General features: G+C 42.5%; 2 protein-coding genes across 2 annotated transcripts; both read right to left on the reverse strand.

Annotated features, from left to right (window-relative positions):
- Window positions 1-18,386: 18,386 nt before the first annotated feature.
- On the reverse strand, window positions 18,387-30,311 carry cldn19 (claudin 19). The gene is made up of 5 exons (XM_083770421.1): window positions 29,390-30,311; window positions 23,607-23,771; window positions 23,158-23,242; window positions 22,278-22,424; window positions 18,387-19,401 (listed from the first exon to the last, which is right to left on the reverse strand). The coding sequence occupies exons 1-5, from the start codon at window positions 29,610-29,612 to the stop codon at window positions 19,353-19,355; spliced, it is 669 nt and encodes a 222-aa protein (XP_083626547.1). The 5' UTR covers window positions 29,613-30,311; the 3' UTR covers window positions 18,387-19,352.
- Window positions 30,312-49,820: 19,509 nt separating this feature from the next.
- Window positions 49,821-60,333, reverse strand: p3h1 (prolyl 3-hydroxylase 1). The gene is made up of 15 exons (XM_083771611.1): window positions 59,753-60,333; window positions 58,576-58,728; window positions 57,001-57,190; window positions 55,432-55,563; window positions 54,792-54,931; window positions 54,497-54,586; window positions 54,308-54,360; window positions 53,973-54,100; window positions 53,643-53,770; window positions 52,987-53,082; window positions 52,743-52,893; window positions 52,072-52,189; window positions 51,886-51,961; window positions 50,859-50,999; window positions 49,821-50,615 (listed from the first exon to the last, which is right to left on the reverse strand). Exons 1-15 carry the CDS (start codon window positions 60,203-60,205, stop codon window positions 49,914-49,916), a joined length of 2,751 nt encoding a protein of 916 aa, XP_083627737.1. The 5' UTR covers window positions 60,206-60,333; the 3' UTR covers window positions 49,821-49,913.
- Window positions 60,334-68,039: the final 7,706 nt, after the last annotated feature.

Consider the following 68,039-nt stretch of genomic DNA (forward strand, 5'->3'; position numbering starts at 1 on the left):
TGGGAGAATAACAGGGCACAGGAGGGGAACACTACACTAATCACAGGGTTAGACAAGGCAGGTAAACATGGGCAACATAGGAAACCAAGAGACACTAGAACTACAAAATAAAAGGTAAAAGTACACAAAAGTAAAACCCAAAACAAGGAACATAGGGAAACACATCAGGGTGACAGACCAGGTCACGGATCATGACAATTTTAACTGTCAATTCCGGTAATCCTGCCGTCCATATGCTCCTTGACTTGTCTGCTGCCTTTGACACGATAGACATAATTGGCATCACAGGCGCCGCTCTATCCTAGTCTGGTTTATTAACCAATAACCAGGCGCCGCTCTATCCTGGTTTTGAGTCGATATGACTTCCTCCGTTCAACTGGGGGAATTCCCATAGCATGCAGGGTCCCTCAAGGCTCTATGTTAGGTCCATTACTTTTCATATATGCTGCCTCTAGGGATAATATTTGATAAACACAATATTTCATTGCTCATTGTTCATAGCTCTACCAACTGTCTCCAGTCATCCACACGTCCCAAACACTTCTCCCTTCTGGCCCCAGAACTATGGAATGCACTTGCCATTACAATCAGAACTGCAGACTCACTCCCAATCTTCTGCCGTAGTCTGAAAACCCACCTGTTCAGACTCCATCATGGCCCGTAGCACTTGCCCTAGCCCTGACGACCTTACAGGCGTATGCAAAGGCTCAACTTATGTAACTTAGATAGCATTTTATGTAGACTTAGATAGCATTTTATGTAGACGCATGTAGACATGGCACTATATAGTATATATGCATAGTTTCATTGTATAGATACACTGTTACGTTCGTACAGTAGCTTACGTATGATTCATGATAACTACTTTTTATGTATATGATGTATTGCCATGTTTATTGTTACTGTCAAAATCTCTCTCTATAAAACTGAAATTATAAATAATATTTGGCAACAACACTATCTCACCCTGCACTATCCCGCAGACACCCTCAGAGAGGGAGGCAGCGCCCAATTTGTAGCACGGACGGCGACGTCAAAGAAAACGAGCTCTCTTTTTTCAATCCGACTGCATTTCCAAACGTACTGTAACATATACATAATGTATGTGCATGTGCGTGTGCGCATGCATGCGCGCATGCACGGGCGTGTGCATGCCTGTGCCTGTCTGAACAGACTAGAAGACCAGTGTGTGTGCTGCCCCAAGGGCCTGGGCTTGATCAAAGCAGAGTGTGTGAGTTTGCAGGTACACAAACAAGCCAGCCTGTACACACACTGTGCAGAACAGAGGTGAGGAGAGAGGAGGTAGATGCGCTGAGAGAGTGGGAGAGGGAAAGGAAAAGAGACACACACAGAGCGATGCAGAAGCTTGGAGGCTGGGATTGAAGCGGGGAGATCAGAGAGCATCATTCTGTCTTAAACCAGGGTTATGCGGAGGTCAGCCTTCCTTTCCAAAACACTACTCCTCATTCTGTGCCTTATAAAAGGTTTTTTCTCCCAATATGAAAGAGAGGAGGGTGCCAGAGTTACGCAGAGACTGATCTAATGCAAAGTGATGACAGCGACCCACTGCTTCATTAAGAAGACTATACTGAACACCTTTGCATCATTACTCTAAATTAGAGTGATGTTTTGAGTTAACCTGACTGATATCGCTCAAGCTTAGTATTATATGGCCTTCATCTTTTTCTTTTGGTTAGGCGTCTGGAAGAACTCAGGTGAGAGATGATGCTTTCAATGAATCTAACATCATCATCATCATCATCATCATCATCATACTATATCATCATCATCATCATCATCATCAAAACGCACTAAGGGCGCAGGGGCAATATCTTACAACGGGTAAGGGCTAGTGGTTATAATGAAGTTTGAACTTGAAATTACAGTGGTTTTATATAGCCCCCTGCATGTCTGATATTAAGTAAATACTGAATCAAGCAACTTAGAAACTACCCGGGGTGCCTTAAATAACCCCAAACATGTTTGAAAGTGAAGAATATCCCTTGAAAGTGAACAGATGTACGCTTCAATGTTATTGTGGGAACCTACTGAAAGGCTGCGACTACTGAAAGGCTGAGACATCAATGTTCCTTGAAAACAAGTAGTAGACAGATGAATTAACACATTGTACATTCTTCACACGTATAACTGCTGAAGGCTGTATGTCCCTCAGAAGAAAAAGAAAGGAGAAAAAAAGGAACCGGAGGGGATAAATAGAGCACATCAATTGGCCAGGAAAATTTGAACGTTTGTCCCTGACGCCCCTGTCAAAATGAACGATTAAGATATCTATTATGATGTTTAAAGCTGAGGGGCTGATAACGGCTCGATAAAGCCTCTCTCCTCGCTCATCCCTGCTCACTAATTAGCTTCTCGCTGCTTTTCTTTCTTTTATCTGTTTAAAAGCTTTGAAGGAAGGGGTGAGAGTTACCTGCATCAATCATAATTATTTTACTCATATAGTAAAATTAGTGGGATAGAGGAGGGACGCTGTCTGAGAAAGACAGATGGGGACAAGGGAGATACAGACGGACAAATAAGAGACAGAGTGACTGAGAGAGTGAGTGAGTGAGTGAGTGGGGGAGAGAGAGAGATTGAGTCGAGATGAGTTGAATCAATAAATATCACTCTGTTTGATTGGCCCTAATTAGAGACGTAGAGCGCATTCTGCACGATTGAGGCATGGCTGGAATTGAGTTGTCAGAGGCAATTAGGCCATTGTATTATTGCAGTAGAGAAAACACAAATTAGATTACGTTTTGTGTGCGTGTGTGCATGTAATGTGCATGTAATGTGCAATGTAGTGTGTGTGTGTGTGTGTGTGTGTGTGTGTGTGTGTGTGTGTGTGTGTGTGTGTGTGTGTGTGTGTGTGTGTGTGTGTGTGTGTGTGTGTGTGTGTGTGTGTGTGTGTGTGTGTGAGAGAGTGAGTGAGTGAGTGAGTGAGTGAGTGAGTGAGTATGTGTGTTTGTGCGTGTGTCAGAAGGGCGGTATAGTGAGGTGAAGCTGTTTCCACATGGTGGGCCAAGTTTTTATATGAACCCAGTGATAATTACATACAGAACAACTTGTTATGCACACACACACACACACACACACACACACACGCACGCACGCACGCACGCTGCATGCATGCATACTGGCATACTCACTCTCTTTTTCTCACTCTCTTTCTCTTCTTCCTCTTTCTCAGTATTTCTGAGCAGTCCAGCTGACAGCTGCTGGAATTGGTGTGCAGCTATGGAGAGCTCCCAAACACACTTTTAAGTGGGTCTCTCATTGTACTATAGGTTCAATTGTAAAATGGTGTGCTTCATGGAAGGAAAGAAACATGTGCAGTTGAGACCAGGAAGTTGTACATGCACATGGTCTCAACTGCGCATGTTTCTTTCCTTCCATGGAGCACCATGGAGCAACATGGCTTCACCCGTACGGTCTTCGTGTCTCATCCTCTTTAGACAGTTCTTGTAGCCTACTTTGATACTAGCTCTGTTTCTGGTACCTCACTTCCTGGAACTCAGTTTTCCCCCTACAGCTCCCCCTATGATCAAACCTTGTCAACAAAAAATGAACGGTTTAACTACACAAAACAAAACATATTTTCCGTACACTACATATGTATCAGGGTTAACTATTCAACCATATTCCCATTATGTTATGTTTCATTTTCTTTCAATATTCATACCAGGACAGGAAATACATTGATTTCTTCACACATTTATGTGGCAGTGTCACACTGTGTGGAGTTTGTTTAATAGGAGAGCCCTCTGGATCAACCATTAAACAGACCTGTACTAACTTCAGCCCAGTAGACAGTGGAACCGCCACGGAGTGTAACAGTGTACAAGGTTGATGATCAGTGGTGTAGGTGTACATTTATTTAAATACTGTAGATAAGTCATTTATGTATACTTTACTTGAGTATTTGTATTTTTGGATACTTAACTTTCAATCCACTACATTTTAAAGACAATTATTGTACTTTTAACTACATTTGAAGGGGGGAAGTAGGCTACATTATGAAATCAATTACGGTAAGCCCTGGTCTGGTCAAACTAGCGGGTCCACAAGCTCACAACGTGTCGCTTCTGCTATTTGTTTCACTATTACTGCAAAACCTTTTTGAAAACAAGTACTCACTCTAGTCCTTTAACTCAAGTATACATTTGTAGAAGTTTGACTCAAGTCCTGGGGTTGAGTACTTTGTCCACCACTGGACAGTGCATGGTCCACAAGTGAAGGTTGATGATCGTTTTTGTTCAAGCTCCATCTACTTTTCAGGAAGAGAGCGGAAAAAGAAGGGGGAGGGAGGCAGGGAGAGCTAGTTGAAAATAATCAAACAGTGAAGAGAAACATGTCAACGAAAGGCAAAACATCTAAGATATTTACACATACAGCATAATCCAGCTGGTAATAATAATAATCTTTATTGTCCCGAAGGATATTCATCTTCACAGGTCTGTTCAAACACCCACAGCAAAACAATACAGAAAACATATCAAGACAATACAAAAACATGAGGTCCCCACTGTATACAGAATCATCCTATCGGCGTGGCAGTTTGTTTAATGCCGAGGGGGAAAAAACAGACCTTTTTCCATGGCAAGGTTCTGTAACTTTGTCCTGATGGAATGAAATTGTGATGGCCTTATATTGTTCATATCAGAAAGTGTGGGTGTAGGAGGTCCGATGATCTTGGAAGCAATATGGGTAATACTGAAAAGTCTGTTTCTGTTAGGCATGTTACATGTAAAGTGAACTACATGTGTCAAACTAATAGGACTACATATGCCATTATGCCAAGTCTGCTGTGCGCATGCGCACGCCGGTATGTGTGAGATGATGATTGGCACACGTGAATAAACGATAATGTAACCCCTGCTAGCGTTGGTCAGAGCGTCATGTGTTCTAATCTAAAGTAAGATTACAAGTGTATCAAAACGTTACATGGTGTCAGAAGTTAACTTAACAGTTGGTGGAGAAGGAAGAGAAGAGTAACTTTGAGACTTTTGAACGTGTGTGTGTGTGTGCATGTGTGTGAACTGTGAAGTTTCCCTCCCCGGATCAGTTGGATTTCACGAAGCCCGCCGGCAACCTGGCCAGATCTATGGGCCAGATTGGAAGCAAAGATTTTCCCGGTAGCCTACAGAGTTGCAACAAAACTGACGTTCGGAGGATGAAGTAATACAGGTCAGCGCCTTAATATACTCCATGGGAGCAGAGGCTAAGCACATATTTAAATCGTTCACATTCACGGATGCAGCAAACGCAGACAAATATGACCCAGTGCTTGCAAAATTTGACGCACATTTTGTCCCCAAACGTAACGTCATATTTGAGAGGGCTAGGTTTCACTCAAGAGCGCAGCATGCTGGCGAAAATGTGGAAGCGTTTATAAGGCAGCTTTATGAGTTAGCAGAAAACTGCGAGTTCATGGAGCCCAGAAAGATGACGATTTGAGGGACAGGTTAGTCCTGGGACTCCGTGATAATTGATAATTTAAAACACTGTCTCAAAAGCTACAAATGAAGGATGATCTGACGCTGTCGTTAATGTAAACGAAGTCCACACCCACAACACCAGAGGGAGTGCAACAAACCATGTACAACCCAGATTCGGCACAAACAAGGGACTAAATTATTTTCGCTCCTATGCCACCAAAATGTGGAACGCCCTACCAACAGTCATTAAGACATGTGAATCCCTTGACTCCTTCAAAACCGCTCTCAAAGGGCACCTACGGATGGCTGCAATTCGAAACTGGCCTCTGTAAAATCTGAATCCCCCCCACCCCATTTCCCTCACTGTATATTGTATATTTTCCCAGTGCTTGTATATTTTCCCTTTTTTGCTTCCCATATGATGAATTCCTGTTCTGTTCTTTAGCTACATAGAAATGTCTATTTGTATGTCTCTAAATGGTTGTATGTCTTTAAATGTTTTGATGAATTGAACAATGTGGACCCTGTTGTAAACAAGTGTAATGCTTAATTGGGTCGTCCACTCACAGTTGACAGTCTTTGTATTGAGTTTGTGCTTAAAATGTACTGTAAATTCTACAAACTGTTAATAAATATTTCAATCAATCAATCAATCAATGCAGTGCAATTGACATGGCGAGGCATTGTGAGCTAATTAATTTAAAGGACAGAACCAAGGCTCATCAGACAATGTGGATGAAGTCAAAACCTTCAGATAGAGAGGAAGGAGAGACTACAAAGCAAGTGGAGCTAAAACACACACTCCACACAGACAGAAAAACGAAAGGGGGAGAGGAAACTGTGGAAGATGCTAAAGGAAAAAGATGGAACAAATGTAAGAAAATGGGACACTTTGCAGTAGCATGTTACACTAAGAGTGTGCAGGAGCTAGGTGACAGTAAATGACCAGCAAAGTGACAGGGATGAAGAGGAGTCTGTTTTCCTAGGGTCACTTACTGAAAATAACAAGTATGTTGTAGAAACAGGCGGAACTGTACAACAAAACAGATTGAATAATGCTTTTGTACAATAATAACAGAAGATGAGGAGCAACAGATAATAATTTACGGATTATATGGAGTCTTTGCTGAAAGCGTGAATGGATGTGGGCTGTGTTGGTGATAACAGTTGATGAAAATGATGTACATACTTTAACTGTTTGTATATTACTCAAGAAGTTGTGAGTCCAGTGGATGAGGAGTATGGCTGTTGATGTGATGCAGTTTCTTTATCAGTATGTACAGTATGTATAATATACATACTGTACTGTATACAGTATGCAGTATGCACATAGGCTACTGGTACAGTGTGTGCATGATGTTAGACCTAACAGTAAGGTACACAAAGTTAGACATAAAGGCCGTATAGCACTTTGGTAGGTCCACATAGGAGCAGGTATGTTCATGAGATCAGACATTAAGGTATAAAACAGTGTCAGCGCATTGTCCATGAGATAAAGTGCAAACGGAGTATATATCGACGTAGTCATCAACCAGTGCACACGGAGGCTGTAACTTCCGCAGGTGAAATCCACATGGTAGGCTAAATCCACAAGGGAGAGTAGTAAGAGTACTAACATGCAGGTTTTAGTTTGCTGAGGGCAGACATGGAGCTGTGTGTGCTCTAGTGTGCTCTGCTAGTGGAACTTGTTGTTGCTTTAAGTCTCCAATCAAAGGGAATCGATCTCCCTGACCTTGTTCAAATCAAAGCCTGCATGAGATGGTCCAGGAGAGATCTGCCTCGACGGCCCACGTCCATGTGAACTTTCCACCAAGACCACTGTGGTAATGATCATGAACAATCAATAGGTGATTATGGTTTAAGCTGCGTAGTTATGAGATGAAATGTAACACAGGGGTATTAGGGATGAAGAAAAGCCCTGAAATTGTAAGCAGCGGTACTACCCCCCCCCCCCCACCACCACACACACACACACACATACTAACATGCACACGTCTAAAGATAGGCTACTTGCGCACACGCATGCACACGTCTAAACATAGGCTACTTCTTGCATGCACGCGCACACACACACACACACACACACACACACACACACACACACACACACACACACACACACACACACACACACGGTTAATTGCCCTGACCAACCAAGCGGCAGCTCCTGGCTGTGAGCTCAGTGTGGCACCAGTGAACTGCCTCATCCATGTGTCTCTGTTAAACCGTGTTGCTAATGACCAGCCGAGTAGAAATGGTTGCAACCCAATGCTTCTTCACAAAGCATATCAATAAACCCTGCACTAATCTTTAGAAATTCCAAATTATTTTGGCATTTGATTATTTTTCAAGCTCTCAATATGCTCTATTAGTATGCAGCGAGCTTTCTGAATTCAATATACATCATTGCAACTTGCAAGTCATTAGGGAAGAAAAGAGCATTTGCCCAACAACTCTTAACGCTGACATGGTAGCAAGACAGATACTGCCCTCTTCAGGATATCAGTGGAAACGCTGAAGAAGGCAGAAGCTGTCACCAAAGCAGACAGCGCCTTCAATTGCTAATTTACTGCACCTGAACCGTAAGAAATACGTCTTTACTGCGTAATTGCTCCCACCTGATTCCTTTTCATTTCTTGTCATCTTTAAATATTTTCTCCACACATCTTAATCATTTATGTCAGGATTTCTGGACCGTGGTCAAGCCAATCGCTGTGTGTTTATTGGTTCGGTTGTTAAATTAATTCCTTACAGAACCCCACTGACAGTGTAGGCTACTGCGGGAACCAGTGGTGTGCACAGATAGAGCACCCCCTGCCCTTTTGGCAATGTGCTTCTTAATTGTAGTATGTGGACCATGAGGTGACATTGATCAAATCTTGATAAAAAACGCTTCTACTATATTATTTAGGCCCCCACAATCTAAAGCTATGTTTCTATGTCAGTGGTTCTTCGATAATAAAAAAAATAGCAGACCTACAAGCTCGTAGCGCGCTATGAGCTTGTAGATCTGCTATTTTTCAATAGCTAATGCACCAAAATGGGTTCCCGCCCCAAAATGCGCTGCACAAGGTGCCCTTTTTTTCACTTAGCACCTGCCCCTCTAAATGTCTGTGCACGCCACTGGCGGGAACTCAGATTAACACAGTGTAGCAAACATTGTCTGAAAGGACCAACAACCTAGGCCTACCTACAGTTTAACATAGTGATTCAGTGATATACCGTGTGTGTATATATATATATATATATACCGTAATCCGTAACCACATTTACCCAATGTGTGTGGATTTATTGGAGTTGTAGATTTGAGGAGGAAGTCTGATTATACCATTATTTTCTTTTTCTTTTTTCATTAAAGCAATTCAAGAGTCTCACTTTTATCAGGAAGATTACGGGCACAGGCAGCCGTATTTTGTCTAAATTATCAAATGTATTGTATTGAGATTAGTGTGTACTGTACATACTCAGTATATTTGGCCTTTTGTATTGCTTTTCTTTTGTAATACTTTGTGTTGCTTTGTATTCTGTTGGAGAGTTGGTGTGGGGGGAGGATGGAGAGTTCTGATGCTGATTGCAAATTGGCACCTGCCTGTGGGGATTGCTCCCTGTCCTTGATTGGCTGCCTGTGGTCACTAATATTGGGAATCACTTCCTCGTCCTCTCCAAGGACTCCTCTCACCCAAACCCAATACAAACTGTGAGTTCAGTTTGTATTTTCTGGAGTTCGTTTTTTATCATTTTTACTTTATGTTGCAATAAATCATGTCGATTGATTGATTGAAAGATAGAATTACAGACAGTACATTTCAAGCACAACTCAATACAAAGCTGTTACCTGTGGACAACACCATAAAGCATTACACTTGTTTACAATAGGGTCCACCATGTTCAATTCATCATAACATTTAGAGACGTACAAATATACAGGAAGAATATACAAAAAAACAGGAAATCATCTCAGAGGAGGTAAAAAAAAACCATACAGTGAGGGGGAAAAGGGGTGGGTGGGGGAATCAGATTTCAGCCATCCGTAGGTGCCAGCGGCGTCAACTCCGGGGGTGCTCAGGCACAGAAGCACCCACGGGCAAAATAATAAGCGGCGCCAATATCAATATGCAGAAGCAGAATATGCACCCACTGTCCTGACTGAAATGTCCCTTCCCCAGGCCAGTGGTCATGTTTTCATGCACGTAGTCACTGTAAGTCACATACCTTTACGGGGGGTTGTGGGCGCTTGGGCCAGATAGGTGTTGGGCCGCCGCCCATGGTCATTCAAATGCTAATAAGGTGGCTTTTGTTCTGCTGCCAGGTAGAGAGTATAAATGTTGCATACAGTACAGTACAGGATTTATTTCCATTTGACTACGATGATGAAGCACCCTCCAGCCAAGAAGAGATTTGTCCAGTCCATGCTACAATTCGGCGCCGCCGCCACCGGCTAAAACACACCCTAACAGTCCTTAATATCTACGGAAAACCCACCAATAAGCCCTTATCCAACACAAATTAACAATTTTTTCTCAAGCCGCACAATTTCACTGGAGCGCAGCACTTATATGCACGCAGACAGCACATGATACAGGCCTACGCATGTCCCGTCCCAAACACTGAGGACAGTGAGGAGGTAAAGTAAACTTGTTTATAATGTGTCAAGAAAAATATATTCCAATTACTTTTCGGTGCGCACTCACCATGAATCCAAGCAGAGGTCCTCACAAGTATAGCCGCCACAGTCCCAATGGCCCGGGCCGTGAGCAAAAAGTTGATATCTAACTTTGGCTATAATCAGCCAAATCTCAACCGATTGGTATAATTCCAAATGGCATACACTCAATGAAATTTATATTGCACCCACCGCCGTTATAGGAACCTGACGCCTCTGGTAGGTGCCCTTTGAGAGCGCATTTGAAGGAGTGAAGGGATTTGCATGTCTTAATGACTGTTGGTAGGGTGTTCCACATTTTGGTGGCATAGGAGCGAAAATAATTTAGTCCCTTGTTTGTACCGAATCTGGGTGGTTTGTTGAACTCCCTCTGAGTTATGGGTGTTTTTTGATTGATTGATTGAAATATGTATTAACAGTCTACAGTTACAGTACATTTCAAGCACAAACTCGTACGTGGACTTTGTTGACATTAAGGAAGTATTTAGACAGGTATACATGGGTATCTTGGTGGTGTATCGAATCTTGTGGACCAGACCCATTGCAAGATGCTGCACTCTGTCATTCCAGCCTATCAAAGTGGGCAGGGGTGAGGTGGGTTCAGGGAGTGAGGACAAGTAGTAGCCTGACCAGCTTGTTTTGGAAAGTCTAGAGCCTTGTATTAAAGTTCAGTTTGAAATGCTTGGTCCTTTTCGTTCAGGGTAGTAAGTAGAGATTATGGAATTTAATTGTGATTAAAGACAGAAACAAACATGTATAGATGTTAATATAGTAACAGTTTTGGAATTTGTTGAGACATTAAATTAACTGCAGAGTATCTTCTTTTAGTTTATTTCATCAAATATATTTAAATGAGCTATATAATGTTTCTCCTTGATCTTTTATATGTCTTTGTTTAAATCTCTCTAAACACACAGGCAGTATCTAGGCAGTTTTGTGCTTGTTTTTTTCTATTCCTGGTTAGGAGAGGACAGGCTTTTTGGTATTAGCTGCTACTGGCATTGGCTGGTCTTCTCTTCCTGATCTGTGCTGCTGGGAATGCTTTGGGGTAAAAGGTGGATTTTGTATTTGAGTAAAAGTATCAATATTGCAATATAGAAATGCTCTGTTACAAGTAAAAATGTACTTGAGTAAAAGCACAAAATTATTGCTGGTATCAAAATGTAGGCTTCTTTTAAAGTAGGCTACCAAAAGTAGAACGTACTCTTTGCAGAATGTCTCATTTCAAGTTTTCAAATGTATAAAAATATTTTGAAAATAGCAGATCTACAAGATCGCAATGCATCGCAAGCTTGTAGATTGGCTATTTTCAAATGGCCAAAATGTATACAGGGCTGATCGTTGATGTTTGTTTTGTAATAATAATCCAAATACAAAGTAACTATATAGTAACTAAAGCTATCGGGTTAGTAGAAGTAAAGATAGAAGTAGAAGTAAAGATATTGGATATTGGAAATACTCAAGTAGAGTACAAATACCTCAAAACTGTACTTACCGGTAAGTTACAGTAGGCTACTTAATTAAATGTACTTAGTTATTTTCCAGTTTCCACCATTGTAAGACAGTGGCATTTATTGGCATGCATGTGCTTGTACAAATGCATGTGAACATTAAACTGCTTGTTTCGGTAATCCTACTGCTGTGCACATGTCTCACATGTAGACATATCAGCCACTAGGCTGTACTACTGGGTAGGCCATCTGTCTGTAGTACTAGTCATAGAGTTATGAGTATGCTAGTGAATGTGGTGCACGCTGACTTGTGGCTTTCATCAACATCCACACGTTGAAAATGCTTCAGCAATGTGCCATGGTCCTTCTTATAGCAGTGGGTCTGAGCTCCCACTGCCGAGGGCTGTGGACCGAGTGCGTTCACCTGTGAGGATCTGTGGACCGAGTGCGTTCACCTGTGAGGACCTGTGATAATCTCCTACTCCCGGACCACGTATCATTGTACCAAGGCCGTAGTTTTAACCCATTTCTTTTATTCAAAAAATATCCTGTCAGTTTTCTGAAAAAGCTATGTTTCTATGTCAGTCGTTCTTCGATTTTTCAAAAATAGCAGACCTACAAGCTCGTAGCGCGCCACTCGGTGGCGCGCTATGAGCTTGTAGATCTGCTATTTTTCAATATCTAAAGCATAACATAATGCTAACACCGAAAGGGGTTCCCGCCTAGAATGGGCTAATTGTCTCCACCAGGCCGAAGGCATGTGGGGAGAGTATGTTTTGCACTCCGTCCGTCCGCGTGTCCGTCCGTCCGTCCGTCCGTCCGTGTGTCCGTGTGTCCGTGAACAGCTAATCTCGGCCACCGTTAACCCGGTCGATGCCATATTTTGCACACACACTCCCTGGATGCCAACCATGAACCTCTGCCCCAAACTTTCCAGAACGGCCTGTTATAGCGCCACCAGGAGGCCGCTTTGTGCAAAACAAGTTTTTCGATGCCATATTTTGCACACACACTCCCTGGATGCCAACCATGAACCTCTGCCCCAAACTTTCCAGAACGGCCTGTTATAGCGCCACCAGGAGGCCGCTTTGTGCAAAACAAGTTTTTGCACAGTACACCTACAGATTTTGTCCAAACATCACGCAAATTGGTACACAGTCTCTCTAGAGCCATTCAACGAAACGGGTCTTTCAGATTTATCAGACTCCATCCTGATTGGTTAAGATTGGCTTCCAAAGTTCACAGGAGTGCTCAGTTTCAAACAAAATGCTGCAAATCATGAACACATCGCGTGATTTCCGTGAAATTGTGCACCCACATTCCCACTAGGCCGAGGACGAAATGCCACATGAACAATTTCAACTCAGCCTCAAGGTGGCGCTATAACTGGCCGAAAAGTGTTTTTACCTCTAACTGCACGGATCTGTGGATAACCTGGTGGAGACCTGTGCCCGGAAGGGCACTTTTTCTAGTTATCCTTGTTCTCCTCACCGCTTTCCTTGCACATGTCAGCTCACAAATAAAGGTCTATGATGTCTTTCAGTATAGGCAGGGATATGAATTGGACTATACTTGAACATGGATCCGTTAGTACTTCTGTTAAATGTATCTGAAATGATCAATGACGTTCTTCTAGAAATGATGTTCTTCTAGAAAATAACGAAAGTACGTAGTATAATAACTATACTTTGCTTAACGATTTTCTAGCTAGCCATAACGTGCATTCACTCATTATGTATTCATGTTTTGTTTCAACAGCTAACATACTGACTGACATGCTGGCTATGCCAGTTGTATTGGTGCTGATGTTGTCTCCATCCTGCCCATGATACCTGGCCTGTAGACTGTAGTGCACAACACTGACCCCTGATTTCGAGAATCAGGACAGGCTTATGTGGGTGTCTGGCACCCTCTGTCTGTGTGGAGGTGGCTACTGCAACCACTCACTCACAAACACACTAATGAAATCCAGTTGGAAGCGGTTGGTTTCTTTGGTTTGTGGTTGTAGTACAGTAAATAGCTACTTCACATTCATATCATTCTCTGGTTTAGGCACTTTTCAGCATGATTCAATGACATTGTTTAATAATGGTGTTGTTGTGCAAGCTCTAATGTTGAACCCCTGACCCATAATGTGTCAGTTAACACTGACTGTATCTCTCAGGTATTTGTGGTCCTGTGGTTTGGTGTGGATCACGATCACGTACACCAGATACTGACAAGAAGTAGGTATCACCATCCAATTCACTTGCATAAGCTGTGAGCCTTTTGTGTGATTTGTTCTTCCAATAGCAGCAACTCGACAACATCCTTGCAGGTTGAGGTTTGTGTTATCCTGACCCAGTTCACCATGAGAATCATTAGTGGCGTTTAGCATAGTCTTTGCAGGGTATATGCCTTACGTCAACTGACCTACTTTTTTATGCTCAAGCAAGGTATGCTGTTGCATACCACAACAAGTCCTGTTCTCCTATTCACCAGAGAAGCCAATCTAATGCTTAATTTATGCTCCATCATATGGTATATCAAAGCCCACCACACACCGGCTGCGTCCCCCGTGCGGCGGACACAGCCGCCTCCATTATTTTCAATGAACCTATCGCACACCGGCTGCGTCCGACGCGCGCGGTCACGCCTCGCCTGCCGCGCCGATGCACCGCTGTTCTATTTTCCAGGCGTTGCCGCGCGGCCTCCACCCGGCTATCCATGGGCGTGGCAATGGAATATAGTCAACAAAACTCCCCAGCCGCGTGGTAGCGCGCCACGTCCTGTTGGTGTTGCCGTGCGGCTATGGCGCGCGGCAATACTGTGCCGCGGCCTTACGCGCGGCGGTCGCAGACGGTGTGTGTCGGGCCGGCCAGTGCACACCGCTTTCGCATACATTTAAAGGTTTTATGACATTCATTTTCATTTATTTTTATTTTTTATTTTAGGTTTTATGACCTCAATTACACCCAAAAAACCTGAACTTTGAACATTCAGTGGATTTTCTGTGGTCTGAAGTTTTCTTTGGGGTTTTTTGGGCCTTTTGAGCTACAATGAAAACAGGCAACACAGTGAAACAGTGACATCTGCTGGCAAATCCCATTGACATATATGGGATTTGCAGTAAGTGATGTCACTTACTGCCGGCAAATCAGAGCACCTGTTTGAGCCAGAAAACCCCAGATCACAGAAAATCTACTGAATGTTAAAAGTTCATGTTTTTTGGGTGCAATTGAGATTAGAAAACCTAAAAAAAACAAGAACAATTCCAAAACCTTTTTTTTTATGTCATAATCCCTTTAATATAACTCTTAACCACTTACTTCCATGTTGCCACAGTTAATCCGTTCTATTTATTAGGATCCCCATTAGCTTCCACAAAGTGGTCGCTAGTCTTCCTGGGGTTAAATTTAAAACAGACAAAATCTAGTTATCAGCAACAGTGAAGTCGCTCTGCATTTAACAGAGACAACAACAACCAATTGTCACAAATACAGTGTTTACACAAAATACAAAATATTAAATAAAAATAAGGTACAAAGAATAGATAGAAATAGAAAACAAAAAACAATTACATCTATAAAGAACTCATCAATTTAAGTTTAAGTAACTTTTTGAAAGAAAATCTACTTTTGGTGTGTCTCTAGGATTTATGGAGAGCGTATTCCAAGCTGAAAAAACTATTTTGGTTGTGGTTTGGCACCACCAGATAACCTGAACTCACTTGACGAGTGTAATGTTCATGACAGAAACCTGTATATGATAGCTGTTCATGAAAGAAGTTCAGTGTGTTGTTCCAAATAACATTATCCATGAACATCAAAAGACATCTCACCCACATTGGTATGGAGAGAAACAAAGAACCAATGGGCTCTATTCTGAGCGATTTGAAGTATTTGTTTTTATGTTTCTCAGCAGACCAAATAACAGGGCAATATTCCAGGTGTGATAAAACTAGTGACCGAACAACATCACTCATGACAGAAGATGGAACATAAGCAGAGCATTTCCTTGAAATTGCAATGCCCTTCCCATCTTCGAAACAATATGATCAATCTGATCAGACCAAGACAATAAATTATCTAATTTCACACTCAGTAATTTGGCCTTAGTTACCTGCTCAACTGATATCCCATCTACAAGTAAATCAAGTGCAGTGGCATTAGCAAGAGCGTACCTACTCCCAAATACAATGGATTTAGTTTTGGCAATATTTAATACTAGCTTGTTCAATCTTACCCATTTGGTGATGTTATTCAACTCAACCTGAAGATTCTCTCTCAGCTCAACTGAAGTTGGTTATGCACAAAACAATGTAGTCATCAGCATACATAATTAAAAATTTAAAATAAATAAAATAACAAAAGTTAAATCATCAGGTGTGTTATCATGCTCATTTCAGTATGGCTGGAGAGCCTATTTTAACCAATTATTTGGATATTTCATTCCCCTTTTGTCTTTTTTGTTCTTTTTTGTGCGACTACTCTGTATACCACCAGAGGGGGGCTCAAGTACTACTAGTTGTACTAGTACCAGTGGTTGGGATTGGGAACCTCTGCTGTAGAGCACTGAGTTGGTAACGATGGAAGTTGAAGATCCATGCCCCACCCGGCTATGCAATACCCGTTCTACCCGTGTCAGAGTACCTGTTCCACCCGTCCGTGTCCCTTTTATGCCCATTTATGGAGATTTTATGGAGTGTTGTGATGTCAGAACAGGTCAGCTCTATATATGGAGCATGGGCACTGGGCAGGGGCCCTGTCCAGAGCCCGGGCAGACCCTTTATGTGGCAGTTCTGGACAACCGTAGGTCTGACCAACTCGACACCGGGCACTGCACTCCCTGTGGGGGTGTGGAACGTGTGTGTCAAATTTGGGCGGCTGTGGCTCAGGAGGTAGAGCAGGTCATCCAATGATCCCTGGGTCGGCGGTTCGAATCCCGGCTCCTCCTGTCCACATGTCGAAGTGTCCTTGGGCAAGACACTGAACTTTACATTGCCTCCAATGAGTTGGTCAGTGTGAGCTTGCCACCATTGGTGTGTGAATGTGGGAAGTGAGGATGCTGGCGTTGACTATTCGCCGCTTCACCTCCCAATGTATAAATTAATGAACCATTGTAAAGCGCTTTTAGCACTTGGAAAAGCGCTATAAAAATGCAATTCATTCATTAAAAATGCAATTCATTTGAAGTCGGTGGGGCGAACTGTTCTCGAGTTACGTGCATTACAGACGTACAGACAGACAGACAGACAGACAGACGTACAGAGACATGGTGCATTTATATATAGATAGATGTTGCTTTTCATACTGTATATGAAGTAATTTTTTCATATAGGATGAAGTGATTATTCTTTGAATTCCTCTACCCCAGACGGTATCACTCAACAACTTTAAAAGGGTAGGGGTTATAGAATTGTGAACTTCTTAAGCCTGATTTATACATTCTACTCCTTCATGTTATATTGATGCAATTATTTTTTGTACAGTATATCATGAGCCAGACAACACAGATACTTTGCGTTTCCCATTTCACATTATGTACTTACCAAGATGTCCAACACCCAATTGCAAATTACAGAGTTCTAACAGCAGGCAGGCATATTTCGTGGTTTACTACAATGATTGCGTTTTTGGTTCATGGCTTACAGAACCTCTACTCCTTCATGCAATATAACTGAAATGGATCCTAATATAAATATCTCACTACATGAAGTATATAGTAATAAGTGAGTGCTACTCATCACAAGATAAAGACCTATCTATGTATTTATAAAATGATTTGTGCATTAAGTAGCAGATTAATTTATTTAGTTATATTTAGTTTCATTGTCATGTAGCACTTTCATATGAAATACTTGGCACTTGGCAGTACAATCTTCATGTAATTTGTTTGGCAAAGAATGGCAAATATATGGCATCTCTGGCTCATTGTGGTTTAAATTGTTAAATTCCCTCTCTCTGCGTGTGTGCGTGCGTGCGAGAGAGAGAGAGAGAGAGAGAGAGAGAGAGAGAGGGAGAGAGAGAGAGAGAGAGAGGGAGAGGGAGAGGGAGAGGGAGAGGGAGAGAGGGAGAGAGAGAGAGGGAGGGAGGGAGGGAGGGAGTATACTTAAATTATCATGGACCCAACAGGGTTGTCCAAACAACAGCAATGTGTTCTGAACTGGAGTTCATCCAAAATGCCAACATATGCTTCATGCAGACAGTTCACAGTCTGCGTAAATTCCCAGGCTTGTAGAAATTGTCCCGGTAACTGCTGTCTGGTGACTGGTGGTTTAAATGACACCACTATATGGACATATGTACACCCGCACATCTCAGGTGTGTGTGAGATTTCACATCCGTGCTCTGTTCCCTTAACTCTGCTGCATACAAACTCAGAAAGTTGTTAACCCCTTTCTGATGCCACATGGTAAAGAATCTGATACACCTGGGTCCTGGGCACCAGTGCTTTGGATATAAATAATTAAAGCACTGTGATATATTGCATGTGATGTTTAACAAGTGGATAATTCACCTGCATGCCGTAGATTTAGTCATTTAATTTCCTATCTCACTTGTTGGTACACACGTCTGCCAGTACCCTCAACAATACAACAATCATCTGATAAAAACAAAGCTGTGTTCAAGGCTTGTCTTTGTTGAAGCGATGGTGCACATGTTAACTTTGTGCGCATGCCTTTGAGGATCTGCACAGACCAGTGGAGCGTAAGTGGAATTCCACGTCTGCAATTATTGAACAACAGGGTGCTGGAGAAGTATTCGGGGTGGAAGGGAAGGTGAAAGTCAAAAGGGGTGAGAAGTTATAGGAAACATTTGATGCGTCATTAATTCAGAGTCAAATCCCAGCAAATGTATTTTTCTCTGTTTACTTTATTCTAAAAGAAACAGGAGTATACTGTAAAGAGATGATACACAATATCAAGGAGGTAAATATTAGATAAAAGGAATTGCATGGTGAATAAATGGCAACAGAACAGACATTTGAACCGATTACACACAGCAAAACTGGCGTTCCTTAGTACAGGACACAAACAGGAGACAGCACGCAGTACAGTACAGTACAGTACAGTCATTGAGAGTCAATAAGAACAGTCCTCTCATGCAAAATCATATTGGCACTTAACTAAAACAAAATTAACATAATTGACTATACCCTCAATCCAGGCTATTTGAAAATAGGCACACAGCTTTTTATAAAGTGTGGCATTCGGCATTATGTCGAAGATATAAAGATCTCCTTTGTTCTTCCTTAAGTGTTACTGTACAGTAGCTACGTACACATGTTGATATATTCAACAGAATGCCTAAATGATATATGTGATACAATAGAAAAAGGCAAATGTGATGTTTACAGAGGAACTATTGACAATATGCATCCTTCAGAGAAGATGCAATACTATATAATCCATGTAGTCAAAAACATACATGTGCAGAAACTCATGTTATAAGGCACTGTAGTAAAACATATATGTATTAAAAAAGGTGGTGGTACTGTATATAAACCTGGGCATTTTTAACATGTTATAGAAACATACCCTGAATGACTGTCACTCCCTAAAATAACAAAACAGACCAAACAGACAATATGCATTTTATCTTGCCCTTCTGATAGAAGTATTGCTATTTGGATAAAACAATAATCTTTACAAAGACGAAAACAACGGTCACTTGGCACATTAAAGGCCTGAATTTGTTTCTTGTTAATAGTTCATGTAAATTATTCTAAATGTGTCTGTTTGTCTGGTTTGTTCTTTGAAGAGTGGTTTGTCTGTTGCCAGAATTTAAAACCATGGTAAGGTCAGACGATTCTCCCAAACTACAAGTACTGCTCCCTTTTCTCTGGTGGGGTACTTTTAACATTTGGTCTGCAATTCAAAAAGGGAAAAAAAAAACATGTTTCAGTCAACGTTCAGTTATATTCACTGAGAACAAAATAAATCAAAGGCACATCTACAAACCCAGAAGTCATAGGATATAAAATGAATACATAAATCATAACGCAACATAACCACAACGTTTTTCAACTCATACAGTTAACCTTCAGTAAATAAAATAATATAATAGAGGGGAGGTCTAGTAAAGGGTTCACAGACTGAAGTGGACAAACCCCACCTTACCTCTTAAAGGAAATATCTATAACTATCTAAGCATACATATCCTTTAAGAGTCCATATTTACAAATAAGGCTCAGTGGGCGATGCAAGTTCCTAAAGGGGTGGTACACACATCTTGTTTTCCCACAAAATACTGATAAGGTGCAGATGTACGTAGAAAGGAAGGGAAAGATGGGAAGGGCATGGCTTATTCTAATATACAGGGAGACAGAGGTCAAAATGTGGGATATAAGAGGGAATGGGGAAGGGGGGAAAGACAGTGGTGGGAACTCGAACAGTCCTCGATAAAAAGGCGGGGCTGATCAGTCAGGGAAACTAGTTTCACTCAACAACTCTGCCCTGAATTAGAGGAGAGAAGAAGACAGTCAGAAAAGAACAGGATTAGCGGACATGAGGGGAAACTCAAAGACACATCAAGACCACACTGTTTGTCACCAAAAGCTCTGAGTTGTTAGTAGGTGAGTGGGTGCTTGATGGTTTAGGCAACGTAAGTGTTAGTGAAAGAACAAGTGATGCTACATTAGATGAGGACAACCTAGAGAGCTGACTGACAATTGTTGTCGGTTGCAGGCATTTTATGCCAAGTAAGAAATATTAGTAGGCCTAACTAATGTGGTGAAATGTTTGAAATGAAATGCTTGTTTGCTAGAGGCTAATGGCATACAAAAGGTCACTATCATGCCATGAATGAGGTAAGCTGTTACGTCATTCAGCCATTTTAATGGCTGAATGTTGGATCCCTGGCGGTGTCTCATCATTCTGAATCTGAATACATCCAATATTTCAAGGTAATTTTACCATTCTTGTTGAGCAATAATTGTTAAAACACAGCTGTTATTGACAGTTCAACCAAGGTTGTTTTTCTCCGTTGTTTGAAGTAGGTAAAGAATGTCCCCCCCCAAGCATGAGCACAATTGAACACTCCACCAACAAAAGTCTACCAAGAAGGTGGGGGGGAGACCCTTCCAGGGAGCAATTCTAAGAAAAGTTAATGGCTTTATTATGTGGAAGAGCAATGGACCAACTCTTTCAGCAAACACTAATGAAGGTACTGTATTGTGAAGGAGCACTTGGGGTCACCATTTTAGTTGGCTCAGGTTTGTCTGTAGCCACTTCTTATGATAAAACACATCGGGAATGGAATTTAATTGATTGGATGGCAATAACACTAAATGAAACGTTCACTTCCAGACTAGTATAAAGTAATCAGTGTTACTTGCCAGTAGCTTATAATACTATATACCACGTGAGAAGTGCAGAAGATATCTGAACGTAACATGTCTTTATTGTAACTGCAGATTATGAAGTGATATGTATAGGTCTTTAACGGAGGTATTAGCAAATGCACCATGATGTAGATGATGATGCTGATGTATAGTGATGAGTCTCTATCCTAGGAACTAAGCAGAGACCTTTGACTGACAATTCACCTTCCACTCCTGCAGATATAATAATGCCAAAGAGGCTATTAGGGAAATATAACATTGAATCGTGTTCCGTTCTTCAGCTGCTTATACAAGTACCGGTATGTTTATACAACGATGACTTGGCTCCCACATTGTCAAGTTTAGCTGGCTGTGTGGGGCCCACAATAGTGGAGGATCCCATACACTGTAAAGCCCTCAGTGTTAACTTAACTGAGTGCAAATGAAAATGTTCACTCAGTTACAGTTTTTACGTTACAGAGATAGATAAATGGACAAATGGAGTATTTTGACTGTGTAGTGCAGGGGTGACGGTTCTTCCTCACATGCAACTGCACCAGTGGAGGATGAAAACACAGAAATATGGAGGCAACACACACACACATGCAGCTCCAACCAGGAAGCATAGGACATGCTTCGTGTTTTGACCTGAGCCAAATAGTTTCCGGTTTTCGTGGACGTTCTAGCTCACTGATCATTCTGCAAATGTACCTACAGTATGATATCCTTCTCAATACGTCCCATTCTTTTATGGTTTGGTTTTGTGGTACACAAAGATATATATTTATATATTTTATATAATGTACCTACATATAATATATAAATATAGCTTTGCATCTCTAAAGAAGAAAGTGTGCAAAGAGAGCAAGAAGCTATTTGTAAGGTTTTTGGGACAGCTGTGTTGATTTAGACTTTGTTAAATAATGACTAAGATTTCACTCATTTCACTATCTATAAAAATAAGTGAACTAGATCACTATGCTCTCCGTGAAATGAGCAGGTCTGCTTACACATACGGTAAGAATGTTTCTGCACAATCAATGTTTTTTGTGTTTTGTTTCCACAATATTGCATCCTATTTATATTATTGTGTGTGTGAGTGTGTGTGTGTGTGTGTGTGTGTGTGTGTGTGTGTGTGTGTGTGTGCACACGCGTGCGTGCTTGTGCGTGTGTGTGTGTTCAATGTGTGTTGTGCGTGCGTGTTTGTGAATGTGAGTGCGTGCGTGCTTGTGTTTGTGTGCGTGCATGGGAATGTGTGCGTACATGTGTGTGTTTCATGATGCATGTCTCTCAGTGTGTGAGTGTCTGTGTGCAGCATAGTCTTGCTTTTAAGCTGAGTAACGAAGGGTAAAAGGGGGTGGAGCCAAGCGTGTCCTCTGCAATCTGTTTGGGTGGCTGGGGGGTGGGTGGGATTACACGTACTCCCTGGCTGTAGAAGGCTGTGATTGGCGGTAATATTGCTGCCCTCGTCTGTCTTCGTTAGAGCAGGAGCAGCAGAGGAAGGAGCCGCCCAGCACCGTCAGACTGGCCGCCGCCCACCCCACGAACAGGGCGGAGCCAAACTCGTACCTGCACAGGAAGAGGAGGAGGATAAAGCAGTGGTTCTCAAACTTTCACACGACATGTCAAGGATCTGTACATTGTATTTAGCTGTGGATCCCCATATGGACATATTTTGTCCCATACATGATTTGTGTAGTTAAAATGTTTGAGTGAGGCAAAAAACTTTTATCATAAAAAATGGTGGGTCTACAACCAGAGGTAGAGTCCAGAGGGAAGCACGCACATCTCTAAAAAAATCTTCAGGTGCAGAACAAAAAGATACGTACAGGGAAAAGGAAGGAAGTCCACACACTGTTCTACAGCTCCCAGAGTAATTTATTTTAAGTAAAAGGACGTTTCGGACTTCCTTCCTTTTCCCTCTACAACCAGAGGTATATAGCATCATTACATTTTACACCAGACAAATTATTATTACCTCCAACCAGTGTAGTCACTGCTGGAGGAGTGACTAGCTCAAACCAGAGCCATCTATCTAGTAGAATAGTTGCGATATTAAGGGGGCAGAAAACAGCACGGTCACGTGGTTCATGTACTCGTGCAAGCCCATAGACTCCATTCTTAACGGTTGTCCCTAAAGCCTTCAAATAGGGACAAACCAATAGAAGTCTATGTAGAAGAGCCGCCATTGGACTGGCCCCATGAAGTGAACGGAGTTTGCGTAACTCTGTCTATACTCTATGGCTCTGGCTCAAACTGATCAGTGATTTATTCAGTAATCTCCTGCTGAGGATGTATGTACCTGGCATTGATCGGCGTGTTTGGGTTGAAGAACTGGTAGGACACCTGAGTGGCATACCAGGACACAGAGACCATCGTGCATAGACCTGTGGACAAATAACAGATGAGTGAGTTATCAGCTCCAGCAGGCCTAAATGTGTAATACAAAATAAAAATCTCTCAAATAGGCAAACAAATGCATGCGAATTGCAGTGCCTGTTTGGTTTGTTTTTCTCCCTAAGGCTCATGAAAAATCAGGCGCTTATGTGGCCAAAGTGACCACTTCCTGTTTACAGCAGGCACTAATTGCGTACTAAAGACCCCTGGTCAGAGGAATGCCAGACCACTATCTCCCAACACCAGATACACGAGATATGACCAAACCCCAGCCTATGATACTTGATGCATTGCACTTGAATTGAAGTGTAGGCTGCTACAGATGGCTCCCTTTTGAGGACGGCCACGTCTCACCTGCTAGCAGGAAGAGCGCTCCTCCAGACACAGCGATGCGGGTCTTGGTGGCGGGATTGTTGTCTCCCACCTTAGTGCACTTCATGCCCACCACGCTCACGATGATGCCAATAAAGCCCAGCAGTACCGACACCACCATGAGGGCACGGCACGTCTGGATGTGTACTGGAGACAGGTAGAGACAGATATAGGAGAATGGCATAGGACAAGAGGAGCAGAGGAGAGGAAGGGGGGGGGGGGGTGATAATAATATAAAGAGATATGAGGAGCAGGCAAGACAACAGGACAGGGGGACAAGAAAAGGAGAGGTATGAAAGTGCGAGAGAAGACGAGAAGACAAATAAAACGGCCTTTTACGCTCATGTGAAATAAAGTGAACATCGCTTCACATGAAAAACACATCAGTATGAGGGAATGAAGCCATTCAAGCCAAGTGGGATTGAAAGGAGACCACAAAACCCATTAAGGACCGTCCACCGCTGTCCAAGATGGGGTAACTCTTTAAGCCCAGAGGTAACTGCTCTGGCCATGCTCTGGACCCTGAAACGATTTTCGAGATCATCTCCAGACCATTCCTAATCATTCCGCAGTGGTTTTGCTCTTCAGAATTCTGTGTGTAACCCACACGGGCCTCAGCATACACATAACTCAGTGGGAGGGACATTTTACATATTTACACATGCACACATATAAATGCAATGCATGTACACACACACACACACACACACACACACACACACAAAACAAATGTGCACATAAATAAACACCAACATGAACGTGCACGCACGTGCGCGCAGACACGCATACACAACTTCTGTGGGAGGAAACGACACAGATAAAACACACAACTGTCTCTCTCTCCGAGAGCAGCTGTAGGAGGACTGCTTTACATGTTTCACACAGTGGGATTAGTGTGGCCTTGTCACAAAGCTGGATTGTTTTCACAGGGCTGTCGCCACGGCGATCAGACATTATTGCTTCAAACACAGCCACCAGTGGTGGAAAAAGTGCTCACATTCATTTAGTAAAAGTATCAATACTGCAATGTAGAACTACTACTTACAAGTAAAAGTCTGGAATTCTAAATGTACTCGAGTAAAAGTAACAAAAGTATTGGCTTCAAAATGTACTTAAATTAAAGTGCCAAAAGTACTCACTCACTATGCACATGGTCCCATTTCAAGTTTTCAAATATTTTTAATATAGCAGATCTGCACGTTAATGTGTCACATCGTGACGCATTGTGAGCTTGTAGAACGGCTATTTTCAAATGGCCAAAATGTATAGAGCTGAAGTGGTTAATGTATGTTTTTTTTAATAATAAATCAAAATCCACAAAGTAACTAAATAAATGTAGTGGAGTAGAAGTACAATATTTGCCTCTGAGATGTAGCGGAGTAGACGTAAAAGTAACTTCTAGTAAATTAGAAATACCTCAAAGGTTTACTTAAGTAAATGTACTTAGTTACTTTCCACCACTGGTCAAGGGGATGTGTTGATGCTAATGTCAACCCAGGACATCACAATAATGTCACAGCGCCGACAGTAGAAATGTTTAGCATTTTGCCACGCATTATAATAAAATCTTGGTATCGTGTAAAGTTCCAAAATTTCAGATTTGTTAGAGACACCATACTTGGTGGTGAAAGGGCAATTCCATATACGTTGTTTGACAGTGTATATAGGACAAAGTCTTAAAAATAAAAACCACAGCATGTATTTACCACACAAAGGAAAGGAAGGTGTTCAACATATCTCTGCTGTCGGGAAGAAACCACCTAACTCCAAAATGAGCATTTTTCAGGAAATGAAAAATAAAAACATTTCAAGAAATGAAGAAAACCATATATGTTTTTGCTATATACAGGTTTAATGTTTGTTTTTCCTTAAACAAACATTAAAAACGCCATTGATAATGAAGGGAAATTTACGTCATCAAAGTTGGTACTTATATTGTCAATTACCTGCATGAGAGGGAGAGCTCGGGTGGTGGAGGCAGCTGTTTTAGCAGACATGTAGTTTGAGGGTCCAATGGAGTTAAGAGGTTTTGTCCGGAGCGCTTTTTACTACTTTTCATTGTTTCAATATTTTTTCTAACCAACACACAGACGTAAAGGGTGTTCAATAGCACTGATTTATGCTAAATTAAAAAATCCAAACCCTCAAAACTGGAGTTCGGTGGTTTCTTCCCCAGAGCAACGATATGACATAACTCAAAGCCACAACACTGAATGTGGGCTCATATAATGGAATAGAGTACAATAGAACAAAACAGTATAGAGAGAAAGAATGGCATTATGGTGCATACGAGAAAATTATGACTTCAAATACACATTTTGAAAAATAGAGTGCCCCGCAAGAACTAAAGTCACCCTATATGTCATTGTGTCAGAAATACACACACAGGCATTCATAGTTGGCAATAAAGTTCCATTTCACAAGCTGATCTAAAGCGGCACAGCGATGGGGGATGGAATGGGACCGTCTTTTGAAGTGTGATTTATGCGCTGACTGTTCCTTTTGATGGACGATTTTAATGGTTTTTTAACAGAGCAAGGTTTCATTTTATTTCTCTTTCATCTACGCTGGCCATTCTTCCTCTATTCTAAGTGAGTGGGGTGCTTGGACTGGCGCTAAATGACACCGTTCTGATCAGCGCAGCCACTGACAAGCCAAAAGGGCCTATGGGGTCAACAGCAGGGTAGAGAGAGGAGATGGGGGTGAGGTTGGCTCAACCACTATACTCTCTCTCGCTTGTGCCAAGTTGACAGTGCCAGCCACAAGATTTCAATGAGTGTGTGTGTGTGTGTGTGTGTGTGTGTGTGTGTGTGTGTGTGTGTGTGTGTGTGTGTGTGTGTGTGTGTGTGTGTGTGTGTGTGTGTGTGTGTGCGTGCGTGCGTGCGTGCGTGCGTGCGTGCGTGCGTGCGTGTGTGTGTGTGCGTACGCGTGTGCGTGGGCATTATAAGAGTTCCATTGTGAGGTCACTCGTGACTCTTTCATACGTAATATCTGCTTGCCCACTCCAAACATGAGACCTTCTACTGTATGCCCATTTACTACACTTAAATCAATTGATACAAAACGGACGTCCTGTGCAATGAACAAATATCCTCTTATGTACCGCGCGTCGTGAGGTGTGCAGGGGTGCATTGTAACCGGCTCTGATTGAATTTTGAGCTGAAAAACAAAGAAAGCAACGGAGAACGGAACAGTGTGTGTGCCAGGCCAGCAGGTGGCTGCCAGGCCACCCCAGAGGTACTACATAAGTGCTTTTGTCCTCGCTGGTGACCTCACTATAGAGCAGGGGAACAGGCAATGAGAAAGCTACCATTGTGGGCAGAGGACCTCAACTTCTTCCTGCTTGTAAAACAACAAAATCCAACCTGGCACTCATCCACCATAGTGGTATTAAACAGCAAGCAGAATCCCTACTAGATTGCTTTGTCAATTAGCAGAACAATGTCACGATGTTGACATGCAAAGACTCGTCCTTGAGCTTCACTTATGACAAAATCTTTAGCAGTTACAGTTAACAATGTAATCATCAATGCTGTAAGGGGCCATTTGGTTCCATTTGTACACACTCAGACTTGAATGAACATTCAGTCTCATTTTACATGTTACAATGTACAGAATAATCCCAGGTGATATATTGCTACCACATCATGAAGAACATCATGATCAAGGGGGATGCATTGACCCACCGTGGGTAATGCATCCCCCACACAAAGCCGTACCTCTGGCCCTGAAATAAGCAAGAAGAACTGTCCCTTCAGCACCACTCACACACCGCGAGTCATCTTTGCTTAAAACAATAGAAGCTGCAATCGCTCCCCCATCCGTGTAAGGTATTACACGACTGCAATGTCAACTACAACCTACAGAACACTTTACACCACTGCTGTTTGGCTGTCCCAGCAGAGCCCAACACAGTCTGGTGAGCAATTATACAATCACACAGGCCCTATCACATGTTGCTCCTGCTGTGGAGTTAGTCAAGGAGAAGAAGTTTGTTCAGAATTTAAACAGAGCGTTTCTGCTGGTCCAGTGGCTGGAGCAAACTAGCACTGGGGGAGATGTTCAGTGAGGAGAGTCAGATGGTCTGCTGCCTCCTGCATGATCAGATGATGATTTGATCTCACTGTGTAATGCTTATACTGTATGTCTGGTGCATCACCTGAGCAACATTTTCACCCTGACCGACTGCCTTTTCAGTTCATTGTTCATGCAGAAAAGATACTTTCACCCCTGGGAGGTTGACAGTAGGATTAAGAGTTGTTTTGCACCAGGTATCCAGAAGTGCAGGGCAGTGCCTTGTTTTATGCCTTGCTGAAGGGCAAGTGAATGTAATTGAAGCTACCACCCAGCCACGAGCTAGAATACAACCTGCTAATGAGGAGAGAACAGCTACCCTTTCATCATCACTACGTTTAGGTCAACATATGTAGAGGATTCTAAAATGTGTGCTTTGTCTACATGCTAGATAAGAGCATTGATGCAGTGTTATTTGTATTTGTTTGCTATCACAGAGTGGCTCTGTGCTCGCCTTTAACCTCAATCTATACACTCACTGGGTGTGTTACTGGACCAATGGAACAATGCCCACATGTGGGGAAGACAGAGCACATTCTGGGAATATCTCTGGTGTTTGTCTCAACACTGCTCTTTTCTTCTCAGAAAGAACGCCTATTCATCCACCCAGGACAATACGTTGTTCTTATTACTGGGATGAGCCCAAAGAGAACGCATACATGCATCCCTTCACATAGAAAAGCCACAGGAAAATGTTTTGATATAATGAGTCAACTGAGACACCAAAATGTTTGCTTCACTGCCTTGTTGTTCCATCTGAGACTGTGGATTAACCACACGCATGAACGTTTCTTAAACTGACCACAGAGAAAAACTGTCAAAACTTTTTGCTTTGAATTGTGTTCTGGAAATAGTTTTTTTGTCTGGGTCTACCCCCCGTAGTCTTTCATTAGAGAGCCTAATGCAATGATTCAGGCAGACAGTGTATAGAGGGATTCATGTAATCTGCGTGTCATTAATTATGAGTCGGTAGGACTGACTTACTGATCGGAGATGACAGAAAGCTCATATTGAGGGCTAATTTATGTCTGAACCCCGCATTCCTCGCCCTCCCCCTCCCCCACGTCCCGCCCCAATCCGCTCCTCATACATTCAGTTTGATGATGATGTTTGTGAGTTTTGAGGCGACAATTTCATTAAACAGGCTAGCAGCAGCATTTCTAAGTGAGATTTATGCTGCTGAAGTTAATGCGTTGCGGATAGCAGGGAATTAGGGAGTTGTTTTTCTTCTGTTTTCACATTCTGCTGCTGATTCAAACATTTGGCCTGATGAATGGGGTCAACGCAACTGTAATAACTTTTTAATTAAAGCAGGGCCATACATAAGTGTAGCTCTCGGAAAGCCTTTGTTTTCAGACAAGCACTGCGTCATCCCAGACAAAGAATATTCTGTTATGAATTATACTAGTAGCACTTCCACAGTAGAACATTCTTTACAAAATAAATCACTGAAAACATAGACGGTAACTGAAACAATAACATACATTTTTACTTTAAATGCAAAGCAAAAAAGGACATTTGGAAAGGGATGCAAAAGTTGCCAGCTCTAAGATCATAGCCTAAGTCAAACAAATGGATAAATGTGTAGGCTATATACTGTATATCAAACTACTGAAGCCCCTTAACTATAAGTTAGAAAGTTGAGTGTAAAGTGACGCTGAAGAAATCAGCCGTAGAGTAATTGTACTCACTGTCCAACGAGAGCATGGAATCAAAGATCTTGCACTGCACCTGCCCCGTGCTCTGCGACGCACAACTCATCCATAGCCCCTCATATAGACCGACAGCTGTGATGATGGCATCCCCGGCATACGAGGACTGCTTCCACTGTGGCAAGGCCACCGTAGAGATGATGCCTATCCAACCGCCCAATGCCAGGAAATATCCCAGCAACTGGAGACCTGAGTTGGCCATCCTTGACTAGATATATTTTTTCTTATCAATGTTTGTTCCTCCCTCTCTCTCTCTCTCTCTCTCTCTCTCTCTCTCTCCCTATTAGTGTTGTTTGTAACTCTCTGTCTTTCCTTTATAAAACTTTATATCCTTTGTTTGGAGACTTCTTCGGGAACACCTGTAGGAATCCTGGCAGGAGTTCTCCTCTTTGTTCCCTATCTGGTCCCTCTGAGCATCTCTCTCTGTCTCTGTTGTCTCGCTCTCATCTGGAGGTTTCCCCCTCTGTCTGTCTGTGTCTCTCTCTGTCACATGCACGTCCTGAGTGATTTAGGGTTCTGTGCTGTAGGGGTCTCTTGCAAAGTTGTCTCGTGAGAGTCCCGGACTGATGGTGCTCTGTGGACGTGGGGTGTTCTGCTTGGCCGCTGTGGTTGGTTTGTCAGGCTCCGACGCTGGGCTGCCTCACTCTCTGCATGGCTTCTTCCAGTCTGTCTCTGTCCCTCTCGGTCTCACTCTCTCTCTCTCTGACTCTCTCTCTCTCTCTCTCTCTCTCTCTCTCTCTCTCTCTCTCTCTCTCTCTCTCTCTCGCTCTCGCTCTCGCTCTCTCTATGTGTGTCTCTCTCTGTGTGTGTGTGTGTGTGTGTGTGTCTCTCTCTCTCTCTCTATCTGTGTTCTTCCTCCACTACAATCTCTCCATCTGCTCCAGGCTCAAGTGGCTGAATGAGGCATGGAGGCAAAAAAAGAGTGAAAGAAAAGTAGAAGGAAAAACATGAACACAAAAAGCCCCCCTAACAGGTTGAGGGCAGATGGAGTAAAAAAGGCCAGCTTGTAATTGGACAAATCTCTTCTAGGAACGCCCAATGGGAGGAGAGAGGGAAGGGTAAATAAGGGTGGGTTCAAAAGAGTAGTTTGAAGTAAGGGAAGGGATTAAGGTAAGGAGGCAAAGCGTCATAGGTGAAGTCAAAATAATGTAGGGCCATACATCGAATCATATCTAACTTAATATCTCTTTTTCCCAGAGATCTTTAAGAGACCTTTTAAGGAAAATGTAATTATACATGATATGCACATTTAAACTATACAATATTAATATCTATTGGTCATCTTATATAGGTGGTTTTCTCAGGTAAAATATGTCTGTCCATCGACCCTTTAAAAATTTGCCGCCTTCTCCCTGATGGCTGTAAAGTGCAACAAACAGACATAAATCAGCATCTAAACAATGACGGCGTGAAAAGGACGTGTCAACCCCAGACAGGCACTCTGGAAATTATGGGCCGCCGGGGGAAGGTCCCCCATCACCATGGCAACCCCAACAATTGAACCCTCTGGAGTGGGAGAGAGAGAAAGTAAGAGAGAGAGCGAAGGTAAAAGAGTGTGTGTGTGTGTGTGTGTGTGTGTGTGTGTGTGTGTGTGTGTGTGTGTGTGTGTGTGTGTGTGTGTGTGTGTGTGTGTGTGTGTGTGTCACAGAGAGGGAAGGACTTCACATTTTGCTTCAATTGTACCTTCTTCTCATAAGCTCAGAATGCGGACACATTCCAGTTTACTCTTTAGTGCTAAACGCAACATTTCCCACAGTTGCAATGCAAGAACTGTACAAACTTCCTTCAGATTGACTCAATTATCCTTAATTCACTCTGCAGCCATAATTCAATAATTTCCCTTTGACAATTAAACCGTCAACACACTATCTTAGAGAAATGGCCGTTTTCTCGCGTCAGTAAGAGACATGTCTCACCCCCTCACTGAACACACACACACACACACACACACACACACACACACACACACACACACACACACACACACACACACACAACAAAGATGCTCTTACCTATAATCTCACATGACGTTTTTAGACTTGTGCTAATTTAACTGTATAGTATGGATGCTTACGTGTCCATAATGTCATTCTGGCATGTTTCTCCACATATGGTTCCCTTCTCTGCCTGTCTCAGCTGATTACTTCTTCTACTTTCCTAGTTCAATGTTGAACTTGCAAAACATCAGGAAAGCCATGTGAGCATGCACGTGACCCCACTTACCAAAGCATGCTAAACCCCCATATATGGATGACACTCAGAAAAGAGGCTATATATTCCGTACATGGGGGGGGGAGGGTGGGGGAAGGGGGGTTCTGCATATGACTCTGAATATCATGCTTGAGCCTCCATAATGTGTCAGGCACTCAATCTCCACATTTCCTATGGTGTATTTGTACATCTGCCCTCTCTCTATATGGTAGAGTGGTTAATACCGCTATGGTAACATCGCTGCATGTGCTCAGTGTCTAATTAGCAGTGGTGGGAAAATAAACTAAGTACATTTACTAAAGTACTGTACTTAAGTACAATTTGGAGGTAATTGTACTTTCCAATTTCCAATATGTTTAATTCTATACTCATTCTATACTACATCTCAGAGGCAAATATTGTACTTTTACTCCACTACATTTATTTGAACACTTTAGTTACTAGTTACTTTGTAGATTTCAGCTCTATACACATTTTGACAATTTGAAAATACAAGCATACAATGCATCGTGATCATAGGTTGGGAAGAAATGGGATATTCTGCACAATGAGTACTTTTACTTTTGGTACTTGAAGAACATTTTGATGCCAATACTTTTCTGAGTTCGTGCATTTTTTATTCTGGACTTCTACTACGGAGTAGTTCTACATTGTAGTATCGATACTTTTACTTAAGTAAAACTTTTTCCACCATTGCTAATTAGTGACTTGATGTTCAGGGCAGGGGGAGGTGTGGTAAGAACACAGGTCAGCTGAGAGGAGAGGGAGTGAAGGGAAAACAAGTGACCAGGTCCTCGAGGGAGGGGGAGGTGGTGATGGTGGGTGCTTCAACATTGAGGGAGGGGGCGGTGATGATGGTGGGTGCTTCAACAGGGCCTCTGGAGAGGTGCAATTTAGATTTATTATAACAACATATGGCTGCTGGGGCTAACTGCAGCTCACCGCAGGTCAGTAACATGAAGTGTTACTGTCCATTTATGCCCTTGGGAAAGGCAGTGACCACCAGTACGGTAAACTAAAATTACCCACTTAACACTGAAGAGGATTATGTAATTTTGCATTTGTACATTTGTTCAATTTCTGAATTGATTGAATTGAAAGTCATTTGCACCCAAGTCTAAAGAACACATTAAAAAGGTTCAGCACACTCTCAAATCTCAGGCTTATGTATTTCGACAAAGAAACCTCAATTAGTGTCATGAAAAGTCTGGTAAAAAGTAAGTTTAGCCTCTGGCTAGTCTTTTCTAATCCTTTAGATGGTGGGCCAAGTTGGCCAACACATTTAGGACCTGGAACATGCGACAAACTACCTTATATACAATAATAATTACATTGCTATAAAAGTTAATAAATTAAGCCGTGTGGTATAAGTGGGCTACTACAGACAGAGTGTGTATAATCAAATGTTACAGAGGGCAGGTGCATACACAATTTTGTGTAATCAATCATTAGTGCAGGCTCCATCCTTGAATGTAGCACAGAGGACATTTAGTACATCAAGGTTTAAAAAGAGCATTTTATCTGGAGACAGACAGTCATACTCCTTTTTAAACAAGAGCTCTTTCATGGTTCAAGGTCTCTACTTAGAAAAGAGAGAAACAGTGTATTGTTTAAGACAATTGAAACAACAATGTATAGGTTTGTTTTTAAAACGTGAGAGAAGATTTTCATCCAAAAGTCTAGAGACGATTGACAGTGAAATAGAACTATGCGTTCGTCCTACCCGATTTCATCAGTGCAAAGCCATTGCTATCGTTATCCTACCTATGTGGGAGGACTATGGGTAAAATACTGTAAATCCTTTACTTTCGGGGCCTTTAATTCGGGGCCAGATTCTAACAATTCTAACAAATTGTTACATTTCATTTAACAATTGTATTCAACCTATCTTCAATTGGTCCTCACTAATGCTCGCGATAATATGGTACAATTCTTTTTTTGTGTCTCAGAGGAGGGCTGTGGTCTGTGGACAGTTCAGAAATCCACCTAAAAATTCCAATTTCCTTCTATTCCAATTTCCAATAATAGAAGCCATTCTCACGTTAATAAAAACTAAAACATTTGATATCTTGTTCGGAGAAGGAACTGCGTTATAGTGAAGTCCTCCTTTAAAGGGTAAGACCACTTTTTTTGAGGTTTGGGTTGTGTAGTTACTTTGCCATGATGCAACTCCAAATGTGGACAAGAAATAAAAATGAACTGCTCCAGTGATTAGAAATTGATAATTCAAAATATGCTCCTCATTGACTTACATTGTAGCTAAAACAGCTCTCAAAGTCACTCTTTTAGTACGTAAACAAACACAAACAATGTTGATTCAGACAATATAGAGCATCACCAAAACTCATGTGGTTTTATTTTTTCATAAAAATGTTATCTTCCTGTTGATTTGTCCATTTTATTGGGAAGAAAACCCGGACTGGATCCGTGGACCCGGATCCAGATCTTCAAATAGTAAAATCAACAGGAATCTAAACATTTTATGAAAAAATAAAACCACATGAGTTTTGGTGATGCTCTATATTGTCTGAAATTGTCTGAAACTTTGTTTGTGTTTGTTTACGTACTAAAAGAGTGACTTTGAGAGCTGTTTTAGCTACAATGTAAGTCAATGAGGAGCATATTTTGAATTATCAATTTCTAATCACTGGAGCAGTATTTTTTTATTTCTTGTCCACATTTGGAGTTTCATCATGGCAAAGTAACTACACAATCCAAAACTCAAAAAAAGTGGTCTTACCCTTTAAGTTGTTCTATTTGCAAGTTATTGAATTTGCATTTAAAATCGATTCCGTTTGAGTTCTGTGAGAAGCTGCTGGAGATGATTGGATATAAGTGGCTGCACAACATTCTCTATGCACCTGGGAAGGGGCAGGGGTTTATTTGTTAGATTTTTGTTATTAGGGTTTGGTGAAATTGTAATTGGTGGATTGTAATATCATTGGTTAATCTTAGTTAGTGTTGTATGGGTATAGTTTGTAGTTATTTGTACTGTTTAAATGGTAGTCTTTGTTTAGCCCACTTTTATGTTAGTAGTGTAGTGGTTGGTCTAATTTGTTAGGGCCCACATTTGTTAAAACATTTTTGACACAAAACAGGAAAAGGAAAGGAAAATGGGGTCACTCTGACCTTGACCTGCACCTATACTTCTACTTCTACGTTTGTGTAAAATGTCATGAAATTACGTCAAGGTGTTCCTGATCATGTTGGGAGAGGCCATGATGAGGTACGTAATAGTGACCTTGACCTTTGAACTTTTACCGTACTTCTAATCAGTCCATCCTAGAGTCCAAGTGGATTTTTTTGACATGTTTTTGTCCCTGTGGTTGCCTTTTGTTCCATTGATATACATCCTCGTTGGACTTTCTCCAAAGTTCTCACTGCTCGTATCATTGAACCCACCTCCAACTGCACCACAGACGCCGCCAATGTAGATACACACATTCAGTATCCTCAGGTCTTTGGCTTTCCAAAGCAGGAAATCAGCAAATGTGGTTAGCAGCACAGACTCCGAACCACACACACATGATTAAGGCTATGAGATTAGTCAGTTGTCAGGGTTACACTGAAGCACATGTGGACATGTAAACATTATTGGAGGAGATTTCTCCTGTGTCTATCTCATTGGACAGGAGCAGTGCCCTGTAGGCCAGGTGTAGCTAATCAGCTTAATGGTACACCTCAGTAATGGCTGCGCTTTTGCCTTTATTTTATATTCTTTATAGAGGGACAGACAGTAGGCTGACAGGAAATGGGGGAGAGAGATGGGGGAGAGGCCGTCGGGATCGGGAGTCGAACACACTGCCAGGCTCAGGCTATACCGGCCAAGGTGCCTGGACCGCTGAGCCACGGCCCAGGCCAAAATGTTCCTTCTTTAATCAATGAAGGTGCTCCACTGCCAATGAACGTTGCATTGCATTGTGCTGCGCTGTGCGCTGCGTAAATTGTTAAAATAGTTTTTTAATTTTTATGAATCACTTTTAAAGCTCTCCATGGGCTGTCTCCCATGTATATTACTGAACTTTTATTCCCCATATCAAATGTGAGAACACTGAGGTCTTCAGGTAAAGACCTGCTCAAAGTTCCTAATACGAGCTTTTGAAGTTGTAGCCCCTTCCCTATGGAATTAATTACCCCTTTCCCTAAGGAGGGCAGAATCTGTCGAGACGTTCAAAAAGCTGCTAAAAACCCATTTGTTTCAAAAGCACTTTTGTCTGTAATATTGTCTATAGCAGGGGTAGGCAACCTTAGGCACCAGTGCCAACATTGGCACAAAGGAGGGTGATTACTGGCACACTGGCAAGTGTGTGAGAGTATTTTTGGTTTTAAATAAACTATTTAAAAAAATGCAGTCAGATAAATGAAGTCCCTCGCATTTTTGTGTAAATTTCATCCTGCATTCTACATTCATTAAAACTGAACTCTGTTATTGCCTTGACTCTAATGATCATTATAACAACATGAAAGAAAATATTTAAAAAGGAGAAACTTCATAATCATATCTGTGGACAAGCAAAATATGTTGGAATTTTTCACGTGGTGTCATTAAAATTAATGAATGTTGATATTGCACACTGACGATCTAGAAAATAAAAACATGGCACTTCATTTAAAAAAGGTTGCAGACCCTTGGTCTATATGGTACTGCATGTTTATGTATATATATATATATATATATATATTTGTATTATTACTCTGTCATTGTGTTTTCGTTTTATTGATGATCTATGTATTGCTCTTGTTTTATTTCATTTTATTTATTGTACAGCACCTTGTGACATTTGTTTTGAAAGGCGCTTTATAAAAAAAATTACCTTACCTTACATTACCTTACCATTACAATCAGAACTGCAGATTCACTCCAAATCTTCCGCCGCAGTCTGAGAAGGCAGCTCTTCAGACTACTTGCCCTGCATGGCCTCGACCTCCTACAGGCTCAACTTTTGTAACTTAAATAGCACTTTATGTAGACATAGCACTCTAAAGTGTATACACATGTCACTTGCTTTTTGATGATGGTCAATAGGGCTGTGAATCTTTGGGTGTCCCACGATTCGATTCGATTCCGATTATTGGGGTCACGATTCAATTCAAAATCGATTTTTTCGATTCTACGATTCTCAATTCTCCAAAAACGATTTTTTATTTTATTCAAAAGATTTTTTTTCCAGATTCGAAACTATTCTCTATTCAAAATGATTCTTGATTCAATACATAGGATTTCATCACAATCTACTCCAGCCAACTGAAGTGATTAACTTGAAAATGACTGAAGACATGATATGTTTACTGTAAGGGTGAGGGTTAGGGTGAGCTTACATTTCATATTATAAACACCATGTAGTGAAAACTCCTGTAACTAACCAGAAATAAAATCTAAAAATAAATAAAAATAAAATAATAATAATAAATAATAATAAACAAACCGATTTTTGGAAATTATGAATCGATTTTGAATCGTTCATAACGGGAATCGCGATTCTAATTCGAATCGATTTTTTTGACACCCCTAATGGTCAACACATTGAACACTGTTTAAAATCTTTCATATACTGTAACGGTACTCAAACTGAAATTGTATTCATGGTTGTGATGTTATATTTATTAATCACTTGTTTTATATTTAGTTGTAGGCCTATTTCTTTTTTTTAACTGTTTTTCTTACAGTCTTGTAAAATGTATTTCATATGATGTAATGTATTTAATGTGTGGACCCCAGGAAGAGTAGCTTCTACTAAGGTAGTAGCTAATGGGGATCCAAATAAATAAAAAAATAAAAATAAACACATATAGTTTCCTTAGATAGATATTCCACTGTTAGGTTCTTAAACTTACGTAGGATTCATGTTGACTTTTACGTTTTTTTTTAATGTTTTGATGTATTACCATGTTTTTGGTTCTTGCTTACTGTAAATCGCTCTGGATTAAGAGCGTCTGCTAAATGCCTAAATTGTAAATTTAGTGATTACTGCTTAACTAGTTTCCATTGCAGCTGGTTTGGAGGGTGGAGCCAGAGGCAATCAGAGGAAGGGGAGACACCTGGTCTTCACAAACACTATAAAAGACCTGATCTGGCTGATCACGCTCAGGTTGCAGGAGCAGCCACAGAAGAGCACCTTAGTTTTTGTTGTATTTTGTTAGTTAAAGTGGGCAGCATGTTTCCCTGCCAGTTTGAGTTGGAAACTTTAATTAATTGCTTAAGTCAACACCAGTTTTTAGCAGGTGTGGTTTCTCATTTTTCGTTGTGGCCTTGGACTATGGGCTATAACAATATGTATACATTATGAGTTGGAGATAAATTCCCTGCACATGCAGTGTCCCAAGTTAATTGGCATTTACATTGAGCCATTTGTACTTTTTTTTCACAAGAGTGCAGAGAAGATGGCACATCTGAATGAATGCTAGCTAAGCAGGAAATGAATAATGTATGTCTGGGCCCCACGGAGAGTTCTTGTGGTCAAGCTCAAGTGGTTCTGAAGAGACTGTTGGCTCTGCTCATTAAGCAGTTAAACAGTGTTTCTCTTCCCTAATATTGGTCGAGTGCTGTCTAGAAAACTAGAAAAATAAGCTAATTTTGAAGCATGAATGGCCAGTGAGGTTATTGTTGTTGAGTGATGTCCTAATTGCCAAATGTAATAATTACCATTTCCAGAAATGTTAAAGTCTTGGGCTTGTAATGACACAGAGACAGAGAGAGTTCTGTGAAGTCTTTCATCCCTGTGTTTTCAAAACCTGACTAGAATAGCCAACCTCTGTTTCATGCCTCGCTTCAGCTCAGTTGTCAGGTCAGAATTTCCCGGTGATGGTGGCCATGAACCGTGTGAGCACACGGACGATCCAGCTCCCTCCTCTCCACCCAGGTCTCCACCGGTTGACCTTCAGAACTACGTATTATCCTCCAACGGCACCCACCCTTTGTAACCAAACTTCTCACTAAACGAGGCATGGTTCAGTGGGTACCCACTCTCTCCCCACCCCCCCTCTCCATTTGTCTCTCCTCTCGCCCTCTCCCCATATTTTCCAGACCCCTGCAGCACTAAGCTGAGCTTAGGAGTCAGCTGAGCTGATCAAAGACGGGAGTCATGTCGTGACTAACAAGAGACGAGAGTTCCCAACGATACAGGACCTCCCAGGGGGTTCCACTGCTGTAGACCTGCTGTGACTAGAAATGGTCACTCTGAACGTGTTATGCACATTGTTTATGTGCCTGCACGAGTAGCAATGTGAAGGGCGGGCGGGCGGCACAGGCAGCATTTCGTTATCAAAGATGACATGGTATCGTCGTGGAGACAGAAGTCATTTTCATGTGGATATTGTGCGGACCCACTCTAGTGGTTCTATGTCTATGGAGGAGCCACCCTCCATTACCCAGCCTACTCCCAGAGCGAGGAACGTCCAGAGCATGTTCCCACCACTCTCCTCTCTCTCTTGTCCCACCCTTCCCCTCCTTCTCCCCCTCGTCTTGTCACGTCCACCCTTTCCAGTTGCCACTGTATAGGCCCTGCTGTGTCATAACACTCTAATTAGCCTGAGTACAAATTCACTCCTCCTCCTGCCGCAGTTCTTCCATTGTCCATGCCACTTTCCTCCACATTCCATGAGCGACAGCCATTACTGTGAATGCACTGTAATTGTATTAATAATATATATTTTCGTCAGACAATTTTATACACTAACATAGTGATAAGAAGATAATACTTTGATTACAGAAACACAAAATCAACAAGTATAGGCATCAATAATTCTGCTTTAATTACCTAGTCCTATAGGCCGAAAGCCTTTTTAATTAACCCTTCCGTCGTTACAGCTTTGATCGTATACGTCCAAATCTCCCTCACCGTTCTAAGGCGTTCCTCCTACACTTGGCATTCCCTCCTGTTGTCTTGCGTCTTACTGCGTACGCTACGCACCTGCACGTCCGTGCTCTTTCCATTTCCTACTAGTCCTGAGAGCACTCTGCAGGACTAGCCCCTCAAAAGAAAATCACGGAAGTGGGGTGGGGGATGTGAGACTTTTTCAATAGCGGTTCTAATGGTTTGACGTGGGGAGGGGAGGACCAGTCCTCTAATAGGGCACTGACTGAGGTGCTGGAGGAGCTTACTGAAAGCTATGCTTCCCCCAATATGCGACCCCCCCCCCCCCCCCTCAAAAAACGAAACAAAAAAGAAACGACTTTCCGGCCTAGTGCCCCCCCCCCCTGTCCCCCATGTCCCCAGTTCCACTACACTACAGTAATTAAGTTTGAGCAAAGACTTTGAGGTGGTTAAACATAAAGGAACATGAGAATATGACTGGAAGAACGGATACAGTTAAGAAACTCTACACGAGCGAGTCCTGACCACGAGGCGATTCACCTTACTGGTCAGTTTTGTACTAGGCGTACAAATATCAATTTATGTACAGGTATGTGTGTGTATATTTGCGACCAAAGGTCGCAGTTAACTATGGAATCGTGCATTTCCAGTGTGTTGGTCGGGGTGAGAGAGCATGTGACATCACGTGACATCATCAGGGAAGGGATGTCATCAATATTAAGCCCATATATGGAGATCCCTCCATATAGATCAACATTGGCCAGCAACTCTACATCTGACCTCAAACCTCAAACCCTTAGATCTTATATCATCATATATCTTTTATCATCATATATGGAGCCGACCTGTTCTGAAATTCCATATGTTGATCCTTCCCTATCCATCCTTCCTCTTCGATGTCTCCCTTTTGACTGATACCTGTCCATTTAAACTCTAGACGGACCTGCCCCAAAGTTAATAGTGCAGCCGTGCCCGGCAGCCGGCGAAAACTAGAGTTCTCAACAGGCCCAGGAATTAAGATCTTACCCCCCCATGCCAAAGCGCCAGCGCTCGCCAAGCAGTCTACTGTCACCTAGGCAGATATGCTGATCTGACCCCCCATTACAAAGAGCCAGTGCTCACTGCTCATCCAGCAGTCTGCTGTCACCCAGGCGGATGCGTGCACGCCCTTTAGCGCGAGGTCGCTTCTCGCCCCTCAGGGCTGGTGTATGCTAGACCAACATCAACAGACAGGACGGTGGGAGGTAGATGAGTTGAGGCCTGACTCCTTGAGTCAGAACAGCTGAGTATGAGAAGAATAGAGAGATTAAACGGGGAATGTAGGTCCTAATCTACCATTGTACATTAGCCCTCCGAGTCTCCGCTCACCAAGAGAGCAAAGAAAAGAAGACAGGCATTCCTCCGGCTCCTCACAACACAGCACTCAGATCAGAGGCCATAGATGTAATTCTGCTGCCATCTGGCCTTAACACATTCTGACCTGAGATCAGATTCATACGAGTTTTCCGCCGGACAAACACTGGGTCTGATTAACCAAACACTGAACAGCCCTCAACCCCTGCAGACTGCCCTAAAGTCTGCATCTCTCACCTACACCTAGGTTTAATCACATACACGTACAATCACATAGAGTAGAGCTCTGCCTGGTCGGACAACTCCTACTACATTAGTGACCTAATCAATCCTTACAACAACAGTCACTTAGGTCTGTCCCTTGGTAAAAACCTTAAAGATGGAGTGCTACAAGTGTATTTATCCAGTTTTCCATGTGTATGAGGTGACAGTATACTTCATTAGACACCCTGGAGTCGTTTTTTATGTACAATGATGTATTCCCTTTGTATTTAGGGTTTCTTCCTGGAGGCTGAACCCTTGACAGTCAAACGTGCCAATGAAAAAAACAGTAATATACTGACATCACATTATCAGCCCCTCCCCTAACCCCTCCCCCTTTATCATACAACTACAGCTGTGGGTGCGGTTTAAGTTCAGGTGGAAATTTGTCTTCGGTCTCAACAACAGTTGCAACAACAGCAACAACACTTTTTTTTTTCTTCATTATTTCTTCACTTTGTGACTCTTCAATCATCTGCATCACAAACTGCAATGTCCTACTGTAACTAAGACATTTTATCTCCTCCTGCCCCTTCTCTGCACTCTCTCTACCATCCACCCTTACTGTTTTTTGAGTGGTGCAACCACTCCTACATCCAGCAATGTCCGTGTACCTGTGTGTGTACCTGTATGTATGTATGTATCCGTGAGCACGAGTGGTGTGCGCATGCGTGAAACCAACAATGGCCAGCAATGTCCGCGTGTGTGTGTACAATGCGCGTGCCATGCTGCGTGCGCTGCGTGCGTGCGGTATTGCACGTGTGTGTGTGTGTAGTCGCACGTGTGTGTGTAGTGTTTTATTAACGGTTCCCCAAACAGTTCTCATCAGTCGTCATTTAGCTCCGCTGTGTCTGTGCAATGTGCATGCATGCAAGCAGAGCCTGAGGTGACGTCACCCCACCTAAAGGAGTGTGTGGGGTCGGGGAGGATACGCCCACTGTTCTGTGCATTCAGCGACCGCTCACCGCCGCGGAGCGAGTGATGTCGAAGAGATCTCCAAAGTGTGGTTAACAGAGAGGGAAATGACTCTGAGGCTGAGCACGCAAAGTGGAATAAATGTTATGCTATAGTTCCCTGCAAAGGTTGTCGCAACTTGTACCAGTTGCACGTCCACACTGATGAAACAACTCAAAATCAATACGCCTACACGAGTCCACAACTCACGAGAATAATCTAGGCAAATCGCGTTTGAGAGCCATGCGGAAAGCCCGCACTCACCGCAGCTCCACCACAGCCGGCGGGGGATGAGGATGATGCAAGGCTCAGGCTGGTTCACTTTCCACAGGCTAGTAACGTAATAGAAAATAAAAACTACTAATGTCTACAGAGCTTTTCATTAGGTGTATTGTACAACTGTTGTTAATGGTGTTAATTTAGAACGCCAATGTCTCGACGTCTTTCTGTCTGATATTTTATGAATCACGCCAAATCAATTTTGTCTGCACTTATTTTTTACAACTTATAAGCAACTCAACTGCTTTTATACAGCAAATTGCAATATACAGTACAAATTGCAACAATGATATTGTTGTGGTGGCTAGCTGGTGGTGGTGGTGGTGAAGTTTAAATAATAGTGCCACCTCATAATTGTAAAGTGCATTTTCAATAATCAAATTAATTAATTTGTTTTTATTATGTACTTGGTTAGGTTAGTTATAATATAAGCATAATTTATATCAGAAAAAAAGGGGAAAAAATAATATTAGGATCCGTTAAGGGAACCATTACGAACCGGAACCGTTAAGAGGGATCCGGGAAGGATCCGGAACCGTTAAAATCCTAACGAATCCCAACCCTAGGTGTGTGGGTACTGGAGCTCCATTGGCAGACCACTTCTGTCTTGGTGGTGTTGACAGACAGCCCCATCCTGCTGTAGGCCTTGACAACCACAGCAAGGATGGACTGGAGGTCCTGTGGGGAGTGTGCCACAAGAGCACAGTCATCTGCATACTGCAACTCAATGACCTGCTCTGTGGACAGTTTGGTCTTTGCCTGTAGCCTCCTGATATTAAAAAGGTTTCCATCCAGTCTGAAATCCACTAAAACACCACTGCTGGACTCAAGCTCCTTATGGAGAAGATGGGTAACACACATGTCCTCGGGTGGGACAGTACAGTACAGTACAGTACAGTACAGTACAGTACAGTACAGTACAGTACAGTACAGTACAGTACAGTACAGTACAGTACAGTACAGTACAGTACAGTACAGTACAGTACAGTGAACCCCTGGGGACCCCCACAAGGTAACTCTGTTTCTCAACTGTTTCGGACGCGGGCGGCCCGCCGGAACCGGCTCGTTCCTGTGGGTCTGGAAGTTCCGGGGACCCCCTGGGGACCCACACACGGAGTTGCACCACTCACTTCACACAGGTGTGATTTCTACACCTACACTAGCACCCACATGGTCCCACGCTCAACTTCTTCTCCACACTCCAGTTAACCCATTCTGAACGGGCACCCATTTTGGTGTCAGCATCATGTTATGCTTTAGCTATTTAAAAATAGCAGATCTACAAGCTCATATCGCGCCACCGAGTGGCGCGATACGAGCTTGTAGGTCTGCTATTTTTGAAAAATCGAAGAGCGACTGACATTTTTAGAATCTGATCTCAGGTCAGAATGGGTTCATCAGACCAGTGTGTGTCCGGCGGAAACCTCGTATGAATCTGATCTCAGGTCAGAATGGGTTCATCCTTCCCCTGACCTTTCCCCGCTTTCAGTACATCTTTCCTTTTATCATGCGCTCTCTGGCATTGACCCGCTAGGGTCAGACTCAGGGTTAGGGTTAGGGTTAGGGTTAGGGTTTATCTGCTCTCTGGCATTGACCCGCTGGGGTCAGACTCAGACTCAGGGTTTCTCATCCCTGAGCATATGATGCAAGAGCAAAAATGGACACAGTTTAAATATGGTTTGCCCAGAATACCGATTGCTGACCTTCCAAAACTAGCTCCACTCCATATTAAGGTTTTTGTACAAAACATAAATAAGTATGGTACATATTATTATGTATTTATTATTTTAAGACATCTGCAGGTCCACCAGACCCAACTTTGAGAACTACCAAACTTCCTCCCTCTATTCCTGCCCATGCCTCATGCCTACTTTTTTCACATTGTCAGCAAAGTGGGTTGAATTCCACAGTGGTCATATTCACATATGTGTGTCATCTGCCTGAGTCCCACCTCTTACCTACTTCTACCAATCCCGGAATTGTCTGGGACTCCATGTTTTGTGCTGCTGGATGTAAACAGAGGGTCATGACTGCCGTGGGATAGCCCGGGTAGGTTCTGGGTCCAATACAAATATAGTGTGGAATGTCTATAGATGAGTGTGCATGAGTAACTTGAATTGTATTTGTTCACAAAAATACCAATCATAGTAGGATAAAGTATAGACTTTTCCCCCTCATGGAAATGGTATACAAATTTAATTATATATGTACAGTAATAGTGTAGGCCTATATCATACATGTGTACATGTATGTGACGTGTGTATATATAATATTGTATACAATATTATAAAAATATGTATGTTACAAATTATATTTTATTGGTGGCTCAGGGGTGGCTGGAGGGTTGCCAGTTGCCAGTTCGAACCCGGGCTCCCCCACAGTTAGTGTCGAAGTGTCCTTGAGCAAGGCACTGAACCCCTAATTGCTCCTGCCTTGCATGGTTTCTGCCGCCATCGGTGTATGAATGTGTGTGTGAATGGGTGAATGTAATGCACAATATATGTAAAGCGCCTTGGATAAAGGCGCTATATAAATGCACCATTTACCATTTATTATTATTATTATTATTATTATTATTATTATTATTATTATTATTATTATTATTATTATTATTATTATTATTATTATTATTATTATTATTATTATTAGGCAGTTCAGGACATGGTGCTGTCACTCAAACTGCCACTGTGCACATATTCCAGTGGAAAGTTAACAGAGTTCAGAACCTTTCTCACACTCTTTCCTGCTTTTTCATTGGCTGCTTTCCCAAAAATGTGACATGTAGATGACATGTAGATGCTGTCTCGTGAAGGAAAATCCCCATCTCTTTCTCTCTCCCTCTCATTTATTTTCCCATCCTAGTGGATCATTACCATTAATCACAATGTATTCTTCTGCGTAATTATTAACTTTCATCTCCCTAAACTCCTCTACTTTTCTGCATTCTCTTTCTCTCTGTGTGTAAAACGGTGGCTGAAAGCCAAGCATCGCCTAGCCTGTGATCACCATAACAACCAGGCGAGACATCTTCATTTGACAGAACAAAGGGCCTCCGAGAATCACTGCCGTTCTCCCAGGGCCTATTGGTGACTTGCCAGTGGCATATTGGGCTGAGCGCTGCAGAGTTTGGAGGTGATTCTTCGAAGGAGTATAGCGTTATATATCATACTGACACTTAACCGCCCTGCAATATCCCCCACGTCCATAAAGATCTCTTAAGGCCTTCTCAAAGAGAGTACATTTCACAGATCCTAATACTTTGTAGTAGGATGCCTCTGACACTGTAGTCTTATACTGTATATGATCACCTAGATTCCTAGAAGCTTGTGGGGGCCTTTTTAAGAAGGTCACTGCCTGGGTCAGTAAAAGGTTATTTTGGCTGTTCTCACTGTAGGGTTCACCCGCATATGACTCATGACGACTAGGAAGGATGTTTGCTTCCTTAACAAATCCACAGACCAGTTTCTGGAGCTGGTGTTGGGTCAGCTCCTGACAGTCACTAGCTTCTAAACTGCGTGATTCATCTCCTGCGTCCTGACAGTGATCTTAGATCGTCTGTTTTCACTATTCATCATGCAATTATGTATATGGCTTAAGTGTATTCATGACTACCTAAAGACTACCTAAAGACCGGGGAAGTCAACAAGACTGATATCAGGGGTGGGGCCTACCAAGTCAATTTAAAAGGACAAACACAGTACACAGTACAGTATCACTATACAGAAGGCAATCTTTTGATCTGAAACACTGCTATAGCCGACAGTATATTTCTGCCTTCACAATGCCTTCTCAGAATTCTGTATAATAATGCAGATGAGTGCTGATGATGACAAAATTAGTATTTTGCAGTATTTTTCTGTATTCACACCAGTATGTAGAGAAAAGAAATCTGAAATAAGCCAAATATTTTAAATCAAACAATTATGCAATTATTCAAATAACTAATAATAATTCAATAATAAATCTGAGAATAATCCAAAAACTATTTAGCACTCTTATACTGACACTTCATCTTGGAAAACTGCAGTAGCCAACTTTGGAGATATGTGCAAAACATGTTCTTGTATCAAAACCAAGTACAATTGCAGCCGGAACCGAGACGAGACCATCAAAATGTGGTCTTGGGAGAGAACTAAATTACTACACCACTCGGCGTCTTTCCATACATACTGGATCCATCTCTACTGTTATAAAGCCTTCAATACCCTCCTCCACCCTGGTCCCATCCCCAGGGCAGCACGGCTGTGATCCCAGCCATAGGAGAATAAGGACACAGTTCATGGCAGAGCTGAAGTCATCAGCCAGGCATCCGTCAGAACAGCCACCCAAAAACAATAGAGCCCTCTGTTCCGTTAACACAAGGTTGGTTTTAGACAAGAGGCCGGGCAGTGCTGCGATGGACAGCAAGGGAACTGACAGCTCCGTCGTTGTCTTTGAATCTCACGCCTTACAGTCTCGGGAGTGAGCCTCTGTGAGGCGTACATCAGGGTACCGTCTAAGGCCCAGATGTCCACTGTGCTGTAGACTACAAACTGAATGAACAGCACAGGAAAATTGCAATTGCAAATTGATATAGTCTGAGAGGGACTTTAAGGGATACAACGATAGACGTGCCCTCTTGTCCCAACAAAGGACACCATGGGCTTATTAGTATAATGTTATGGAAGACTCTGCTTCTGTCCTTGGCCTTAAAATAGTCTTTATAACTTTGATATATACAGAACCTCAGCAATGTGCTTGTACTGCACTCACCATATAAAAAACGGGCCAATATGCACGCACACACAAGTGCATGTGCGCAGCTGCATGGAAGCATGCACACATACGCGCGCACGCACGCACGCACGCACGCACGCACGCACGCACGCACGCACGCACGCACGCACACACACACACACACACACACACACACACACACACACACACACACACACACACATCCCAGAGGGCTCAGCGAGGGCTTACACAGATAAGTGAAGGGCTGATCTTGAAATGTGCCTTGAGGCCAAACATTGGACAATGAAAAGTTTCCTTTCAATCCCCAGGTCTGAGCCAGAGGAGCAGGGAGAGGGGAGAGCATGTCAGTCCTTGTTAGCCTGCTGTTTTATTCTCCCTGCTCCCGAGTCACAGAGTCAAAGTTAATCTGAGTGCCCAGTGTCCCGCTGTGCACGACCCGATCCTGCACCGCCGTCTCCATGGCCGCTATGTCTCCATGGCAACAAGAGAAAAATCATGTGGCCTTGTCCCAGAGTAATGTAATGTAATGTGCGTGCACACGCACACACACACACACACACACACACACACACACACACACACACACACACACACACACACACACACACACGCGCGCGCACACACACACATACACAATGCTATAATACAACATTGTATAATTGGTACATTGACTGTTAAAAAAGAAAAGTGAAAATTATGCATGCTGATTCAAGGCTACATCCATTCAAAGTGTTGTGTGACTGTAGGCAGAACAATCAGAGACAGTTGTACCAATCTCTGTCTAGTATTCTGTGACTACTGTACTCTTACCCCCCCTCTCTCTCTGTCTCTCTCTGTCTCTCTTTCTCTCTGACCCACTCCCTCCATGTTTTTGTGAAACAATGGTCAAAGCAATACCACAAATACACAAAGACAAAGCCTGTGTGAGTATCTCTCTCTAGCCTAATGTATACTTTGTCTATATTGCTCGCCAACAGTTTTTCAATCTTGAAAATCTGTTATTCACAGCAAGCAACACCATCACAGGACAATGTATAATATAGCTTGCACTTTCTGAATTGCACAAGATAAGGAAACACAAAGAAATGAGTGACAGTACAAACACACAATAGCATTATGCTAGATAGTTGCTATGCATGTGCATGAGACCACAGCTTTCCGCACAGTAAAAGGACCATTTCTCTGCCAACTCCAACACACTGCCGTGACCCCTAGTTGGGCTAAAATGACTGCAATTCATTCTTTGAGAAATTGCCTGTTATTGTGTTTTTACGGTGTGTTTATATATGCACCAGCACGCGTGTGTGTGGGGTGGGCGCATTTTGTGTGTACATTTGCATGAAGCCATGTTGGTTAGAGACAAGGCTCTGTGTCAGCTCCATTCGCAATGTTTGCACAGAGTTGAAGGAATGTTTCACTAAGCATTTGACGTAAAATATACGCACAGACACAATTTGTAAAGGGCTTGATATGCAGTGCAACAGAGGAGCTGTCAAATGCCTCCCTCTTACTATCTGGGATAACTAGAATGTTTCAGTCTGTTTAGCTGTGCCAGTGTGTAGATGTCAAGAAACAAGTGAATCAAGATGTATTGCCATAGTTTGGTCGTGCTGCATGTGTGTGTGTGTGTGTCTGTCTGAAGACTTGCTGTGTAGGCATGAATTCATGCACATGCTAAACCTACACAGGCATTGTATTACACACCCTGAACAGTGTCATAGCTACTGCATCCACAGGCTCTAGGAATAACGGATACAAAAAAAGTCTCGACATGAATGGGTGATCACGGCTAAATAAACTTGGGCACTGAGCACGAGTGAGGTAATTTGTGCTTAATTTTTGTGATGCCAAATATATTGGAAACGTGTTTTGGAAAGTCCAATATAATTGTAATCCTATTTGGAATAGGATAAAAGAGAGGAGTTGACCATGTCAATATTCAGAAACTGATGTTTTAGACTATACTAGAGCCAGGTAGTAAAAGTGGTCATGTTAAAGAGAAAATGACAATGAGGGTGGCACAGGCAGATGATCTTTGGGTGGAGTTGTTTGAATCTAAATAGAGCTAGTGTCCCAAGAGAAAACAGACATGTTGGCAGACTTGGTGTGGCATGCACAAGGATGCCAACACATACACCAAATCTACGTGGTATTAATATTCCTATAATTTCGTTTTTAAAATATTCTCAAATTAAGTAAAATCACTGCAGTACAACAAAATTACTTAAAGACATGAACTCCAAATGCACCAGTGCATGGTTTCTACTGAAGCTGACTAATAGTTTATGATGCTTCCATCCTGCCACCCAGTGTTTGTGTAAAGTATTGCATATTTTGGTTTAGAATAATAATGTATTTTTTTTGTTTCGTTACTTAACCACTTGAACCCCAGAACCTTATTCTGGGGGGTTAGCCAAAAATAGCAAATCTGATGTAGAGGGGGGAAAGCACAGAGCAAACTCAGGTCCAGTTTACTAAATCTAAAGGGTTTAAGTGGTTAAAAACTGGCGGGTCATACTTTAAAAACATCACTTTTATTTCACAAATTCACACAACTGATTTGAGATGAGTTTCTCCACAGAGTAACAGCTCCTGAGATATTTATTTTCTCTCTGTGGTGGGAGTCTTAGAGAAACAAAAAAGACGCTTATAGTAACTTTGGGTGTCTGCATAGAAGAATACAATACAGAAATAGTACTGGAGTGATCATTTGATTGACATCAGCAATGATATTTTTTATACCTTATTATTTCAGTATGCCTTAATTGTATTTCACTATCCGTCAAATTGAAAAGACAACATCTTAAACACATTTGAATGAGGAAAACTCATTGAATTGCACCAAATAGTAGAAAAATATATACAACTTAGAACAGTCACATGTACTGTGTTCATCACAGCTCAATCTTGTGTTTCTGTGAGTCTGATTTGTTGTCGATCTTGGAGTCTTTGGGGTCCTTTTTGACATCCACTTTCACTGCCTGTTTTGCTTCCAGCTTCGGATCCGTTTTGTCGGCCTGCTTGGGTTTAGTTTTCACTGCTGGTTTTGCTTTAGCGACAGGTTTCTTAGCCACAGGTTTCTCTTTAGCCGCAGGTTTCTCTTTAGCCACAGGTTTCTCTTTAGCCACAGGTTTCTCTTTAGCCACAGGTTTCTCTTTAGCCACAGGTTTCTCTTTAGCCACAGGTTTCACTTTAGCCGCAGGTTTCTCTTTAGCCACAGGTTTCTCTTTAGCCACAGGTTTCTCTTTAGCCACAGGTTTCACTTTAGCCGTACCTGCCGCTTTGGCCTTACCCTGGTCACCGGTTTTGGTGTCTGTAATATTTGATAACGTTATAGGCGTTATCGTATCCGTCGTTTTTCCCACCGTTTCTTCCTCTGATTTTTCCTTTGGTGTTTCGTTTGGATTTTCAGCCATGCTGATTGACTGATCAGCCGTTTTGTCTTCCCGTTTATGTGCCGTCTCCTGCTGATCAGTGGGGGCTGTTTCAGAGGCTGGTGGCTGAGGGGCTGAGATGTCCTCAGCATCCTTTGCTAAGAACTCCTCGTCCACAGGTGTGGAAAACATCTTCAACATCTCCTGAGCTTGGAATCTCTCCTAGAGTCACATATTACATGTTAGTTTAGTTACTACTATACTCTGGTCGAGACGAGGGTTTTAGACACAGCTGCATATAGGACATTAACATTATGGAATAGTTACTCAATAATCACAAAGCCTAACTGTCAGCTACAAATGAGGCATGAACACAAATTAACATAAATGAGTCGACAGGTGATCAACAGGGATAGTACTAGGGACTGACAATAACAAATACAACATTGCCAGAGGTACATTTACCTTCTCCTCGTGGGCAGGGTCCAGTGTGAACCAGAGTGCTACAGCACACCTCTGGCCTTTGGTAACAGCTCTAACGCCATGGGGGTTTTCCTTTCCTGAACCGAAACCCACCACTCGACCACACTGCGGATGCACCTTGGCCTGGGAGGACATAAATAATATCAAACATACATAAAGTACAACATATCCCTGGCATCAAATGCTGCTGTATAGTTGACGACAGTTTTTAAACCTTCTTCAGCTCACTTAACATTTACATATTCTATTCACATACATGAGGGAAGTAATAATAACATTAATATTAATATATATTAAGAATAATAGATTTATATAACGCTTTTCTAAGTACCTAAAGTACATAAAGAAAAGGAAGGAACCAACTTTATTTCAAACTAGAAAAAGTGCCCTTCTGGGCACAGGTCTCCACCAGGTTATCCACAGATCCGTGCAGTTAGAGGTAAAAACACTTTTCGGCCAGTTATAGCGCCACCTTGAGGCTGAGTTGAAATTGTTCATGTGGCATTGCGTCCTCGGCCTAGTGGGAATGTGGGTGCACAATTTCACGGAAATCACGCGATGTGTTCATGATTTGCAGCATTTTGTTTGAAACTGAGCACTCCTGTGAACTTTGGAAGCCAATCTTAAGCAATCAGGATGGAGTTTGAGAAATCTGAAAGACTGGTTTCGTTGAATGGCTCTAGAGAGACTGTGTACCAATTTGCGTGATGTTTGGACAAAATCTGTAGGTGTACTGTGCAAAACCTTGTTTTGCACAAAGCGGCCTCCTGGTGGCGCTATAACAGGCCGTTGTGGAATGTTTGGGGCAGAGGTTCATGGTTGGCATCCAGGGAGTGTGTGTGCAAAATTTGGCATCGACCAGGTTAACGGTGGCCGAGATTAGCTCCTCACGGACGGACGGACGGACGGACGGACGGACACACGGACGGACGGACGGACGGAGTGCAAAACATACTCTCCCCCTAGGCCTTCGGCCTGGTGGAGACAATAAAAGTAGTTTAAGACTCACCGTAACTGTTTTAGCATCCAACTCGGTGAAAATAAAATCTCCTCCTTCAAAGTCACCGTTTAGATAAAGGATGGCACTGGAAGGGAAGAACAAGCAAGTTAATAGCAGGTGATGTATTGTGGTGCCTGTTGAGATCAGCACTCAATGTTGGCATTTAGTCTGCAGAGTGCATGTACATTTGCTCACCTGTAATCTCTGTGTGTGTATGCAGGAGGTTCCTTGATGCATTCATTGAGCTCAGAGACCAGCAGACAGTTGTCGACATGAACAGGGTGGCTCAGATCCTCACGCTCCTCCTGCTTCTCTGCATAAGTGGAAACATGTAAAGTCACATAATGTGAACTCTTCTTTTCCCCATACTGTACATTTTGAAATTCTTAACAAATAGAGCAGATTGCAATCAAGTCCAAGACGGTCATGATTTGCATCTAACATTTCTTTATTAACTCAATACTGCAATACCTTTTTAACATTTGTGTCACAATAAAACCCATGTTGCACCTTCAGTGAAAGTATTTTGTTCAATGGTAAAACAATCAAATTAAACTAAACCAATTGAAGTTATAACACTTGGGGTTAAGTGGGTTAAGTTGGGTGCCACGTGATACTATGAAGCCGTCCTGGTTGTCGCCATCTTGGATGCTAACAGTAATAGCACCAATGCTAGTGAGCTAAGACAACGTCCATCCTTGATCCTGAAAACGCATCGCGTAATGAATTTATAGGACCTGTCAATAGCAACTTAAATGTCCAAGAGGGTGAATACTTATTACTTATGCAAGATACTATACATCATGGAAATACAATTCTCTTCCACAATGAATTTATGCAATGGTGCCTCTTGTTGTCTGACTAACCTTCAATGGCAGAACGGCACACCAGGTGAGAGTAGGAGAAGTACAGAGGAGTTTCCACATGGAAGTAGGATTCCAGAATCTTGCGCACCTTCTCACTCAGGTCACTGAACAAACGGGCACTCTTCAAGGGCACCTTACCCTCCTGCCCCAGCTGTGGGACGAGGCAGTAACCTTAACATTCTGTACAAAAGCATGACTATGAATACACATAGCAGTTATAGTTTAGATTTTTAGGGCGACTCACCTTTACAGCCTTTAGGACGGTGACTCCTTGGAACAACTCATTGGGGGAGTGAGGGGATGGACGCCCCTGGTACCCATCACCTTTCAGAGCTGCGGCCTGCGAAATACACACATCATCATACAACAAATATGGGACACACTCCCCCTGGCCAGCCGGGGCGCCTGATGGAGGGGAAAGGAACTGGTTGGAATAACGTGTTCCTTCCACGCGCTACGTCCAACCAGGGAAACTCCCCCCTGTCAGGTGTAAAGGAGCAACTTGGACACTCAGGCATGAAGGAAGCATGAGTTCAAGTCTGTTGCTCTCCCCTTGTCCCCCATATATGGGGACTAGGTTGGTGGAGGGTGTGTAGAGCCCAGGATCACATTAGATGATTGACACAGGGGTGAAAAATGGGTTACAAAATCGTGGGATAAAAAATATATATAAAAAAAACAAATATGGGACACACAATACCAACAACACACACACATAGAATGGAAAAAAGACATTACGTGCGATGGGATTATAACAAAGGATTTAATTCCTGTCATTTACAGATCCAACTTTGCAATCTAATTAATGGTTGGCATCAATGCTGCAATTTGTTTAACTTTCATACCAGCAAATTATTTGATTATACGATACATTTTTCAAATGATGTTGTGCCAACTCACATTGGAGAGGCGATGAAGCTCACGGCACTCATCGTCAGTAATCACTCCATCCAGCACGACCCGCTGGGACCCGTTCAGTTGTATCGATGTCATGGCAACGTTGATGTCATCATATAGCACAGGGCCACCTGGTGGTGTGGAGGAAGTGGTGCGTTAAAGGGTGAGGAAATATGTACCAGTACAAAACAAATTCCTGGCAATGTTTTGCCTCGACAAGGAATGTCGAGGAAAGGAAGCAATATGAATGAATTGCTGATCTGCACGCACGCACGCACAGACATGCTTGTTAGAGACAATAACTCTGAGGGAAATCTATTTTCACATCCTCACCTTCCCGGGGGGCTATTATCTTCGCAAACTCTGACGAATCCTTGGTCTTCTCATCTACCAGGGTTTCTATTTCCTTCATCAAGTTCCCTATTTCCTCTGTAATCCTCGCAGCAGTCTCCCTGTCTGCCCTGACACAGACAACACAAGAGTGTTGAGAACGGTGTCACATGCAAAAAAAATAGCCAATCTACAAGCTCACTACACGTCATGGCACGACACAGTGGTAGCTTGTAGATCGGCTATTTCCGGCACACTCAAAGCATAAATCAAGCCTAAATGAGCTCTTGTACGGCACCACATTGTGCAGTCAAACAAATGTAAAACAAAAATCGTACTTCTGCTTGTCTCTCAGCTTCTGAGGCATGACATCTGCAGGAGTCCATGTATCCTGAAAAACAACAGCATAGTGAAAGACGCAAGACACAGTGAAAGACGCAATAACACCCTTATTTTTAACAGCATGGCAGAACATTACTGATGTGTGAAAATCATTTGATAACAAGAGTGATGAAGGTTCAACCCACTGGGTCTACGAAGGTGATTCCGAAGATTTCATAACCAAAGTAGAGCAGCTCTTTCTCCAGTAAAGACAGATGGATGTACTGCTTTAGCACCTAAGGGCAAAGACAGAGGGAAATCAGTGTGTGTGTGTGTGTGTGTGTGTGTACGGGCGTGCACAGGCGTGCGTGCGTGCATACACACACCATTAACCCACCATTGTGTCCATGTGGTATAGGGATTCAATACCCACAGGGATGACCCAGTCTAAAAATGCCTGCCCCCACAGCACTGTGAAGTGCTTTGGATTCTGTGACCTACCTGTCTGGCTGATATGGTGTCTGCCTTGTCCTCCCCCAGCACGGCAGAGTAGTAAGCCAGGTTCTGCTTCATCACCTCATCATCAGGGTGGAACAGCATGAAGGTCTTAGCACACTCTATGGCCTTCTCATACTTTTCACCTGCAAGTGGGACGACAGCAGAGGAGAAAGTTTAGGGGAAACCAGGGGGAATGGGGGGAGGGAGGAGTGAAATAATGATGTGAAATCCTTTTTGTTGTCCTGTTGTTTCCACCGCTTTTCTCACAATCTAGTCTGCCAATTTCCACCTCCCCTTGTACTGTAGTCCCTTGTGAGGGTTGACCAGCCTTTAGTGTCCGCTCCGATACACGTCAAGACACTAGCTGCTTCTTTTCACCAGACACATTTTTTCTGTATGGACTGTCAGCTACATTCAATGATGTTTAAGCAGCACAAATACATGTAAATCGTATTTCCCACGCCCAATGCATGTATATCAAAGGGTGTAAGCCTTTAGGAGGTCCCTATTTAAACAAGAATGTTGTGTTGATGTTTTTAGTACCGTTTCAATAAATAAATTAAAAATACGCACACAATATTCACAGTGAAAAGTGTGATAAAGTAATGGCGTCAAATGAATAGAAGGCGACTGTGAAACTTACTGTTGTAGTAGGAAAACTGAAGGTAATTTAATTGGGATGGGAGGAAGTCCTCAAAAGGCTTGGGTTTACCAGCAGTACTGGCTAGATCTACAGAACAACGCTGCTTACAGCTCAGCACCTGCATGTAATGATCTGAGAAAGGGAGATATGTAGACAAGACAAAGGTTTAGATCCACTGCCATGAAATCCAAACAATAGTAGTAAATGACAAAGATCATATGGTCATATCAAAAACTATAAGGATGGGACCTAAAGCCTCTCTGCTTGGCACTCAGTATCAAGGGTTGGATTGGGGGTACATCCCAGCAACATACTAGCATCATGTCCAGGGGTGTACTTGTATAACATGGCTGGGGGATGTACTTGTATCAAGCCGCCTCACGCTACAGAAACTGGAGATAGGCTCCTGCCCTATGGCCCAGGAATCAATTTGGTTCCAAAGTCTACTTACTTTAAGCCTTATTAATTTACAAAAGTCTCAAAGAAACAGCCATAACACAGTAACCAGTGCTCTGATCAGCTTAATATAGGACCAGATTGAAACATTGCTGTCAACAGCAGTGTCTGTATTGTGGTTCCATAGCCTTCATGTTTGGCAGCCACATTTCTCCACGTTTGATCTGGTTTCTTCCTTTATAGTTCAGTGCACAAGTAGCACATTTGCCCACGTCGATTGGTAATATCAAGGGCTGATACAGCTTTAATGTGTACCAATTCGTCAGCCGACCCATTTTCCTTAGGGATACAGCTTTAGCAGTCACTGATTGGTCAACTTCCCCATTATCCCTAGAGCTGATAGGGCAGCTGACCAATTTGTGCAACACCCTCACCCTCTTTTTTTAATCAGGCCCCCCCACTCCACCCAGGGCAGATATGATATATGCTATTTCTTCAAAATGCGGCAGCTAGAGTTTTAACTAAATCTAAGATGAGAGAACATATTACTCCAGTTTTAGCCTCATTACATTGGCTCCCAGCCTCCCAGTTGTTTTTAGGATTGATTTTAATTTATTTTTACTCGTTTATAAAGCTCTAACGTCTCAACTTAGAGCTTGGTCTTGCACGTTCCTACCTCCTGCCTAGATATGTCCCAAACCACCCAACTGCTGGCCCGCTTGAGGTGCCTAAAAAGATGGCGACTAGGAAATACGGTGAGGCAGCTTTTTGCTTCTACAGGCCGACAGCCTGGAATAAACTCCCGCTACAGCTTAGACAGGCACCCTCTGTAGATGTTTTTAAAGCACAGCTCAAACCCACCTCTTCACGCTTGCTTTCTCTCCGTTTTTATTCATGTACTCATTGTTCTGCCTAATTTCCTTCCGTTTTATGCTCTTTGCATATTGTTTTATTGTCTTAATGTTACTCTGTTTTTGCTCTTTACGTTACGTGCTTGTTGCTTGTTACGTTTTCTCTTTCTCTTTTCTGCCCTGTAAAGAACTTTGCGCTGCATTTTCATGTCATGAAACAAAAGTGCTATACCGTAAATAAAGTTTAGCATTAGTATTATTTCATATTACAACATAACACAACACACACACTGTGAGAGAGATTTTACTGTATATACTTCACCTGTAATGGTCTGGAAGAGGTCAGCACTGTATTCCAGGTAGTTGTAGCCGTCATAATCATAGAGTCCCTCACAAAGTGCTCTGCACTCCTTGTCTGCTGTGAAGTACTCATCTAAAGATGTTTCAAAGTGGTCGGCAGCCAGACCGAATGAGTCATCACTGTAGTAACGCTTTCCCAGTAGGAACTCAGCCTGAGAAGATTTGATAGGCAAGAAGTTAGCTTCTACTCTCTTTGTCACTTTACCTTAGAGATGGTACAGCTCTTGGGGGTAATGCCATGCATTGCCAACCAAAAAACTAATAATTCCATTATTTTACAGATTATGCATCACATTATGATGCCGTATGCAGGATAAAAAGGCAACCTGTTCATGAGTGCCACCTTAGCACAGTGTAGTACACGGTACTTGTGAAATTGTGAATTCAAATGAATAATAGCCTGGTCTATCTTGCTGGAAACGCATGATTTAAATCACGACCTGAAATGATATTCCCAGTACAGTGGCTTCAACTGGTTAACTGCACTCAGTGGAGCGCAAATCTCCATCTCCACCAAGTGGCATGCCCCAATATTAACTTACACTGTCTAACACAGACTATCACTAGTAATATAATAGTAGTGTCTATATAGAGCGCACCAGTCAAACTTTATAAACTTGACCAATGAGACGAACACTACTTCCACAATGTTGGTGTAAATATTGTCATATTGACATACAACAGGCCCGTTTTTATTAGCGACCTGGTCATGATTGACTTCCCCTAAGTTAATGGTATAATGCCAATGGGAGTCTGCACCACTCGTGTAGCCAATCACGTAGTAGCGACCTAGTCATGATTGGCTGCCTCCTAAGCTCTGCCCCGCACAACCGGAAGTAATCTCCTATTAATACAATATTAGCGCACCGCGGCCACTCTAGACCGCAGCTCGAAGCGACAACAGCTGCTCATGTTATGAGTTAACTGCATGGACAGCAGGAAAGCCACAACAAAACACAGTGATTGAACCACGAACAGAACGTTGGAAACGAACGCAAGTAACGGCCGCGAGGTTGTGACACAGAAACATACGTTATAAAAATAAGATCTGCCAATTCTACAAATTAAATGTAGAATTTTGCCATTTCCGGTCACATTACTATTGAGTGATCAATAATCTGCATGATTTTGAGACCAATCTGATACCAGTATGGTATTTTTATTGCTGATATGGCCGATTCAGATATGCTACCGATTATATTGTGCATCTCCAATCAAATATAATCACAATTCTGCAAATAAGACCAGAATTTGAATGTAATTTCTGGACTCAGTTGACAGCCCTAATGCTGATGCTGATCAGTGTAGTCGGTTTGTGAGATTAATCGCGTTCAAGGAGAAACACACACAGGGGCAAATGCTAGATCTGGAGCCCCGGCCAGGCGGATAACAACCTAGTATTGCCACTCACTGGGCCTGGCTACTACTGTGGTACCTCTCTCTGATAATCATCTGTACTACAAGGCAAGCTGAGATGAAAAAACTGCAGATGTATTGGGTGAAATGCCATATTATATGTCATAAGGTTCAGGGTTACCATATGAGGTTTGGCCTCCAAGTCTTTGAAGTCTTCCTCCTGTACTCCTGCCATCATCCTGTAGTAGTCCAGGTTCTGTTTCATCTCCATGTGATCCGGGTTAGCAAGAAAAAAGGTGTGAGCGGCTGCCACTGCCTTGTCCAGCATATTGATCTGCCAACAGACAGAAATAAAACAGACACATAAAATAGGGCTACCTAATAGTACCTATACAGGGTTGTTGTTTATAGTTTTGTTTTGACTATAGTTAGTTTAATAGTATACTTTGCTTTGTTGTAAAATAAATAAATAAACCATATAAGTAAGTCTGTTTTACTAGAGTTTACAAACATGATGTAATGAATTATGAATCGTGCATTACATAATTGAATGCACGATTACAGGAAAGAGAGGGAATGTAATTTACATTCCCAAAAGGTTATTAGGGTTATGTTTCTAAAAAAAATGAATATCAAATATTTAAATATTGAATCAAGCAACTTAAACTACACTACACACCACCATAGCATGACCCCAGAAGTGTTTGAAAGTTAAATACAGACTTTAATGGGTGACAATTTAATTTGGTACAGTATATTGTTAGCCCCGTTGCTATTGTATGAACATTCAGGTTAATATACCGTTACACCAATTGATTTCACAATTTCCGCCCTCTGGTGGAAGGTAGGTAGAACTGAGAAGAGTCAAATTAGCAGCAGTTTCAGCAGTGTTTGATGATGAACTGCATCTACTCTCATCCCTCCAGCTTTGTCTTTTTCAAGTTTCAATACTATAATTTTGTGTGATTTGAGGTGCATGAAACGTAGCACTCTCGCGGTGAGAATGAGTCTGCGTGGACCAGTCTATATATACTCTATCTATGGGACCAGTAGATTTAGTGATGTGTCCCAAACTGTGCTAGACTAGACTCCACCTTAAGACGTGGCATGGATTCTGGTTTGGGGGTTGGGGCACTTCTTATCCCCAGGCTGAAAGATTAGTTCGGGTAAATGTTTGAATGTAATTACAACTAAAATTGACAGAATTTTTTTGATTTGACACAACATCAAATGCGTCTATATAGCTGTTCTAAGCCTTCAAAATAACATGTGATTGCGTGTCTGTGATGCATCTCTTCTGATTGTCACTATCGTCTGCTCGCCGCGTACAGTAGCATGATGCACGTACGATACATTACCTTGAAATATGCCACTTGCAAGTAATTATATGGCGACCTCTTTCTGAATTCAAGCTCCACTTCTTCGCTGACTTTATGCATAGTCGGTGGTCCGAGTTTGTCATTTTCACAGGAGTTCACACAGTCGGCTCGTTTGAGGATCCTCTGGAAAAAGCCCAGATCCTCTACAGATCCAGCGCCTGGTACTGGCAGCACACCAAGGCCGACTAGAGGTTCGCCGAAAGCGGTCAGGTTTGCGCAGTTTATCCGACAATGAGCCTTCACCTTACGGACTGTTGCCTTGTTTCTAAGAGCCTTTTCCATGTGAAGGATAACCGACATCCAGTCGCTCTTGTAGTAGGCTTCAACTGCTGCGTCGAACAGAAAATCATAAGGCTCCAAACTGTAATTAGGCACGTCCGATATACACAGTGGAATAAAGCACAAAATCAAAAGTGCATAACGGCACTCCATTCTGGACAATCGGGCCTAAACCTGGAAAGACGCCGGGCCCCCCGGTAGTGTGGGTTAGTGAAACTTTACTGACACTTTTAACTGGGGGTTGCAAACTTTTTCGGGGGTGGGGTTTGTGCAGTCCCCCTATATGTCCTGTTGCAGTGCTGTAGGCCCACCCCAGAGTCTGCTGCTGTGCTCTGCGGTGAGAATAAAGGGAAAATCAAAGCTGAGTTGCTGACAAAAATAGCTTTATTGGCATCATGGCATGAGAAAACATATGTTTACATTGCCAAAGCAACTACAATCTAAAATAATGTAGCCTGGCGGCGGCCTGTGCACAATTTAATAGAAATAATAATGTAGCTATTACACATTGCAAATCTAACTTTCCCAGCCCAATGAGCCCATAGAATTATATACCTGTATAAACGCAACAACCTCACCAGTTAATATGCTACGCATCTTCTCAATAATGCTCTTTGAGAATGTGTCCACCTCGAAAGCCTGTCATTAATCTGATGCGATTCTAAATTCAAACACATTTATTAGGAAAGAACGTTTATGGTCACGATTTTGCGTAGGCTAAGTAAAAATTGATTTTACGACATAGAAACAAAGTAACTTACATGTTTTTAACCCATTTCAAACAGGCACAAACAAGTCTACTAGCCAGTTAGGACCTTAGGAATTAGGACCATTGCAGCTCGAGCTTCTCTTTTCTGTGGGCTCCGTCTTTTGAGCTAATTTAGAACTTCCTGTCTGAGAGCTAGCTAATTTAAGACATCCGGTTGCCTTCAGAATAAAATAAGGTTATTTAATTAATAATTATTACATTACATTATTAGTATTATTATTACATTACAGTTATTGTAAAGACACACATTATGTTTCTGTGTAAAAATAAGTAATTAAATAACATCAAAAAGTTATCTAAATGGATAAATGCTATTCACTGGAGTGAATATTCTATTATATTCTAAAAACGACTTATAAATCCTAAAGCCTTGTTTATACTTCACTGTGCAACGGTCCTATGCTGGACAATAGCAGATATGCAAACTCACAGCACATCTCATTCAAGACACTGAACTTGCAGATCTGCCATTTTTGAACACACTATAAAGTTAACCATTTATCATGCTGCTCTACGTGGCACTGCATTCTGTGACATTAAACCAAATGGCATTTTCCACTCTATGACACTACTGTTCTACATTTTTGTCTAATAAAATAGGCTATTCATTTAATCAATCAAACTGCATTAACTAACAGAGATACTACTAACCAAGCTATCCATGTCAACATGCTCTATAGGAGTCTCAATAACAGGTATAAGTAACGTTTAATGTTTAGTAATGTTTAATGTAGCAGAAGAGGCCATTCATTGAACAGAGTTTTGCACAATTTTAACATCCCAGATCGATTGAAATATGAATCTACTGTGCTGTGCTACACCATGATTATTATTATAATTATTAATATATATATATTATTATAATTATTATTATTATTAAGAGTACAATAACATTCCATTGTGAATAAAAACCTATTAACCACAGTGTAATGCTAAAGGTTTCATCACAGGGCTGTCTGCTTCATGTAATATCATTAAAAGTGTTGTTGGTGACAGTTATATGAGTTGGAAGCATTAAGACCCATTTTAACCCTCAATGGCTTCCTTTCTGACAAATAACGTTATTGTAAAAAAAAAAAAAAGATTATTTGCATTAGAAGCGGATGGGACCAAGGGACCCGGATGTAACGTAAGAGGACTACATGACTACAATAGATTCTCGGTTAAATCTCGCGGGCGTGGCCTCACACCGGAAGGAAGTGCCGCCGCCCTCAAATACGGAAGAGACGCGTGGAGGTAGGTTTGGTCAGTGTTTGTTTGGAACGTGCCACGTCACCATCGCGGGTCCGTCTTCGGAGCAAGTAAGTGATTAAATGTTATTTAATACTTAACGCTGTTGTTGTTTGTGTGTTCAAACGTCTATCACTTGAAGTTACTTGTTATGATGTTTATATATGATGTTCGTACGAAACTGTAAAACAGTGTTTCAGTAGTTAGTGTCGAAGGTTTATAAACAACTATGCCCGGCCTCAATGTTTACTAACCGTCGACAGTACCCACTCGACTACCGAAACACGGCTTTAAAGAGTAGTATTTACATATCTAAACACAACAAGTAACTTCAAAAGTGATAACATGTTTGAGCCACGGACCACCATTTCACATTAATAGACTCTCACAATGGTGGTCAGTGGCTCAAATGGGTCTGAGAGACTAGATGGCCTCAAATGGTGGTCCGTGGCTCAAACGCTGAATAAATAATCGACTAGAGGTGAAAATAGTATTGTTTGGTAGGTAAAAGGACAAACATTCTGTGAAAATTGGCACGAAGCAACAAACATTCTTTGAAATTGGTGGGAAACGATCCCGGGCACTCATGTTAACAAAGCTCAGTCACTAACCACTATGCTACAATCAGCATTATATAATCAAAGGATCAAAAGTAGCAATCTTCTACATTCTCTAATTGTGTAGTTTTTTTGGAAATTAAGCAGATGCTTAACAACAATTGAACTATTGAGAGTGTAAAGATCTACTATTGGGGTCAATTTGGTTACCTAAATTAAATTGCTCTGTATTGTGACAGTAATCATTGCTATAGTGTGTGTTCAGTAACAGTGTTAAATAGCTCTATAGTGTGACAGTAATCATTGCTATAGTGTGTGTTCAGTAACAGTGTTAAATAGCTCTATATTGTGACGGTAATCATTGCTATAGTGTGTGTGTTCAGTAACAGTGTTAAATAGCTCTATATTGTGACAGTAATCATTGCTATAGTGTGTGTGTTCAGTAACAGTGTTAAATAGCTCTATATTGTGACAGTAATCATTGCTATAGTGTGTGTTCAGTAACAGTGTTAAATAGCTCTATAGTGTGACAGTAATCATTGCTATAGTGTGTGTTCAGTAACTTGCAACACAGCAGCCAAGTATATGCAGAACACATATACACGCATTTGACATAACACAAACAACAAGACAATTTACATACATAAAGACATGAAGAAAAGAGCTATATCCACCGCTTAGATTATCCTGTGGCTACTACAACTCCTGATTAAACCCTTTTCTATTTATTAAAGAGCTGGAGGGACAGGAATATTCCTGTTACTGAACACACACTATAGCAACAATAACTTTGTACTTTTGCTACTGATGTTTGTGTGCAACATTTGAGCTGGTGTCAAGTCACCTTAATTCAAGTGATAGATTATATACAGGGGCATGCCATATGGTCTACCTGCACAGCCTTTGTGATTACTGGTAGATCACGATGTACCTTTTGGGCACCCCTGCAATACAGGATTCCTGTCCAGAATTGTTTTTTATTAAATATAGAGGGTTTAAGTGTAGGGTTTGTCATGTTGGTGTTCTCTATAACTTTTCGTCCTGGGCATGACGTTAAACTGTCCAGTGTAACTCCAAGTTACACGGGGTGGGTATGGTTTGAGAGTTTGTGATGCTCAGTTCTTTTTTTGCGTCTCGGTTCCTCAGGTGGAAGCTGCATAGTTGGGTTTTTGATGGGTTGGGTTTCAAGTGGCTGGTCGTTTGTTTAGATATTGAAAAGGAGGGGGGCGAGCGCGCTACCTTGTGGGAGGCCGTTCTTTTCGGCTTTCCATTTACTCCTCTGGTCATTTAACTGAACATAGAAGCGCCTGTTGTTGAGGAGGCTTTTCCTGACCATTGTGCGGTGTTGGACAGTGTCGTAGGCAGCAGAGAGATCTCTGAATGCTGCTCCAGTTATTTGTTTCCCCTCAAACCCATCCTCAATGTGTTGGGTGAGGTTGAGCTCTGTCCAGCACAGGAGCGGCTGGGACGGAAACCAGCTTGGTCTTTAGTCAGCTTGGTATCTGAGTGGCAACAAGGCGTTGGAGTAGCAGCTTCTCATATAGCCTTGTAGGTGATGCAGAGGGAAATGGGTCGGTAGCTCTTTGTGGATAATGGGTCTATGCCAGGTTTAGGGATTGCAACCACGTTGGCCTTTTCCCAGACAGAAGGGATGGTTTTCTGTGCTATGCATGTGTTCAGCATCCCCACAAGCCAGGTCTTTGCGTTGGGTCCCAGGTGCTGTAACATTTCTGCCAGTAGGTCATCAATCCCTGCTGCTTTTCCGGGTTTCAACTTTCCCATTGCAGTTTCAAGTTCTTCTAGGTCGAAGGGTTTGGTTTGAGGGCTGGCTGATTGTGGTTGGTCTGATACCACTGTGCGATGGTATTCTCCTGTGGGTCGGTGGCGGTCTTGGTCACAACTGGTGGCCAACAGTTGTAACCAACACCGCCACCGACCCACATAGAATACCATCGCACAGTGGTATCAGACCAACCACAATCAGCCAGCCCTCAAACCAAACCCTTCGACTTAGAAGAACGTGAAACTGCAATGGGAAAGTTGAAACCCGGAAAAGCAGCAGGGATTGATGGCATACTGGCAGAAATGATACAGCACCTGGGACCTATCGCAAGGACCTGGCTTGTGGGGATGCTGAACACATGCATAGCACAGAAAACCATCCCTTCTGTTTGGAAAAAGGCTGGAGTAGTTGCAATCCCTAAACCTGGCAAAGACCCATTATCCCCGAAGAGCTACCGACCCATTTCCCTCCTCTGCATCACCTACAAGCTCTATGAGAGGCACTACAATTTCTGAACAGACTATATTTACATCAATATGTCTGGGTCCCCACCTACTCACTCAGGGTTGACGTGTCACACCTGCAGTGATGGGAGGGGCACCAAAATGTGGTATTTTGATTGTTTAATGGGGGCACTCCCTTAGTATAAAAGTGTATGTTTTGTGTACACATGACCTGATGAAGATCAAATGGATCGAAACGCTGTCAGTATTTCAACAAAGAACGTCTTTCTTATACCTGTGGTGTGCGGGCTCCATCCAATACCTACACCAGTTGTGATGCAACAGAGTTTGCTGTGACCGTTGTGAATTATGGGTGGTGTGGTTTTTGCCAAGACGGTGGATTGTGGCCCATGCCTTCCTGCTGTTATTTGACATGTTGGTGTTCTCTATATCTTTTCGTCCTGGGCATGACGTTAAACTGTTCCGTTCGAGAGGACCAGCGACCCTCGAATGTAAACGGCCACGAAAGGAAATTATGTGTGTGTGAGGTGTTCTCTATAGGTTGGGTTTCAGGTGGTTGTATTGTAGTAGCTTGACATTTCTTGGAGGGCACTTTCAAGGACAGACTCAATCTTCTGGAAGTCTGCTTGTTGGGTCGTAATGCAGAGGTTGTCGGCGTAGATGAAACGCTGGCATTAGGCATTGGGTAGTGGCTGGTCGTTTGTGTAGATATTGAAAAGGAGGGGGGCGAGCACGCTACCTTGTTGGAGGCCGTTCTTTTGGGCTTTCCATTTACTCCTCTGGTCATTTAACTGGACATAGAAGCGCCTGTTGTTGAGGAGGCTTTTCCTGACCATTGTGCGGTGTTGGACAGTGTCGTAGGCAGCAGAGAGATCTCTGAATGCTGCTCCAGTTATTTGTTTCCCCTCAAACCCATCCTCAATGTGTTGGGTGAGGTTGAGCTCTGTCCAGCACAGGAGCGGCTGGGACGGAAACCAGCTTGGTCTTTAGTCAGCTTGGTATCTATGAGTGGCAACAAGGCGTTGGAGTAGCAGCTTCTCATATAGCCTTGTAGGTGATGCAGAGGGAAATGGGTCGGTAGCTCTTTGTGGATAATGGGTCTTTGCCAGGTTTAGGGATTGCAACCACTTTGGCCTTTTCCCAGACAGAAGGGATGGTTTTCTGTGCTATGCATGTGTTCAGCATCCCCACAAGCCAGGTCTTTGCGTTGGGTCCCAGGTGCTGTAACATTTCTGCCAGTAGGTCATCAATCCCTGCTGCTTTTCCGGGTTTCAACTTTCCCATTGCAGTTTCAAGTTCTTCTAGGTCGAAGGGTTTGGTTTGAGGGCTAGCTGATTGTGGTTGGTCTGATACCACTGTGCGATGGTATTCTCCTGTGGGTCGGTGGCGGTCTTGGTCACAACTGGTGGCCAACAGTTGTAACCAACACCGCCACCGACCCACATAGAATACCATCGCACAGTGGTATCAGACCAACCACAATCAGCCAGCCCTCAAACCAAACCCTTCGACTTAAAAGAACATGAAACTGCAATGGGAAAGTTGAAACCCGGAAAAGCAGCAGGGATTGATGGCATACTGGCAGAAATGATACAGCACCTGGGACCTATCGCAAGGACCTGGCTTGTGGGGATGCTGAACACATGCATAGCACAGAAAACCATCCCTTCTGTTTGGAAAAAGGCTGGAGTAGTTGCAATCCCTAAACCTGGCAAAGACCCATTATCCCCGAAGAGCTACCGACCCATTTCCCTCCTCTGCATCACCTACAAGCTCTATGAGAGGCACTACAATTTCTGAACAGACTATATTTACATCAATATATCTGGGTCCCCACCTACTCACTCAGGGTTGACGTGTCACACCTGCAGTGATGGGAGGGGCACCAAAATGTGGTATTTCGATTGTTTAATGGGGGCACTCCCTTAGTATAAAAGTGTATGTTTTGTGTACACATGACCTGATGAAGATCAAATGGATCGAAACGCTGTGAGTATTTCAACAAAGAACGTCTTTCTTATACCTGTGGTGTGCGGGCTCCATCCGATACCTACACCAGTTGTGATGCAACAGAGTTTGCTGTGACCGTTGTGAATTATGGGTGGTGTGGTTTTTGCCAAGACGGTGGATTGTGGCCCATGCCTTCCTGCTGTTATTTGACATGTTGGTGTTCTCTATATCTTTTCGTCCTGGGCATGACGTTAAACTGTTCCGTTCGAGAGGACCAGCGACCCTCGAATGTAAACTGCCACGAAAGGAAATTATGTGTGTGTGAGGTGTTCTCTATAGGTTGGGTTTCAGGTGGTTGTATTGTAGTAGCTTGACATTTCTTGGAGGGCACTTTCAAGGACAGACTCAATCTTCTGGAAGTCTGCTTGTTGGGTCGTAATGCAGAGGTTGTCGGCGTAGATGAAACGCTGGCATTAGGCATTGGGTAGTGGCTGGTCGTTTGTGTAGATATTGAAAACGAGGGGGGCGAGCACGCTACCTTGTTGGAGGCCGTTCTTTTGGGCTTTCCATTTACTCCTCTGGTCATTTAACTGGACATAGAAGCGCCTGTTGTTGAGGAGGCTTTTCCTGACCATTGTGCAGTGTTGGACAGTGTCGTAGGCAGCAGAGAGATCTCTGAATGCTGCTCCAGTTATTTGTTTCCCCTCAAACCCATCCTCAATGTGTTGGGTGAGGTTGAGCTCTGTCCAGCACAGGAGCGGCTGGGACGGAAACAAGCTTGGTCTTTAGTCAGCTTGGTATCTATGAGTGGCAACAAGGCGTTGGAGTAGCAGCTTCTCATATAGCCTTGTAGGTGATGCAGAGGGAAATGGGTCGGTAGCTCTTTGTGGATAATGGGTCTTTGCCAGGTTTAGGGATTGCAACCACTTTGGCCTTTTCCCAGACAGAAGGGATGGTTTTCTGTGCTATGCATGTGTTCAGCATCCCCACAAGCCAGGTCTTTGCGTTGGGTCCCAGGTGCTGTAACATTTCTGCCAGTAGGTCATCAATCCCTGCTGCTTTTCCGGGTTTCAACTTTCCCATTGCAGTTTCAAGTTCTTCTAGGTCGAAGGGTTTGGTTTGAGGGCTGGCTGATTGTGGTTGGTCTGATACCACTGTGCGATGGTATTCTCCTGTGGGTCGGTGGCGGTCTTGGTCACAACTGGTGGCCAACAGTTGTAACCAACACCGCCAC

The sequence above is a fragment of the Protomyctophum parallelum genome (assembly GCF_964188405.1).
Source record: "Protomyctophum parallelum genome assembly, chromosome: 8".
Lineage (NCBI taxonomy): Eukaryota > Metazoa > Chordata > Actinopteri > Myctophiformes > Myctophidae > Protomyctophum > Protomyctophum parallelum.

What these genes read in the sequence shown, in the direction of transcription:
- cldn19 (XM_083770421.1), bottom strand. Translation starts at nt 29,612, where the DNA reads ATGGCCAACTCAGGTCTCCAGTTGCTGGGATATTTCCTGGCATTGGGC. An exon ending in TTCCATGCTCTCGTTGGACA is followed by an intron (nt 23,772 to 29,389) that starts GTGAGTACAATT and finishes ACCTGTCTCCAG; the next exon opens with TACACATCCAGACGTGCCGT. An exon ending in AACACGCCGATCAATGCCAG is followed by an intron (nt 22,425 to 23,157) that starts GTACATACATCC and finishes CTTCCTGTGCAG; the next exon opens with GTACGAGTTTGGCTCCGCCC.
- p3h1 (XM_083771611.1), bottom strand. Translation starts at nt 60,205, where the DNA reads ATGGAGTGCCGTTATGCACTTTTGATTTTGTGCTTTATTCCACTGTGT. An exon ending in ACACCATATCAGCCAGACAG is followed by an intron (nt 54,587 to 54,791) that starts GTAGGTCACAGA and finishes CTTTGCCCTTAG; the next exon opens with GTGCTAAAGCAGTACATCCA. An exon ending in GAATCACCTTCGTAGACCCA is followed by an intron (nt 54,361 to 54,496) that starts GTGGGTTGAACC and finishes GTTGTTTTTCAG; the next exon opens with GATACATGGACTCCTGCAGA.